This window comes from Ptychodera flava, unplaced genomic scaffold, assembly GCF_041260155.1.
Source record: "Ptychodera flava strain L36383 unplaced genomic scaffold, AS_Pfla_20210202 Scaffold_60__1_contigs__length_796720_pilon, whole genome shotgun sequence".
In the NCBI taxonomy this organism is placed as follows: domain Eukaryota; kingdom Metazoa; phylum Hemichordata; class Enteropneusta; family Ptychoderidae; genus Ptychodera; species Ptychodera flava.
In genome coordinates, this window is record NW_027248382.1 from 393,102 (window position 1) to 465,190 (window position 72,089).

A 72,089-nucleotide genomic window follows, 5' to 3' on the forward strand; every position below is an offset into this window, starting at 1 on the left:
AAGTTGATGTAAATGTTGAAGAGTACCATTCTGCGTGCTGCTCATCAGATACCACTACGTTTAATAACCTGGTACACAAGTTCATCAGGCCATATATTCATTCAAAACCAGCACGGTGATAAGTTGTCATTGAAATGTAATTTCGCAAGTTCATTAAAAGTTGCAACGTGTACAATCTGCCAGATGTTTGACTTTTGTTCGTATGTAGATAAGTAAACCTTACGCGTGCATTGGATATGGAAAGTAGTAAACCTTACATTTGTATTTATATGATAATGAAGTCTATTCATTAAACTGTAAGGTTACTAATTTCCATATCAATGAACCGTGATGGTTTACTTAATTGCATAAGATCAATTGGTGTTGCAATAATAAACGTACGGTGAGAACAATGTGTCACATGACCATGAGTGGTATAAATTCAAAAACAATCGAATATAACAACTAGCAAGGGGAAACCCGAAGATTCGTTTTTGTAAACAGTCATTTGTAAGCTCATATCAGGAACGTCAAAAATCTGTGACCTATGTTCAAAATTCTGCATTCACGTCGTCTATAAAAAGATTGTGAATACGCCATCTTCAAGCATTTTGAGTTTACTGAAAGGGCAGCTTCTAATTAACATAACAGAAGACCAGAAAATAAAGCGTGTTAGCTTGCAGAGCTTAAAAGGGACATAAGCTGTAACTTGTGGCAAGTTTTTCAGTATTCTGCTTCTAATCAACTACGTATCTGACCCTAATCTGTTTGTCATGCTGAAATTTCGAGTTTTCATTTTGTAAGCACAGCTTGTGTTTAATGATCATTGTTTATTGTTTACAAATGAATTCTAGTCCGGACTTGAATACAAGCTTCAACAATGACAATGGATATTATACTCATATATTATGTCGCGTTGATATGCTAAATACTTGACATTAAATTACAGTTTGGGGATTCAATGCGGAAAGAGAAGGGAAACCACAAAACAAAAGTTCTGAAAAAAATAGCCAAATGATACAGCTTATGGAGCTTTAAGTTATCGTCATTGGTCGGACACAACACAGGAGCTCCCGATTAGTTATGATTACACGGTGTGGACAGTTTTCCGGACAAGTTCAGTGTCAATTCACTGAGATACAGAGAAGAGAGAGCGCGTTTCAAGTTGGCAATAAACAGAAGAACAATTTTCATTTTCTGTGCTATTGAAATACAATTTGAAAAAAATATTTGAAAGGCTCGTTTACAAGTTATTAATCTACAATGATGCTGTTTTACACTTTCAGTTCAAAGCTAAAACAAGAAAAATTATGTGGTTTTGGTTTTGTTTCTGCTGAGAAAAGCTCTTCAGCAACTCAACTCTCAGCTGAATTTGTACAAACAGTCACATTATAGATCAAATGTAATCAAGTGTTTTATATGTCAGTGCAAAGAAGATGCTTCCCAATGCTGGTTTAACTAATCATTCGGTCGGTGACTGATATGCGCCATACCCAAGCCAGTGTTTGTTTTGTACAAGCAATGTGTCCACCTTATACACTTAGCTGTGGCACCGAAGTGGAATCTAATGTAGGTAGGTAGGGAGGGAGGGAGGAAGATTGGTAGGGGTGGGCGGGAGGGTGGATGGATGAATGGATGGATGATATATGTTGTGGTGGATGGACACACGCCCCCATACATTCGTACATACATATACAAATATATATTATAATATATATATATATATATATATATATATATATATATATATATATATATATACACAACATAACATATATATATATATTTTATATATATATATATATATATATATATATATATATATATATGTGTGTGTGTGTGTGTGTGTGTGTGTGTGTGTGTGTGTGTGTGTGTGTGTGCACTGAAAATTCTTCTGGCTTGAAATATAACCACTTGGTTTGTAGGTGGCTTGCGGGTGAACCAGTTGAAATATTTCGGTTTTTAAGCTTTTAAGTCACGCCACCACACAGAGTATAGATGGCGTGTATTCATACCAATACATTGGTGGCTTATTATCAAGCCCGTCATGGTATAAATTTAAGCCGAATGGCTTCTTTTTAAGCCCGTGACAATATAATTTATCGGTTTAAATTTGAGCCACTGGCATCGTTGGTTTGTTTATATACCGACAAATTCATTGGCTCATCTTTAAGCCAACCACAAGTGGCAACTTTGTGGGCATGGTTTGAGTATAAACCATTCAAGTTTATGAAATTAATCGGCCTGTTTTCAAGCCATTGTCATCATCAGTCACTGGTTAATTTCTAAACCAGAATTTTACATCACGTCACGACTTGACAGGCCTTTCGCACGATAGTGAGGACCATGGCATTCAGTGCAACAGATTGATTAGCTTTAATTTTGGGCGATACGATTTTTGTGAAGTTTTCAATTGAACAAAAGACATGGACTTGCTTCAAGGCTGTGGGCACATAAATATCAAAACAAAAAGAAGGAATTAGCCTAATTGACAATAAAAAGCATTGATCTCAAATGACGTCATTTTTCTTTCATTAACATTCAAAAATAAATGTAGGGCCTATACGTCGGATTGTCAACATTTTCCAAGACAACGACGAAAGTAAAAACAAAATAATTCATGGCTCAGACTAATGCTACCACAACCGTGAGTCACGCATGCAACAACAAACTTTGGCCGAATGCGCGCGTGTAGCAAACCTGAAATCGCGATCAATGCTATTCTCTGTAGGCCCGGATTGTAGGCATATCCGTAATTTTTGCCAGGCCACAGCCTTGATCCTGGGACAAGTCTGACGCATTTTATTATTAAGGACATGTTTAAAATGGATGTTCTATGCCCCTGAATGTGCCAAAAGTATACACAAGCCATAGCAAACGCAACTGATATTAGACGGTCGTTCAAATTACCAAAAACAACCTACAAGGAGGAAGTCCTTAACCTTTGACCGTCGTTTACCCTTTGTAACATTACACTTTAAAATAGTTCAATTTTACAAAATGATTCACCAAGCCAATGTTTAAACTTCGTTATAGACATTATATATCCGTGACATATGTAAGAATCATAGTACTTCTTTTTGATCGTACTCTTAAAGGGACCGCTGGCTAGTGGAATCCCCATCCCTTCACTTTAGGCAGTTGCGTATTAATTCCTGTGTGGCACAGATACTGCACTGCGCGCCAAAAATTCCGAATTCCACTGGCCTTCGCATCGTAGCCGAGGCGTTATTGACGATCGTATCAGCGCTTACGATTCCGTACTCTGGCACAAGTCGACAGTAATGGCTTCCGTCACCGATGAAGAATTACTTCGCAAGCAAGAACTGGTTATGTACCTCAACGATAGCTATTCACGGGTCATGATCAGATGCAAGTTGCAACCGACGTCTTGGAATGAACATCCACAAATCAAACGTAAGTTTGTTTTTGCATATTCCGTGGAAGATTTGCAAAGTTATTGATTTAAACCGGGCTTGTTTTTTCCTCAAAGCATATCGATTAGCTTGAACCATTTTTTAGTAACATACATGCGTTTGAATATTGTCGGAAAAAGTGAAAATTTCCTTGTCACAACTATTCGCCATTGTCTTCGACATACCGCTACACCATGGACGGGTGCACCAGCGAAAATATTGATAGCACTGCTTGCTACTCATTGACATTATCAATGATCATTGCCAAGGATGTAACAAATTAGCCTTCAATTTCATTTTATCAGGCTGAACTGATGTGTGCTTGTCCCTTTCGTATGTTTATCGTGTTTGTATGGCTTTTCACGACCGCGAATGAATGTGTTTCCCCGAAATCGTCCGTGCTGGGTGAATAATCAAATGTGTTTTCTTAGCTCCACTGTGTCAGCGGGTCGGCGACGAGGAGCTTTTCTAAGAGTAGCCCTGAGTACAGGTATGTGTGTTCCCGGCGTTATACGGCCTCCACCACTAGCTAGCCCTGCAACGGTCTATGCATAACTGGGGTTGTTGCAGCGAGATTCAAAATGGCGATCCCCGTGGGTAAACAACTTGTCGAGTACGTTATAGTTTCAGAAAACGAGCGGTTTGGATGTTAGGAGAAGTTAATCGCATCTTCCGTGGGCCAGTAAGGAGGTTAAGGTAGGCAGGGAAAGGATTTTGCCCCGATAGAGCAGAATTTCGGCCAAAAAGACAGCGTTTTCGTTGCAGTCCTCATCCGGACTGCAGAGACCCCAGTTACATGTATGTCCATAGACCGTTGCAGGGCTGTGACGGATAAGTTATAACGCTGGGAACACACAGACCTGTACGCAGGGCTATTCTGAGAGGTGGATCATGGATGCGTCGTCCGGTGTACGTCGTCCGTAGTCCGCTGTGCATTTAATAACTCCTTGCCATTGTCCATCCTGAACGGAAAGATGGCAATCATTTAAATTTTGTCATCCATCAGTTCACAGGAAAATTGCATTAATAACCCTGTGTAATATTGCTATAAAAAGGTGATCAAGTATCGTTATGTGCATTGATAATAATTACATCAGGCATGAATGTTCCTCATCTTTCCACATATTACACTAATACTTTGGGTTTTGTGTAAATTTCAGCTGTTATTACATATCTGTGACATATTATCTTTGTCGTGGTCACACACAGGAAGACATGTTTAAACATTTTATTGTTATAATCAATCATATGAGGGGAGCCACTTGCTTGCACCTGGTTTATGATATTGAATCTTAGTCTGGTGTATCAAAACATAATTAGCCATTTCCCTTATTTTTAAACAGGCATCAAACATTTTTGGTTCTCAAGAGTGTCTTTGGTGGAAAAACTGCAGTTGGAAAAATGGTAACAGTTGTGACGTAAGTATTTCTTGTTGAAAAAAATTGTTACTGTGATTCAGTACAAACTAGTCAAGGCACATAATGTGCCTTGACTAGTTTGCTCTGACATTTGCTGTAAGTTTTAGCAATTTTCAATCGCCATTGTTGTGTGTAAAAACTGCAGTTTTGATAACTATATAACAGTCTCTTGAATACCAGTGTTCTGCTTGACAATGTACTGTGTACATGCTTAACAACCATTGTTATTGTTGACAAATGAATTCTATTCCAGACTGAAATTAGATTTTTAACAATAACCATGCTGTACACATATGAACTGGGTTGATAATGTATGTTAGACATTCATTATGCCTTAAGAAGTAGAACAAGAAACTGCAGTATATACACACAACAAAACTACTTGGAAATTGCCAAAGGCTACAGCTGATGGAATTTCATCATGCTGGATTTATAATTTCTGTCAGATTCAGTAGAACGATGTCCGTGTAACCCTACACTGGAAATCTCTCACAGCCCTGTTACATTCTGAGGGCTGGTTCAGGGATGTGCACATACCTGTACCAGCTCTGAGAAGCTACAGAGACTACCAGCTATTAGAATAAAATCCTCAGTATAGTATAGTCAGAAAAATAAGTAGCACAGCTGCATTTCACATCCATGTACCTAGTGTGTCAACAGTCCTGTACAATAGTTTTGCAAATAGTACATGTAACATGGGTTTGAAAAAATGAGCTTGAAAATTTCTTCCAAATCAACCTTGTGGAAGCAATGTGTACAGTTCTGTAATAGGCAAATTGCAACATAACTTGTACATGAATGTCTGCATAGGCACAATTGCACTGTGTGTTTACAATAAGGCTGGTACAGGGAGGTAAGCTTTTATGTGACAAGGGTAAAAAGGGGCTGAAAATTTCACAGCTGGTATGTGGATGTGTTCATCACTGTGCCTCAAATGCTGAACACAGGTCCTGGTACAGGGAGGTGATCAGCACTTCTGGTACATGCATATAGTGCTAGGCATGTCACATACCTACAGCACACATTCATATATCAGGGATGTGTATAAAATTACCCCTGCTACAGTGTTGTCAGGTACATGGGTGGTATACAGAGTGTCAAAGCTGTGCTAGGATGTTGTACAAGGACATGGCCATGCCAAATATGCATTTGTCAATTTATTTCAAGATAAAAGGCTGATATGACCATCAACCATACCCTCATTCACATGAATCATATGTTTACTTGGTAGATTATGGCTTAGTTCTGTTGTTCTGATCTCAATTAGCTACAACTTGGGGGCTTTCTGCCAGCATTTTTGTTCTGCTTATCAACTGCAGTTTCCCATTCAAGTCATTGAAGCATGATGAAATCCTCAATGTTTAGCTACTCAGTACAGTATGTACATGTAGCATTGTTATTGTTGAAAATTTCATTTAGGGCCGGACAAGAATTCATTTGTCAATTATAAAAATGATAAAAATACAGGCTGTGTTTACAAACATAATACTTGGCATTTTAGTATGCTGAGGAAAGTAGGCCAAGAAACTGTAGATGATAAACAGTAGTGAAATACTGAAGAAGTAGCCAAAAGTTACAGTTAATGGAGCCTCATTTACTTATTTCAAGTATATACATGTGAAGTATATCATAATGATTGCTGTTGCATAGCCAGAGTGATAAAATGCTTTCTCAAAGTCTTTCCAACTTCTTTGCAAGTCTCAAAAGCACATTGCACTGTGACTCTAATATATCTTGCCTTGTAATATATTCATTTTGATATTCTGGATTTGAAATTCATTATCATGATATTCAAACCATAGTTTTACACATTTTTGCCAGTGCAGTGATGCAGCAAGGCCTATGACATTGACAATAACTTGTAAGAGCTATCTTTTTCATGCTAAGAGACTTTACCCTGAGTAGTCATGTCAGATTATTGGTGCACCAAGAAAGACTTGATAATAGTGTACCTTCAGTCAAATATGTGTTTAAGAACATGACTGTAATTTAGAATGCTGCCAATGAACATTCCAATATACTTGCACAAATTCCCTAAACATACCAGTAGATAGGCCTTGCCCTCATTGTACTAGTAGCTTGGCACTGAGTGTTTTACCATGATCTAATCTTGTGCCTCAAATTTTAAATGTTTACATCTTTTATATTCCAGGATACTGGAAGAGATGCAAAGCAGCAGCCCTGTTTAGGTATGCTCGTCTATGAAGGAGCAAGCAGTTTGTGTTGTTTCTTGAAGGTGTAATATTCTGCAGCATGGAAAGAGACAATGTTATGCTGGGTTTGCTTAGTTATCTAGGGTTTCAAAGTTTAATTACATCAGATGTCTGAAAGGAACTTGTCAATTTGTAGAGTACTTCAGGCTTGACAAAGCTGGGATGTGAACTAAATGTGCTGACAATTATGAGTGGTCTGTAATGCGCAGGGGATTTCCCGGTGAAACAGCTAGCAATTTTGCATCAGATGCATGAGGTAAACTTTATAACATCAAATTATGTTATCAGTATGATCTTACAAGTAGCATTCATAAGAATGTCATTTTCAGGGAGTATACCCTTGTAAGTATTAGATTTAATTATGTTGCAACAATTAATGTTTCATTTCTTGTAAATTGCACTAAATGTTTATCTGAAATTAATTTTGATGCAGGATTTCTAACTATTTCAGGTGTTGTTTGTGTTTCAGATGTTTTACAGTCCTGTTTTGTGTAGCTCCATCACATAGAGGACCCAATAGGCCATTCCATGGTATGATAATCCTCCCCTGTGTCTGCAAAATTTGAAGAAATCCAATTTGAATTTGAAGGATGGTCAGAAATAATTATCCCTCCCCACCCCACCCTCCCACCCCCCGGCAATATGGCTAATATTGAACTGGTTTGTCAGCAAGCCATACGAAAGCCCTAGAGTGGCATGTCTGCAAGCCAGCTTGTAATGGCTTGTTGGTAAACCAGAGGAATCCTTATAGTGGCTTGCATGTAAACCATAATTAGTCAGAAATTGGTTTGTTGGTAAGCCACATTGCAGTAATATTGGCTTATCTTCAAACCAGATGGAACCAGAATTGGCTTACTGTTGAGCCAGAGAAGTGTGGTATTGGTTTACAAATAAGCCACTGTTCAGCATTATCTGGTATATGGGCAAGCCACAGTATCTAAAACATGGCTTGCTAGCAAGCCTAGTTCAGATAAGAGTGGATTGCCTGTAAACCATTGTTCAGTGCTAACTGGCTTACTGGCAAGCTGAAGTGATCTCTACTTGGCATGTATATATGCCGTATATATATATATATATATATATATATATATATATATATATATTTCTATAATTGCAGAAAACGGACCCATTTGTGGGATCAATCCAGGTCCTACAGTGTTATCAGATGAAAACGAGTTGGTGTTTAGCTGCCATATCAATGGTGACCTACTGGGTGACCTAGTGTGGTTTAAGAACGGCAAAGAAATATTGCGTGGCAATAGTTCCCTACTTAAATATTCAACGACACTTCAAAAAACAGACAATGGTGCGGTGTATAACTGCCAGTACGAAAACCGAGATATTCCGTCAGACCTTTGGCCCCAGCTGACATGCGCAGACGACATAATCGTGGATGTGCAGTGTAGGTATATTTAAAGTAGAGTATAATAATAATAATAATATTAATAATATTTGGTTTCTTATATAGCGCACATATCCACAAGTAGATGTGATCAAGGCGCTTTACAATTATTATTACCCCTGGTCACTGGACCTAATATGATACCCTCAACTCCCTGGGGAGCAGACAACAGCTCACATGTGCAGCCAATAAGCGCAGCAGAGCTAAACGCACACATAACAACCTCTGTCCTACCAGGTACCCATCACTCCTGGGTGGGGGAGAAGCAATGAGGAATAAAGTGCCTTGCCCAAGGACACAACACCACAGCCATGCCGGGGCTCGAACTCACCATCCTTTGATCGCAATCATACCCATCCATAATCCGCTAACACTGGTTATAAAGACACAAAACAGCACAGAACAGACAGTAAAGCACCGGTACGTACTAAAAAGTCAAGTCATGAAAGAAAGATATATGGAACTCTGGGCAAAACGCCAAGAAATGATGTCAGGTGCTTCGCAAATAGTAAGGGCATCCTGCCCCACATGTGGCACTCGCCATATATCAATCTGTACGTCAGATAGGTAGTGGTCACCAAATAAGGTTCAATGTCTCTGATGCCATCAGCGATCATTTGTTGATGAGAGATGCTGTTATTAACTACCAGCCTGCGATGCCTGTCAAAAAAGCATTTGAACATAGAGACAAGTCTTTCTCTGCTGTAACCTTGATTTAACAGTTTGTAAGAGAGACGGCTATGTCTCTCTACAAAATCAAAATATGAACTGCATGCTCTAGCATATCGAATAAACTGGGAAATGCATACCCTATAAGCTGGTGAGAGTGGAGTATTACTGATGAGGTGTGGGAAATTGATAATGCTAAAGTTGAAATCATCTCTCTTGTCATATAGCCTAGTAGAAATGTGACTCAAATTCAATGAAAATATGAAGCAGAGGAGGCCGTTTCCGTAGTTTCTTTAATCTCAAATTCTCGAGGATAAATCATGGCGAGATAGTCACTGAATTTGGAGTTATTCATTGAAATAACATCGTCTATGTATCTAAATGTTAGGTTGAAAGTTCTAGCTACAGAGACCTGTTTCTATTTGATTAAGTTCTGGATACATTCTGCCTCGTATGAGTACAGAAATAAGTCTGCAAGCATTAAGGGAGCACAGTTAGTATCCATAGGAATTCCTATAGACTGTTGGAAAATGTGTCTCCAAATTCAAACAAACACTACGGCCCAAAAGTATGCCTCAGTGTACGGTATTCCGCGAAGCATAATTTCTATCGAACAGCGCTCTCAGCCGGTCGCTATTGACAACGGCGAACATTGTATCAATTTATTTTCAATAGATTATCGATCGAAAATCTGTTTGGGCGCCGCTTGTGCCGGGCGCTCGTGTGTTGAGGTCACGTCATAAACATTTCCACAATAACCCATATATTGACTTATACACTTTAACATCAAGGTATCCGTTGGTTTCCTGTACTGAAATTAAATCGACGACAATTTTTACAGTTTTGGTGATACTTTTACGTACGTTTCAGCACATTTTGGCGCACCTCGGCGTAGTTTGGCGCCATTGTGAACGGGGGACTACACGCGAGTGAGCGAGACAACAATGTATCAATTTCGGACAAAAGGATATCGATCGATAACGTTCACTGCACGATTACAGTGGAGACTCTACGCCCGTTCGCCTCTGTTCTGTGTTATTTTTGCAGTTTACTGGAATTTTCATAGTTTATATTCGCCAAAATTTGTATAAATTACAACAACCTGACTGGTATTTGGTCTGTATAATTTAAGAGACGCTAACCGATTAAAATGGGTCAATATTAGACCCTGATTCTGCATATGCAAACGCCGTAAGATCGCCATTTTATTGAGGGCAAGAGCAAAACTTTAGCGATCGGAAAAATAAAATGCAACTAAAACAAGTTTCGTCGAGAAATTCAAAAAACTAAAACGACAGCAATTTTGTATATATATCAAGGAAACACCGTGCCACTTTTCACTATAATTGGTTCAGAATTGAGAAATTTGAACGAGCGAAAGTTGTACGGTCTGTTCAGTACATTAAACGCCATTGTTTTCTATGGGAAATCGAGCAGATTAGACACATCGTAAAATGAAAAATACATCTGAAAAAACCGTTGGTTTAACTTTTTCATTTCGCTGTTATTTTTATAATATTTGGTATGACACATATCATGAAGGGTAACTAAAACTCTATGGTTTTATTTTTTTTAGTTTCCCTCTTATTTTTATGAAATGACGAGTTGAAGATCGTTTTGCTGTTGACTGTGTTTTTACTTGATTTTGCATATGTCTCTTATCGCTTACGTATTTTTGGAATTCCCTTGTGAAATTCTTCCCAAAATATTATAATTGTAAGGGCAGCATATACGGGAAATAGGACCTGTTGCTCTTTCATTAATATTTAGATGTGCAGCAAGGAAATACGGCGAAATTTTCAACATGACACGGGAGGTGAATTTGACTCTCTGAACGCGCACTCCACGTATGTGTGGCGAAATTTGGGACGCTATATACCGTACAAAATGGGGCGCTTTGGGCCGTAGTGAAAAATGTTGTCGAAGGGGAAATCAAACATACTTGATAATGTCTTCTCGGTATAAAAAAACCCGTTAGCATTAGTAATATTTTTAATACTATATGTAGAATTATACCCTAATACTACATATTTGTAACTGCATGAACCAATTTTGTAGAAAAATGCTTGGTTGATGTTGTTTTTCAAGCGTTCTTTCAATTTTTCATGTAGTATTGTGGTATAAAAAGTTGTACAATCGAAAGTCTTAATATATGTTATTTTTTAAACAGATCTTGATTTCAAATTATCCAAAAGTGAATTCGAATTTTTAATATCCTCATTTGATTTATATCACTCCTATGAAAGACAACATCACAGTATGCCTGACGTCCCCGTTTAATGGTACAAAGAACAGATGTCAGTATCTTCGATAACTGTCTGTTGAACATTTTGAAGTTCCTGCGATAAACTAGCTTTGTATGGTGCTTTGTATAAACACGTACCTTTCTGGCCTGTTCGTTCTTAACTTTGTCAAAGTTAATCCGGTGATAATCTGGTGACAGCGTCCACAGATTAGCAATTTACCCTTGCTTGCTTTGGCGCATTAGGTAATCAAACACATTATATAACGCAACACAATGACAAAACTTCACATAAAATTGCCAAAGGAAAAATAAGTACGTGCCAAGGCAAATGGGGGAAAATAATTTTGTACAATTCTTTTTTAACGTCCATGATAAGACCAAGACACCAAAAGTTGTCAGTATTCTTTATTAGCAATACATCCCATAATCAAACATATTATAACAAAATAAACCATAGCAAGGAGAAACCTGTGCTGAGACCTAGACACCCCTACCTGCGCCCCTACACATGGGAACGGTCATTTGTGCAATCCCTATGGGAGCACAGAAATTTGATAAAGTGACTGTGGATAAACCGATGTGCCCTGAGGACATTATTCTTGTGACACCACGTGTTATGAACAGGCTAGACCCTGTTGAACCTACATTGTACGGACGTCAACTATGATGCGAGCACACTGAATTCCCAGGCATTATTCAAAACTTACCTGGTACTCTTTCTAATATGTTCTATACTGTATGCACTACTTTAAATGATGTTCAGCACAAAGATAGTAAAGATGTGCACGTGGCATAACTTTATTACCATAGCCAGCATTTACGATGGTTTCTACCATAGCCTTGTCTGCCGCCATGTTGTTAGCGCCCCAATCCCTCGCCAACAGTTGAATTTTCATCAAAACGTTTGATTTTTCGTCACGGCTCACAGATAAATCAGCATCGATATCAGTTTTCCCGAAGTGACTATTTAGACCCTGGGTTAAAGCCACTTCGTCCATAGTCTTGGTATCTCTTTGACAGCCAAAACTACGACTTCTTAGGTACCCTTGATAATATTCTTTTATGAAACTTTTTGCAATATTTGGCATAATTTATATCTGAGTATATGGCCTACAAAACGTTTTTCTGAAAGTGGGATAAATTCCTCTGTGAAATATTAAATACATTTTTACTGACACTCATTGACGATGCTTTCTAGATGAGGTTGGGTTGGACACTAGATCATAGTATTCAGATGCACAAAGGTTCGGCTGAAGCCGCGCACAGTGTTAGAAATTTAATGTATTTGACACTGACACAGCAAAAACAGTACATAACATGAGAAACCACCGCAAGTATGGACATTCAAATTAAATATTTGTCTATCTGTTGCACACTAATTTAATTATTCAACATATCATCTTTTACTTTTTGATATTGACAGACCCAGCGACAGTTGCTGTCACAAACAAGACGATCGGACCAGTATTGGAAGGCGACAAGGTGTTTGCTGTCTGTCAAATAACAGAGAATGGTAATCCTGAAGTTATACACGACTTGTACTGGTTAGGACCTGATGGACGGAGAGCAAACGATTGGTTATTGCTGATTGACAATGCCACCAGAGGAGACAATGGGACGTACATTTGTATGGCTGAAAATCTGTATTATGATGACAGTACCGGACGAGGGATTATGTCATACGATGTTATCGTTCACTGTAAGTAAAAAAATACTGGCTCTTCGGCTTGTGGTTGATATGTACACAAAAGACCCACAAAGAAAAGAAACAATCAGGGATAATGAGAGAAACAGAGAGACAGAGATGCAAAAATAGACGGATAAACAGGTGAACAGACCTAATGCAATCTACCACAGCACAAACATTGTTTAAAAAAACAGTTTGAGAATAAAAAGGTCAATCGATCAATAATTTCACATTCAATAACCAGTGATAAAATATTGTGTATATCCTGATTGACTTCCCAGACAAACCAAGCATTAAAGGTGAGGATAAAGAGACGATCGACGTGACTAAGGGGTCAAGTGTCAGTCTATTCTGTTCAGCCGAGGCCAACCCTAATGCCAAGATAACATGGAAGAGAGAAGGCGAAGCATTAGATGCAGTTGCAGACAATGGAACTTACATCATCAATAGTGTCGTCCAAGACAACGAAGGGACGTATACTTGTACCGCTGAAAATTATCTCGGCGATGATCAAAGAGAAATCAAGCTATATGTTATGTCATCAAGTAAGCAAAGTGCAAATATGCACAATAAGTATAAACTTTGGATTCTTGTTGAAGTGTTTACTTTTGAATGAAAAAAAAGTTAAAGCAATAGTTTTCATCACAAGCACAAGTCGCTTGAGGTTATGCTAAGTACTTCTCACGATAAAAATAAAAGACGTTGTGGTCAATTCATAATAATGTTTTCAAAATGTAAACATGTCTATTTGTTATTCAACGCGCAAGTTAGAAATACTTACGTTTCTCGTTGAAGACACTGTCTTTGTAGAGCAATTTTTGTCGGTTGTGAGTCTATGACATTAGAATTATTTTTATGTGCAATGATTTTTCTTGCTTCTTTTTTTTGCAGGTGGATATACAACCGTCGTACCGGCTGTTTCAACACTCACTTTCATCGTTGTTTTACACTGCGAATAAACTAGCTTGATGACTAGCTGAATTTAAGCCCATTTCACATCCGCTCGTTTTTCGTTTTACGAATTGCTTCATTCCCCCTCTAGACGTTTGCTTTTTATTATTATTATTTTCAGCCTGCATACTGGCAACTTTATTGAATGTACCGGCGAGCTGACAAACCATACTGAGTGTAGGACATGGTTTGCAGGCGATCCACTCTGTGTATATACACCTCACTTACATTCTATAATATATATCCAAAAGGCGTGAACCAAATTAAGAAAACTTTGTGGCAATTATTCAAACCTATTTTAATTTTCATCGGTTTTCTGGTTAGTAGTAAATTTGTGACCTGTCAACAAGCAAGGTAGTCCCGTAAAAATAGGATTAGACCCATCACAACTTCAGAGAGGTACCCACAACAAAATATTAAAATTTTGAAGGAGTCCGTCTTGGGTAATTATGTGTACTTAGCATAAATCAAATGTGGCTGCCAGCAGTCTGATAAAATGATATAATTGGCTAAATATCACATTATAAGCAAGCTATTTCAGTGATTGTAAACCACAACATTACTTATTTGACACGGGGAACCATTTTCGAGATACAATGTTTGTCATAGATATGGTACGTCTATACCGACCTCCAAAGTAACCTTGTTCTGATTACAGAATTCAAAACAATTGTTCGTTTTTGCCCTTTTTACCTCATCTCCACATTTAAATACTAACATGCTCATCTGAAAAAAAATCACGTCTCCATAGTTGGGTACACATGTGCATCAAATAGTGAGATGTGAGGCGCTTTTGTTGAAATTCCCATGTCCATGTCCATGTTCATGTGGACATACACAGATACAACACAAACGCGGGATTACGAATAGATGCGTCCAAGTAATAAAGAAGTCTTAATGATCGTTTAGAATAGATGCGTCGACGTAATAAAGAAGACTTAATGTTCGTTTATTAACGTATTCATAGGCTGTTTGTCAATTGTATAGGTATAATTCTCGGGCATTGATGTCAAAATACAGATTTAAGCAAAACGCCTCTTAAGATATATGCTCAATACACTACTGTGTGGCGTCATCCAAAGAACAGTATCTAAAAACCATTTCTGTACCGTCTGTAGTTAAGGTAGAATGTTCCTCCGAGGAGGCTAACCTGTTCCACACACAAAACAGCTACAGTAATGTGTACACAGTATGATGCACAAAATGGAGCTACTAAGAAATGGACTGCACAAACAACTTTCCCCGTAGAGCCCTATGGCCGTATATCTTTTCGCCGAGGCTGCTGGGTAAATTTGGTGCTAATGCGAATATGGCTTACGACCTGACTTGACCCCGCAATACCCAGTGAATTTCAAAATCAATACGTAAAACAATGGCTAGCGACGGCAAAACATTTCGCGTTGTCCCATTGATAAAGGCAATAGATATCAAACGGAAAGCCTCAACAAAAAGACTGCAGCAGTCGGATAGCTACTTCCCAGCAGAGGGTCATCGAATTGTGCAGCGTGAAACAGTTTTCAGAGGAAATTTTGTGGTCGTATGCCGACGATTTGCCGTACGCGTACGTACGTACTGCCATGGGGGGGGGGGGGGTTGTCGGAAAGGCCTTGACGGACGTTATCAAAATTGTGGTGGCACTGGCACACCTTCATGTGTTCATTGGCTTATAAGTTGACATTTGCAAGCTTTTTTTAGGTCTTGTGTGCCACACACACGGCATAGACGTGTCAGCATGGAGATATGCTTCTCCTCTGAGGGTCTATCACCGCTCACCTCCTCCATTTTATAGGTCAAACAAGCCAATCCTATATGTCAAAGGACGGAAAATAGGCTATGCATAAAATCCCGTTCCCTACATTACAGTCGCGTTCCCGACTTTGTTGTGAGTGGAAATGTTAGGTGATGTATTCAGGTCACTGGGACCCTGTCCGCATGAGCCGATGGCGGCGCTCTTCAAAAAAATTACGTCATTGCTCATTAACCTCCCCTATAAAAAGTTATACGGCTACAGGAAAGTTGTTTGTGGACTGCTGTGGTGTTGCTTTCCCTTTATTACAAAAATCATAAATATTGAGCGAGTGTAAATCTCGAGGCCACGTTATCATAAAACTACACTTAGCAAGGAGGTTTTCAGGATTAAGTTGAAGATGCTGAAGATAACCAAATATTTGCACATAGCGTACAGCGAGCATATGGAAAACAGCAACAACCAGTGTGAGATTTTCAAATCCGACATGAAAACCTTTTAAAAATGGAATTGTAAGTTATGAGAAATGATACTATCAGAATTAATCGACGTATGTATATGATTTAGTTTTTAGATTTCAAGTATAGTTGGAAAATCACCTTGAGGACTATTTTTGTTCCATATTTTCTCTTTGGCGCTATATATATATATATATATATATATATATATATATATATATATTATATATATATATATATATATATATATATATATATATATATATACTTCTGGTGGTCACAATTAACGTTTTACTTTACGACATGGTTAAATCGTTGTACACTGATTGCAGATAGGATAATTTGCATCGTAAATTAAAGGGTTCTAGGACAGTTACCACCCAGACAAAAACCCTCTGGACAATCACCATCAGACATTTACCCCCCCCCCCCCGGCTAATTTCTACCAACCAATTACCACTGATACATTTACCCCCAAAGACATTAACCACCCGGATATTTAGCCCATAATATTATTTATAACGACAATATTGCTTTGTCGAAAATGTCAAATGGGAAATGATGAAGAAAGAAGGTTCCCGAACAATCGCGAAGACCGCCCTTGCATCTTTTCTAGTTCTGTCTTCTGTTTGGTGCCACATGATCTACCTTTTGCTATGCCTGGCAAGTGTTACCGTACATTCTAATTTTTTAGTATGCTATACGTTGATTAAGCTATTTAAATGTTTCGGTTCTCAGGGAGGGATGACAGGCCCCCCCCCTACCGTGGATATTCAAATTAGAGATCGGATCATCAAAAGAGCTTCATTAAAATTTACTCCAAATTTTATTACAAATCACTGCAGTGATTGTAATTTAAAATTACTTTAAAGTTTATTACAAATTGCGCTTGTTCAATTATTATAAATTACTCCAAAGTTTGTTTTAATTTACTGCAGTATTACTGAATACAGTCGCTTTTGTTCGCTTTTGGGCTCGCTGCAGCATAACAGGTTTAAGGGTTTTGTTTAATATTTATATGACCCTATACATACATATATGCATACATACGTACGTACGTACTTACATGCATGCATGCATGTAGACAGGCAGGCAGGCAGCGTACGTACGAACGTACATACATACATACATACATACATACATACATACATACATACATACATACATACATACATACATACATACATACATACATACATACATACATACATACATACATACATACATACATACAGACAGACAGACATACATACATACAGACAGACAGACAGACAGACAGACAGACAAACAGACAGACAGACAGACATACAGACAGACAAACATTACATAAATTTCATGCATATTTTACATACATACTTTGCATACATAAAACAACAGAGCTTTTAATTATGTTTCTTTCGATATTAATCATTTAATCTGTACAATATCGAGCGTTTTACCAAGGGGCAAGTGAAGCACAGAATATATTCACTCCACTGCTTGGAGTAAATCATTTGCATTAAAAACATTATACAACATAAGTAGCTCACTTTTTGAAATATAGAGGTACAATTGTACACTAGAAAACTGGACGGCATCAATTTCAAATTTGCTTTCATTACCATTTATCTATCTCCATTTTTTACTGAAATGACTTTTGAAATACAATAACACATTGATAGTTCTAAATAGTGCCCTTAGTATACTGTTGAAAATAAGATATTTCTTTATATACTACTGTTTTCTTCAAATTCCATATGAACATAATAGGAATTGCTCTGCGTGTTCCGATTATTTAACTCTTCGAGCAATGAATTTTAACTGCACTTAAAAAACAAAAGGCAAACAAAACAATCCCTCACCTCCCTCGTTATTCCGTTATAATAATCGTATTGTATCTCACTCACTTGTTAGAACGAAAGACAAAAACAAACTATTTCAGTGATTCTGTACCTGTATTTGCGTACCTTCACGATCTATGCAACTTTCTGTGATTTTCTTCAACACGACCGGGCATATCTTTTGACACATCACTTTTCGTTATTAAAATACAAAATAAATTAAAATACACTATGCGTTATCAAAATACAACACGACCCTTTTTTCAGTTCAGTGTAATTGCCTCACATCGGCAGTAGCAAACAACTTGACCTTAAATACAATGAATGTAAAGCAAAATTTTTTGGAGAAGACAAAGTCAAAGATAATGTTACTGCCGATTTTTTCATAAAAGGCTTAATCATAGTAGCAGACCTCGTACTGGAAAAATTTATTTAGGCTACAAATTTATTTATGCGACAAATTTGTTTTTACTACAAAGCAGTGAAAAAAAACCAAAACATACAAGCATTCATGTAATCGAGCAATGAACCGCGAGATAAATAGCGTTTCTCGTTTGCTCAACTCACTGCATACTTGCCGTAGTTTAAGGAAATTTTGGAATTGCATTCGTAAGACAAAACTTGATAGATCTCAAAATAACGATGCCAGTATTGATATTACTAAGTTCTACGATCACTTCACCTGTACATTTTGTATGCCAAGTTGTACTAGTGAGGCTATGTCGACTGCCAAACGTAAGGTTCGAGATAAATGTACCAGCCTAATGGATGTTACCTTTTCCTTCTTTGTTGTGTCTGAATCTATGCTCGTTGCGTACATAAAGAAGCTGAGATCTGGCTGAGCTCCTGGAGCAGATGGTATAATGTCTGAACATTTGAAATACTCCGTTAACTCTAAGGTTATTTATCATATGAGTGTAATGTACTCTATCTGTTTTAAATTGGGTATTGTTCCTTTGTCATTTACTAGAGGTTAACTTATCTCTTTGTTAAAGAAATCGACACTTGATCCTGCAGTACCAAAACATACAGATCATTAACCTTGCTCTGTACATTTTCGAAAATTCTTGAACTTTATAATCTCGATGTTTCCAGTCAACATGAATTTAGTGATTTATAGTTTGGCTTTGTTACGGGTAGAGGAACTGCCTCTGCTGCAGCCTAAGAAAATGATGTAATTTCATACTGTAACAAACGAGGATCGACAGTTTATACTTGCTCTCTAGATGCAGAGGGAGCCTTTGATGCTGTACCTTATGATGTTTTGTTTGTAAAGCAATGGATGTACTTCCTAATCATTGCTGGATGATTTTAGTGTAATGGTACAGACATATAAGCGTAAAAATAAAGTGGGGTGATAGTTTGAGTGAACCAGCTGCGGTGTCTGTAGATACTCGGCAAGGAGGATTATCATCTCCTTTTCTTTTTCATTTGTTTCATCAAGATTTAGTTGATGAATTGTCGTCATGTGTTGGTTGTATTACGATTAGCAATTTATCTTTTATGTTTTTTGTTATGCTGACGACTTAATGTTAGCTAGCCTTTCTGTTACTGGACTCAAAATATGATCGAGATTGCAAACAAATATATTACAAATCATGGCTTGTGTTTCAATCCTAAAAAAAGTCAAGCTGCGTTGTTTTCGGTCAATGTACACCTACACCACTGCCATGTTGGTCACTGAGTGGTGTAAGACTGGATATATGTGAAAGTGTGAACTATTTAGGTGTAACTCTTTCATCGTCTAATTCTAATGAACACATTACAAATAGAATATAATAAATGCATGTCCGAAAGCTTTCTATGGACTTCAAGGTGCTGGATTCAGTAATGGCTATATTGACAGTAATTTACTCGCTTATGTATGGAATGCTGCCATAAGACAAGTTTTAATGTATGGTATTAACTGTGTACATCTGTCTAAATCATCCATCAGTGCAGCCGAAAAAATCCAGTCAAAATTACTTAAAGCGTGGTTTGGCACTGACAAATATTGTAGAAGTACTTCTTTCCTGAAGGCAATTAATGTTTTGAAAATTGATACGTCACTTCAAATCAGTTCTCTTGATTTGATGAAATCCATCTTTAGTAATAACTCTCGTGCACGTTGTTTTTACCGGCATCTCTTGAATATGCATTTATGTGGTAGATTGGAGGGTCACACCGATTTAGTATCACGTGTTGATAGAATTTGTGTCAGAAGTGGTATCTCACTTTTGTGGTATATTTGTAACAAGCGATACTCTCATTTGATCCGTAAAAATATGAAGACATGTATTCACCAGCTTTTGCTTGCAAAAGTTTTACACCGACGTTATCTTCTTAATATGTTATTAAGACCATTTTAAACATGGGTTTTCTTTTGTCTTGTACAGAGTGTTGTCATTCCATATGTTTATTTTGAAATTGTCTCTGTATCAGTTTTTGTACTTCTCTTCTTTTGACAGCTTTATAATATAATAATAATAAAGTATTATGTAGAAATAATAACACGAATAATAATAGGTTCAATTTCGTGAAAATTTCACCATAAGGGTATTTTGGGTCGAAAAGACCAAATATGATATCGATTTCACTGCCCCATGTTTCCATGGTAACCATTTTAGGTGTTGAAAATTTAAGTTTTTTTAATATCCCATGAACAGTTACTTTGATTGATATGAAAATTATCTAGTGGGGAAGTTCGGGTCAGAGAACACAAATGCCAGACTTATGTTAATGTTTCGAGTTGCCATAGTAACTATTTTGGGATTGAAAATGTTACTATTTCCCTAATTCCTATTATAGAACTATTAATTGATGTAAAAAATTGATAATAATGGGTTTTCTGGTTAGCACACCAAAAAAAAAACACACTCATTTTAATGTGAGATGTTTCCATGGCAACCATTCAGGAGTAACAACACCTTTTTTTTCAGAAGTCCCACAGCTTCAATGAACTGTTTTTTGATATCTATATAATACTTATAGCCCCTAAACTTGTAATAATAATAATAATAATAATAATAATAACAAGGCAGTATTGCTGAAGGCAATGAGTACTTGGGCCGTGATAGAGTAATTTTGAGGACAATATATACTACTATTCAAATATGGTCTTGAATTTCCTCCTGTCAATTAGGCATTTGATTGACTGGTTATTAAACGAAGCAATGGCATGACAACGGCAAAATATGTCTAGCAACTTTTGTGGAGTTTGAGGCAGGGGTTCTTTATTTATAGTGGAAATTGCTTAAACTCCTTAAATATTCAAATTACAGCAAATTTCTTTTGTTCTCGATGGTAGATGTCTAATATTTAGATGGGCATATTTAGATTTCTATCCTATAGTTATCCCTATACACCAAAAATCGGATATCCAGCTCTATTGGCTTGCTCAGAATGAGATATGCACATAATTAATGAGGTACAATATGTGGTGTCATAAGGTGTCCCATCATACCAAATATAAAGGGTGTAGCACTGGTAGTTACTGAGTTGTGGACAAATATATATATATTTGAGGTCAAAGGTCATTGAGGTCATGTCACATTTTGTCATAAATAATTGTATTGCTAAGTTATTCCTATATACCAAAAATCAGACCTCTAGCTCTATTGGCTCGCTCAAAATAAGATATGCGCATAATTAATGAGGTACAATATGTGGCGTCATAAGGTGTCCCATCATACCAAATATGAAAGGTTTAGCACTTGTGGTTACTGAGTTATGGACAATAATGTATATTTGAGGTCAAAGGTCACCAAGGTCACATGATATTTTGTCAAAATGTCTGAGATATCTGCGTGAACCGATGGACTCACTAATGGACTCACGGACGGATATGACCCAATCTATAAGCCCCCTGGACTTTATCCGTTGGGACAAAAAACTGTGTCAATGCATCCTTTAGGCAATATGAATACGATGAGAAACTAAATTTTTATTTTTCTTGGCCTTATACATGGGAGTCTATGGAGAACTGCCTTATACATGGGAGTCTATGGAGGTGTAAACTAAAAAGTCCTCTAACACGGCCAAATTCGATCGCATTGTGAAACAAATCGACGTGCATCTGTATGGGGTTGGGTACTATTCTTGTGCAAAGTTTGAAAGAAATTGACCAGGGCATGTCTGAGATATCTGCGTGAACGGACGGACGGACGGACTGACATGACCAAACCTATAACTCCCCCAGGACTTCGTCCGTTGGCACTAAAAAAACGCAACAGTATTACAGCTACACCGGCGGTAGGTTCATATCCAGAGCCCCGTACAGTCTGCCGCCGTCGCTTGAAAACCTTACCTAGATGAAATTTTGTCTATAGGCTGAAATTTCGCCGAAGTTTGACAAAATTGCATCGATTTTTCAGGTTCATATCCGACATTTTTGAGTTTTGAGTGCAGACAGAAATAAGTTTTGGAGGCAACATGGCTAGCTGCGACCCCATGTTGACCCCTAGCCCTGCGTACGATGCTATGTGCTACAGCTAACACACAGCATCGTACGCAGGGCTAAAAGTAGCGAGAGTTGCCGACATCGACGGTTATTTACGAGAAGTGAATAAAAGACTGTCATTTTTGGAAGCGATCGAGTAGCTGAGGTAGGCTGGGATGCGACTTGGGCCCAAGAACGCTGAATTTCGGCAGTAATTTGGCTTTTTACGTCAAGTCCCAAAATGGATTTGAAGTCACCGAACCTACGTACGGGTCTTTGCAGGGCTGTGGTACCATGAGCGGGGCGATTAGCTGTAGCGGAACGGACAGCATCGTACGCAGGGCTAGTTGACCCCAAGTGAAAATGTGTTCGCGATCAAATCTTCCTATATTTTTTTCAGAATTTTCGACAAAATCATTGCTTCTTCAATCTTTTGTAAAATATAAAATACTAAAATAAAAATGCGATGTGCCATGTCTCCAGATTTCTAAAATATCGTTCGTTGACCGTTCGACGGAATACTCATTTCACAAACTTGTGACGCAGTTGAAATTCAATACTGACCGCCAAATAATCTTAATGAGACGAGATCATTCTATACATCCTCCAAATTATCCAACCATTCGCGTTAGAGTTCAGCTCGCTTAGAGTATCATAACATTCTTCGGCCTTCGTTTAGATCGACCCTAATCTCTCCCATTCAGGAAATAAATACACAAGCTACCTTGACAAAACTTCGTGCACCATCGAGGACCAAACGCACTACAAATCTGTCTTGACGTCATCATCTCCTTACATGGTAATCGGCATACCGTATTTTTTAGCAAAGGAGACACAGAATACGTCGGAGTATTCAGTTTCAAAACGTATTACATTGTGTGATGTTGTCAAAAAAAGGTAATGTTACTGCAGTGGTATAAATTACAAAACACAAAAGTTCAAATCAGTTTATATTGACTGGCTTTACCCAACATTTCATATTGTTTCTTATGCCAGATTTGACCACGTGCTTACTGGCGACCCCTTTACATGCAAATTTTGTGTCAAATGGTGTGTTCTGCTGGAAAAACAAACGTACGATTTCTATATGAAGGAGGCGAAATTTGCCCTCAAAACTCGAAACCACCCCTTTTCGGGGTGTACCTAGCTATTTTGAACGAGCTTCTCGAATCTGCAGCTCTATTTCGAAATGATGGTGTGGTTTTCTCAGCTCAAGGATAAGTGTTCTCCATCGCTGTGGGCATTACTATTCTCAACTGGGGGTACAGTTTCCAGTCGTAATGTTTTTCATTGTGTCCGGGATATAAAACTTTCTTTTTCACACTTAATACTTTGATTAACACTAGTCCACATCTTGTCAGCGATTAAACATGTTTCAAGTTTAAATGTTAAATTCTGGTCTCGAGCCCTCTTGTTCGACCAAACTGAAATTACCCCTCCACTTTGGCTCGTCCAGTGGGTGTGTAGCAAGGGTCGTGCCATCGCCTAGGAAACGGAGGGTGCATTAATTGTTGCATTTCGATGCACATTTTGATTATATTCAGAAGATTTTGTGGCAAAAACTCAGATAGAGAAGCATTAATATTCACATCTCACTTATTCAAGACTGGCTGAGAGCAGCACTTCCATTCAGTTAACATCATTACGCCATTTATTATGCCAAGAAAGATGAAGCCAAGACATTTTGCCCTCCCTGGTCTCAGCCAGAAATGGTTATACCTTACAGAGTTTTTTCCCACGGAATGAAAACAAATGTACTTGGGCTGAGGCCCAAGTACAATAATAATAATCTCCTTTCTATGCCCTGTCATTCATAATGATAGCGGTGACAAAAACGATGAAAAAATGAAATCCGAGAGCGGCCTGGAATGCAGGAGCTTTACCAACAGTTGCGGCTGTCAAAATGAATAAGAACAAGTCAAAGATTAGTAAAATACGGAGGATGGTTAACGCCAAAAAGCGAAACAAAACAAACAAACAATAAAATTAATGGACAAAACATCGAAGATCGTATTCGAAAACATCCTTTTTTGGCAGATATGAATGATAATACTTACCTTTGACACTGAGTGACAAGGAAGCATTTCCAGTACCTATTGTACCATCGTGAAACTTGTTACTGGCGATACATCCATATACACCAGCATCTTTGCAGTCGACACGTGGTATATAGTAAGTTAGGTTTGACGATACCACTGTTCGGTCCTTGATACTAATAATCCACTCGTGGCTTTCAGCTTGCGGGTTTGCATCAGTAACGCACTCCAGACTTACACTTTGGCCTTCAAGGACTGTTATTTCATCTTTATCGGTGCCATTTATTTTAACGTCGGGGCCATCTGAATGTAAACCGAATAACAACTTGCATTATATGAAATAAGGTCATCTGATAACGATATAATAATGATCAGGCAGAGCTTTTGTTTATGCAAAATTCTACGTATTTCACGCATAATTACCCTGAAGTACGCAAAATAAATTGACGTCTGCGTAATCCGATATGCTTTGAAAAAAACGCAGTCTCGGTAACTAAGACATGAACACAGTCACGTGGTTTTCCTCCAATGCGTAGTTTATTCAGGAACAAAAATAAAATGTTTGCTGATAAAAAATGTTCATGATTTTGCAATATTTTGCGCTACTTTCTGTCAATAATGTAGCATCGATTGTTTCCTTCAAGGCTGTACCAATAAAAATGTAACATGTTCAATGGATTTCGTCGTTATTTCAAAAACATGTATTTTTCCCTGTTTTGCCCAATGCGGACTTGTAAACCCTGAAGATCTCCGCGTCGAATATCAACTAATTTAATCTAATGTCACTTGTAAATATAGTTTATGGCGGTCTGTTTGCTTCTTTACAACAGTATAGCGAGCTCTTTTCGAATATTGCAAATTTGGCTATAATTGCAGCCCTGATTCTAGTCTCATCTGTCCCATTTGAACGTGCGTTAGGTACCCAAAACAAAATTGAAACATCGAAATGTTGTCTGACTGAAGATGTCATAAATGATCTGACGGTGATAACCATGAAAGGCCCAAGACTTGGTGAATTTGACATCCGAGCGGTAATGATAGACGGCGACAAAGAAATCGTCGGAAGTAGTAGACATAAAAAATAACGATTCCGCCAAGAGATAGAACAGACCTGTATAAGGTAAAAATCGTTAAAGAAAAATACATTTTCAGTGCTGATGTTTATTGAACACTATACTGATTGATTTTTCAACTAGTTTTCGATATCGCATATGCAGCTACTCTATAGGTACTTACACTTAGTTCTACGCATTTTTTGATACATTTTACGCAAATGGAAAAAAAAACAATTGCGTACACTGCAGCAGGAATTTTGCTACAGTCCTATTATGAATTTTGTACATAAAGAAAGGCAGTCAGTAAGCTTGTCACTTACAATAAGTGAGTGACAGAATGAGTGAGCAAGTAAGTAAGCGTGTAAGTTCTTCAGTCATCTATTAATTTAGTCAGTCAGTCTCTCTATCTCTAGGTATACCTGTCTGTCTGTCTGTCTGTCGGTCAGTCAGTCTGTCAGTCAGTCTGTCTGTCTCTCAGTCAATCAGCCGGCCTGCAAGCTAGTCACTCGGTCAATAATTAATCTATCTACCAAACAGTGGGGTCGTGGATAGGCAGCCGCTTACACAGGTAAGTAGTTAGGTGGGGTGAGGAGGAGATAGTTAGTGGTCCAATTACGTATTTCATTCTGTAACCCATGAAACACTGATAGTGAGTGTACAGTTATGTTACAATTACACCTTGAACTTTGCATAAATCCGTGCTACAGCGGGGATCAACGACGCGAGTCAAATTGCTTATTCTTAGTTTATCTCGACTTGGCCTAGCATGCCAGATCTCGCACCTGTATGTACGACTGATTTTTGTCACGTGCGGTGAAGCCGCGAACAGCCCAATTCCGCAGGCTACGTAGTGTGATTATGTAAAAGTTAACTTTTCCCTTTTTTTGCCTGTACTTTGGAGATCTTATGACCAGTCAGCCGTGACAAATATTTTCGCCAACACATTCCACATTTACGTATTTACGGTTCCACATCAACGCTGATGAAATCCAACGACTTTAAGTATTTTTACTACAGCATATGTAGGAAAGAATGTGAGAGAGAGAGAGAGAGAGAGAGAGAGAGAGAGAGAGAGAGAGAGAGAGAGAGAGAGAGAGAGAGAGAGCGTGCGCTGAGAGACAGACAGACAGACAGACAGACAGACACATATTAGTAGTATTGGCATTGTATAATTATATATTGTAATTTTTTGCTGATTTCCTGATTGACTTAACAGTACCAGTAATGTAGACGCCTGTCTTCCTCAAAATAACGAGGGAGGAGTGTGACGAAGTGTCATGCCATTATTATTCATGAGCTGTCATACTATTCAGGAGGGCATGAATATCTGTCTGGGCCTACGTGTATACTGGTCAGTCTCTCCAGCTCACCTTTAACTTATAACCACTTAATGTACAGTAGTATAGTGTATGGTGGAAAAAAGTAACAATTTATAGATTAATGTACTCGCTGACTCATCAACAATGTGACGTTACCGGGCCTATGATGGTATTGTCGGTCACTTGGTAACGTGGCGGGGCCGTTGTTGAAGAAGGGTAATGAAGGCTGGGGGCAGCGAGTATTATAATCTAAGATGCTACTTTATTTCACTATACACTAGACAACGTACATAGAGTGATGCTAAGCTGAAGACTGACTGATATCCACGTTGGCTAAGATAGATATACATGTCCTCATGAATAGTAATGACAGCTCATGAATAATAATAACATAGCACTATGTCACATCCATACTTTGAGACAGGGGGTCAATATCACTTGATAGATATATAGACAGTAGAGTAGCTAGATAGATGGATACTTACACTGCACATCCATGATTATATCTTCATGGCATGACGAATTTGGCCAACTGTGAGATGGAAAGCTCTGGTTTTCGTATCGGCAGTTGAACCTAGCTCCATTGTCTGCTTTTTTAAGGGTCGTTTGATATTCATTGGTCGCGGCGGTACGACGCGAGATTTCTTCGCCATTCCTCAACCAAACAAGGTCACCCAAGAGGATGCCATTAATGTGGCAGGTGAATGTTACGACGTCTTTGTCTGATACCACTGTCGAACGTGGACCAACTCTACACTCTGGGAAGTCTGCATACAATAAATAAAATTATATATTCAGAAATGAATCCTTTCAGTGAGATATACAGAATTGTTTAAAAGCAAAGAGTACCAACAACAACAACAAAGCGGAGAAAAAGAGAATGGCAAACTCATTGACAAAAAGGGACAAAATGTCTAGTAATTAGTCGATTCGACGAAGGGTCGCACATGGTTATTTAAGGACCATTTTATCGAGAAAAAAAAAAACACCTGTCATGAAAGCGGCGGTCAAGGATCACCGGTTTTTGGATTAGTAACTACTCCACTTTAATTTTTTACACGGATATGTTTCATGGCTAGGAAGCACTGAATCTACAGAGATTAGTTTTTTATATGACCAAAATCGTACTCAGTTTAGTTCTCAAGAACTAAGTCTGTACCGTCTTATCAAAAAATAACGTTTCAAAGTATGATTCCGATATTGGGTTCAAATGACCAACATTGAAAGCAGAAGAGCTATAAATGTAAAAATGCTATAACTTTTCAAATTTCTACTGCACTCTAACAGTCCGAAAAACAATGCTAATTTGCGCAATTTTAAGGTGATAGTTTTCCCAAACGTGAATATGACCCTGGATTGACGTGAAGAAACACATCAATTTTTACAAAAAATAAATAAATAACACAAACATTTGACACTTTATCGTTTGGTAAAAGCATGGACGTCACTGCCTCTACTCTTGTAGAATGCTTAGCATAAGCGGAAGGGAGTTCAGCATTGTTTTGATCTGCTTATAGGAACAACACGGACTAGGACCTGATGATTCACGCGGTGGTTTATAGAACGTTTTCATTGACAACGATTTCCCCATGCAAAAGCGATCATTTTAAGTCTAAATACTCTAACTTTTCAAAAACATCAACAAAAAGGATGTGTCAAACAAAGCCTGTAACAAAGGATTGATTTTTCTGAATGTGGATTTTCCCTAAATTGTTCAGTAGGAGGCGTCGAGCAAATTCAGTGTCACCGCCATTTTCCTTCTTTCTCATATATCCAGTCCTTCCCTTTAAGAGGAAGGGCATGGTTAAAACAAAAGCAAAATGTCAGGATTGATCGAAGCATTTATTTTGCCTTTTCTATTAAACAAGGAAAAGGTCTTCAAAAGTTGCGGGATGAACTCTGATCAAGAATTACCTACCGAGTACGGTAAGCTCAGCACTTCTGTAATCCTCTCGCAAATCGAGTAGTGAGCAATCGTAAGTACCCGACAGATCTTGTGCGACGTTTGGAATGAACAAATGATATTCTCCCTTCGATAGATCCCCTGTTAGTTGATATTTGTCATTCAATATTCGAGAGCCGTGGGTGATTTCCACAAGCGGATCACCGGCACTGCTTTTGAACTGCCATTGAGGTGTCTGACTTTCCACATTATTGAAACTGCATTTCAGTTGTACTGCGCTGCCTACAACTGTTACAGTATCTGATGGAGTTTCTTTAAAGAGTGATGATGCATCTGTAAAAAAAAAAAAAAAAAAAAAAATACAAGATACAATAAATAGTTCAGGATTATCATGATGAACAGGGATATTGTAATGGATGGATGCTGTTCTTATTGTTCAGGATACAGCTTACATCCACCTATTCTTCTCTGAAAATGTTTCAAATTTATTGTATATTACGTTACACACTTACAGACGAAAAATTAAAATTGATGACGATGAAAGTTGGCATTTTCCTTGAGCTTTTAAGGAGAGCAGGAAAGTTGGCTTCATTTTCCCCAAAAGACCACCTAAATATCTATTAAATAAATAAAGATTGAAAAAATGCTAAAATATACCCGACAACTCAAACAGAAGAAACACAAGTAAACTGAGACGAGGAGAAAGGGTGTACACATCTATATTGTCGTGGAATTTCCTAACCGAACAGGCACCCTGATTGGACTCACCAGACAAAGAACTAACCGGGTTCGTCAGCAATGTCGATTGCCTCCGGTTTCAGGCCGCACCAGTGCCTCCGTCACGCAGAGGCCCAGTAGATCCAGCCTCCGATCACTCATGGCCACCCTGTGCGGGAACTCAATTGTCCAATCGAATTTCACCAGGATCACAAGAACTGCAAACCACGCAGCTTCCAGCAGTCCCTACACGCCAAGACACCGACAAGAAGTCCTTTTGGGGCATGCACACTGCATATGTCGTCATAGAAACGTCACCTCGTTCTACGGCACTCCCCCTTTCCTATACTTTTCGATCCCCCGAAAATTCCACTCCTTACTATTGAGTCTTACCAACAGGGCAACAACCTTGCCCACATGAAGGAGCCCTTGTAGTACAACATAAACTCAGTCTGGTGATATTAAAATAACAAGGAAGTATGTCTGTTGTCGAGCGTTAGTCAGTCTATAGCGTCAGTCATGTAAAGTTGATGGCAATTACAATCAAAGTAATCATCAGGCAATCACTGCCTCAAAACATAATTTGAACTAAAAGCTGGTAGCCATGACACAGAAGCAACCCGCACTGGTCAACCAACAGAAATAAATCACAAGGTGAGGCTTATCACCTTCTCATAGGTAATCGCTATACCTACAACCATGTTGATTGCAGTCGCTGGAGTCCAGGCTATAGTACGCCCTTCAAACTTACGAAAAGAAAGGAAAACAATGATGTGTATCTACCATTGAAGGCCAACACAATGCCAGGGCACATCCCTTGTCTCATGTCAGATTTTGACGATTTGAAAGGAAATAAACAGGGACACCTACCGACACATGATTAGAGGTCAACCATCGTTAGACTAAAACCAGATTAACACCAAGTAATATCAAAATTACTTAACAAGAAAGCTTTGCACAATTCAACAGTCTATCTGTCAATGAGTGTATATGTGTAGAACGATAACTACTACACCCTGAGTCTAATGACTCAAAGAAAAACACAAGACACATTGTCTAACAGTGGTCTACATTACCACATCACTTGTTAAACCAATAACAACTCAACTACAAAAGTATCAGTGTCAATGCAACCTAAAGTTACACCTTAACCTACAGCATTACACTTCCAGGATCTGTCCTGCTTTCGACCGTGAGGTCCACCCATTTACAAAGGCATTTCTAATCATACCAGTAAATCCATATTACTGAGCAGTTTTCCTCTCCCTCCTTGGGTAACGGTTAGTGTTCACTTCATCAGTTTTTGCAGACTGATCATTCAAATCATCAGATTTCTCCACACTTGAACTACCCTCTTTACTGTTTTAGTCCATGACCTCTGACTCTCGAACCGATAGGCCACCGTCTCCAGACAAGGCACAAGGGGAACAATTAACCTCAGGGTTTAAATTGTGAGACAGCTGGTCATTTGGAATTGTGCTGATATTACTGTCTATTTCCATAATGGTTTCAACTGGAGACTCAGTGGCGTCATGTCCGCCACCCTTGGTCTCCACATCAACATTTTCACCTGGCTTTCCAATCTATTGTCGTTGATCTAAAGGTAACAACTTCACCTTTTCCAACCAAGTGTCCAACGGTTTACCAGTATGCCTCTTCAACTTTTCGTAATGAACCACCTGAGCTTTAGAATGAGGAGTTTCCTGGATCCTGTACACCACATCTAATATCCGGCTTACAACCAGATATGGACCCTCAAACATCATTTGCAATTTAGGGGCATATCCTTTTCTCCGCTGCTCATCCCTAAGCCATACAAAGTCACCAACTTCGAAACCTTTCTTGGCGACATAACGATCATAATTCAACTTCTGTCGCCTCACCGTGACATTAAGCCGTTCACGCGCATGCTCATGTGTTTCTTGTAACCTATCTTGTAACCAAACTAATTACAAAATCCGTGGAAACACCTTCCACATCATCGGGTAATTCAGCCGCTAACATTGCTTCCAGGGGGAGTAAGTCTCCATCCCTAGCATCAGCATAGTTGGCGTCTCCCCTGTAGATGGACGAGGAGTACGCCGGTAAGAAGCATGTGGTCACACTCAAATTTTCATCCCAATCAGATTGACCCTCCTTGGTGTCCATATAAGACCGTATGTACGCAACCAAGGAATGATTAAAACGTTCAATCTGCCCGTCACTTTGAGGGGTGACGAGGCGTGGTGTAAGTCTTATGCGTTCCCAACAAGACACACACTTCCTTAAACACGTTCGATACAAAATTCTGTCCCAAATCACTGTGACACTCCAAGGGTGAACCAAAACGGGTGATGAAATTATCCACCAAAACCTTGGCAACGGTTGAGGCCTCCTCATTAGGCATCGCATATGCCTCCACCCATTTTGTGAAATAATCTCCTACCACAACAATCTTACGATTTCCACTCTTGGACTCAGGGAATGGTCCCACCATATCCAGTGCTATACGCTCCATATGATCCCCCACAGAGCAAATCTGCAATGGTGCATGCCTACTGACCCGAGAAGGCTTATTACAAGCACACACATTACACTGTCTTGCATACGCAAGCACATCAACGCTCATACCGAACCAGAAGTACCCTAACCTTACTTTTGCTAAAGTCCGAGTGATACCAGAATAACCCCCTAGCTTTGAATCATGGATCTCTGCTAGCAATAATATAACATACACCTTTGGCAATATCAATTGCCATCGTACAGCTTTTCCATAAGTTGTTTAATACAACTTGTATATAATTCAATTGCGCAGCTGTGCATACGACGCCCAGTATGTTTTAACCATTAGTAATGTGGATGAAATTTTCTCCTAAGGAGGGCGCTCAAGGCCTGCATCAACATACTTCATAATGACTCCTATATTTGAGTCAGCAAGCTGTTGACGTCTAATCTCCTCCTTGGACCAGGGGCACACAAGGGATAAAACTTCATTACTATCCTAGCCAGATACTTTCCTTGGCAACCTCTGGAAACAAACCTCAGAGTGGACTTTCTGTTTCTTGAGACACACTCTACCTTTGTTCGCCTCTGAAACATCACTGACCAGCTCACATCCAGAATCTGAGCCATTCAAACAATCACGGGTCACTCTACCAGGCGAATGATCTCTCTTAACATTGCCACCATGATCCCTTCCACATTGTTTACATGTCCTAACAGGTATACGGCTAAGGGCATTAGCATTCTGGTGTCGCTTACCAGCTCTATGCTCTATCTTGAAATCAAACTGCCCTAACACTTCCAGCCAGCGAGCTAGCTGCCCTTCCAAATTCTTGAATGACAACAGCCATGTCAACGAAGAATGGTCAGTGCGGACAACAAATGGTCTTCCGAGCAAATAATGCTTAAAATGCTTGATATAAGTCACGACCGCCAACAATTCCCTGCGAGTAACACAGTAGTTTCTCTCACTTCTACTCAGTACACGATTCGCATACGAAAAAATGCCTCTCAACTCCATCTTGAATCTGACTCAATACTGCTTCAGTACTGGGAAAACTGGCATCAGTGTCCAAGACAAACGGTCCTTCCGACAAAGGGAACGCAAGCACAGGCGCCATTGTCAGAGCTTCCTTCAACCTCTCAAAGGCCAACTGGCAGTCCTCAGACCACTGGAACACAGCACTTTTCTTTGTTAAATCATACAAAGGCCAGGCCAACTCAGCTAAACCTTTCACAAACCGTTTGTTATCCGACGCCAAACCCACAAAACTCCGCACTTCAGTCAATGACTTCGATACTGGCCAATCCTTTACACACTCTATCTTTTTGGGACCAAATGTTACTCCTTTCTTTGACACTCTGTGTCCAAGAAACTCAACTTCCGGTGCAAATAAAACACATTTCTTTGGCTTTAACTTCAGGTTAGCTGCCTTCAGCCTCCGAAAACTATGTCCAACCACTCCCATTCAGATTTGAAATAATCACCGAAAAAATGATATCGTCTAAAGCAGTGTTGGAAACTGGCCAAAATATTTGCCAGACATCAGGACTGGTAACTTTCAAAACTTGCCTGTCCTGCCAGAAAGTTGCCTGTCCTGAATTGTGACAAATCCATTCATTCAAAAAATACAAAACCATTATGTACTTCAAACTGTAAACAACTTTATTTTCAACATGAGTATTAACTGTGATCTTACAAACAAACTGTTCTGAATTCCACTGTTTGAAATGAATTCTAATCCGGACTTGAATACAAAATTTCTACAATAACAATGCTGATAACACACTGATTTATTAATTAGTTAATTCAAACACACTTTGCCCATATCGCTCAAACAGTTAAAAGGTTTCACGATAGCGGTTTTAACAACGGGGAAACATTTTTTTTTAATTTGTCTCCATTTTATGCCACTTTATCGTATAAAACCAAGATGCAATCTGTCATCGAATTGGTACTACAATCAACCAAACTGAAAAGATTGCTGAGCAATACAGAAAACATCATCTGGCAAAGAAAATCAAAAACTGAGAGAGCTGCCATATAAGTAATCAAAGTTGGCGGCATGAATTAAATAAACCAATACTCTCCTCAGACAAAACCGATTTCAAAAGCCGTTTACAGCAAATATTGTTAACGAAACCATGAAACCTGGGAATGGCTAAACACAGAGAAACAAGATTTATTTCTCGAAGCAGCCCTTCACAACATGCTTTTCAAACACCGGAAAGCAGGAACCAATATCGACCCGAAATCTATTACAAAGTCCACGAAAAATTGACACAAAACTAAAAGTTCGGATAATCGATTTAAATGCCTAAAACAAACTAATCGTTGACTGATTAGTACATTGTCAACATTTACTGTTAACATAACGAGCACTAGCAACGCTCAAAATATGCCCTAAAACAGACATCATTGTAAGCGTCCAGAAACTCCGGTCGATGCTGGGTCATGTTAATTATAATATGAAACCACATACCGGATCGCTCACTATAGAGTCAGTCAATAGTGGCTAACTCTCTCATAACGAATCTGGCTTCTCCTCTTCGAGGACGAAGATGACTTCATCACACAACCAAGCGGATGGGATACAAAACAAGAGAGCGACTGATGAAGGAACCCCATTTTGGTTCCGGAAACACCGTTAAGACGAATCATTCAATCAACAAACTGGTTTACCGGGGACCCAAATCACATGACTAGGGTCAAGCACTATCGATTCACCGGTGTCTCACCATGTATTCCACACAAAATAAATGCAATGATCCTTTTATTCACCATATCGTAATACTAAACAATCTTGGTAGAGCCGATGTGTGGAGTTGCCCTCATTTTCCTTTATATCCTTTATATCTTTATATCTTTCCTTTATGTCTAAGATCTTTATATTTATAGCACTGGCTGATATCGATCAAATCTCGCTTAGTGTGAGATTTACTAGTATGAGCGACTTCCTGTTAACCCGTGTTTACATGTCTCGCTTGCATTGCGTTCCGGCATCACACAGTTTCACAGTTTCAGTAGCATAAGCGCGTCGAAGTCGGACGTATTGGTATACTACGTTTCGTTTATTTTACACAACATCTAGAAGCAGCTGATCGATGAGATTACTGGGTATGCCGTATAGGCTACTATCGAGAGCCTGACACACGGACGTGGAAGTACAATTTTCCTCCCGTCCGACAGAAAAGTTACCTGTCTCGGACGGGAGGACGGGCGGTAGTTTCCAACGCTGGTCTAAGTACAACAACAAAAAGTTCCACTGGAGCCCTCGAAACACTTTCTCCATTAACCTTTCGAAAGTCGCTTGTGCATTACAGAGCCCCATAGGGAGTACTGTCTACTCCAAATGTCGACCAACTGAGGTCACAATGGCAGTTTTCTCTCGGCTGCGCTTATCAAACTCTACTTGATGATAACCTGAAGGTCCAGAGTACTAAAAACAGAAGCATTATACATGGCTTCCAAGTTATCTGGTATACGTGGAATGGGTTTGGCGTCCTTGACAGTCACCGAATTGAGTCTACGAAAGTCCACCACCAAGCGTCGGCTACCATCTTTCTTGGCCACCAAAAGACAAGGGGAAGACCAAGGGGATTCAGACTCAACTACCAACCCTTTATCCACCATAGACTGTACTTTCCTCTCTATTTCATTTTTCTTCCAATAAGGAGCCCTAAAACGAGCAACCTTAATTGGCTGTACATCCCCTGTGTCAATGTGATGAGTCAACACATCCGTCCTGCCAACATCTATAAAATTCCTTCTAAACACATCTGAGGTTCAATTAACAATTCATATACCTTCCGCTTTTGTTCCACACTCCACATTCTGAGCAGTGCAATCACACAAGTCCTTCATGTGTGCTGGCACCAGTGGTATGGCACCACCCTGTGTTGCTCTGTCCCCAACCAGAGTCTCCTGCAAGCAACTAGAATGGCCTGCTGAGGGCGCACTCTCTGACCTATGTCTGTCAATATCAACATCAAATGGGTATGGTCTAATATCCAGATCACTAGCATGAACCAGACGCAATACAGCCATTGTCTGTCCTTTCTTTATTTCACATATGTCAGAACCTGGGTTAAACACCCGAACAGGAAGTAACCTTTGACCCGGAGTTACCAATGCACTCGCAGTACGACATCCTATCTTAGAATGACGTGTCAGAGCTGTGGGTTCTACGATTGCTGTCAACTCAGACACAACCTCCTCTAACATACCAGCCACCCGTACATTTTTACTGACCCCTTTCCCAGGTCATTTCACTGTCTGTCCACTACAAGGAAAGGAAGACATCTTAACAGGGACGATTGCCCCATGACCTGGGGGCACACATTCATACGGCGCCACCTTTAACCGACACACAAACGGTCTCAAATTTATGTTAGCTGTGGGTATCTCCCCACCATCTATAGTCACTATACTTTTCTGTAAGTCCAAATTACAATCAAACAACCGCAACAGATCCATCTCTTGAAGCTCTGCACTGCCATCTATTAAATCTGCTATAAAGATAGGGTAACTAACACTTCTCGTGCCAATGGTAACATTGAGGACTGCATACCCCTTTAGTTCCATAGCCGACCCATCAGCCTGTATCATCTTGATACCATCTCTGATTATCTTTGGCCTTCTGTTCTCTGGTATCTGACAATACCACCTGTATGCGACGATAGTATGGGTGCTGCCTGTATCGACTAACAACTTTTCCTGTATTCCCTCAATGTTAACATCTAGCATCATCATGCGTCTATCACTACTATCACTATACAGTTTCCCATCTTTCTGTCTCTCAAGATTTTTTTCGCTATCAGTACTAGTGCAGGTCTCGCCCACAGGCTTACCAATAGACTGTGTCCGGGCTGAACAACAACGTTTGTGTCCAGCCCTGTGGCGCTTAAACCCTGAATTTTATTTCCTTGAGCAGTCACAACTCTCTTACTCTTCCTTGGACAATTCTTACGAATGTACCCACTCTGACCACAAAGTTAACAACCACTTTTCACATTGGGAACTCTCAATCTTTCCTTTTTCACGTCAGCCACATCGGCGACTAACTGTTCAATCAAGGAATGAAGGTCACTGACCTCATCCTCAACCTCAGCAGTTTTGCCGCCCACTGACCGATGTCCAGTAACTTTACCTTTCCCACTCAATGACAAGTAATTTTCTTCAGCTACAGCTGCTTTTACACAGTCTTCAAGTTTGGCTTTAGCGGATCTCCCAGTTTCATTTATTTTTCTTTTAATTGTTTTCTCCCCCACGGCATCAAAATATGCTCAATATAAAACCGCTGTCGCATTTCACCCCTTGCTTCTGAGTAGGCTTTCAAAACGGTTTCCCTAACGACCTTTGACAAATCCCGAAGTGAGTGACCTGGTTGCGTGCGAATATTGCGAATGGCAAGACGATAAGCATCCTCTTGTCAACCTGACCCCAACTGTTCACGCAACAATTCACAAAATTCATCAAAGGTCAAATCACCACCATGGCCTATGCTAGTCGATGCCATCTTCAGTGCAACGCCCTTTAACTTGGCCAACATCACCTGTAACTTACCATGATCATTCCATCCATTTATTGTAGTACACGCTCCAAAATGAATTTCATACTGAGCAACATCTGAAGTACCATCAAAATAATCCGGGCGAATTGCACCAAAAGCCACTGAACGGCTGCTTTCCTCCGTATTTCTCCCATCATTCAATGGCAGAGTCACATGACTATCACCTGACTGGCCTCCCGGCAATGGCCCATCACCACTGCTCGACAGGCCAGGCAACTCCGTAGCCTCCCCACGTACACGTCTACGTGACTCTGTACTGCTTGTCAAACCATTAAAACTGTCTATAACGAGCGGAGTAAACTCCCCATAAAATGAAATCGGTTCTCCACGACCTCTACCACGTCCGACTGACCTCTCTGGGGTTCTCTTTGAACGTAAAGGCCGATATTTCTGCAAATCTGCAGCGGATCTCTGTCCCAGCATTATACTAACCATACCACTGTCCTTGAAAACAATGTCACCTTCAGCGCTCTGTTCAGCCACTCTTCTGTGCCTATCAAGTCCCGTCGCCATAACACACACACACTCAAATAATAAACTGTATAAGGGCCCGGGACTAAGACACCCCTGAAAAACAGGCCGACACAACGAGAAGCACAATGCAAAAACGTGAGAAAGTCTCTCTGTGTGCAAATGTGGCCGCATTTTTTTGTACGGGGGAACCCACACAACACACCCCAGTCAAGCACTGGCGGAGAGACTTGATTCACTCGCTCCGATCGTGCAGGACCCCACAAACACTCGAAAGCTCACTCTATCCGCACTCTCACCGGCGACTACGAACCCAAGAGGCAAAAGCGTCACGCCAAACATCCCACCGCTGCCACCAATTGTCGTTGAATTTCCAAGCCAAACAGGCACCCAGATTGGACTCACCAGACAAAGAACAAACCTTGTTCGTCAGCATTGTTGATTGCCTCCGGTTCCAAGCCGCACCAGTGCCTCCGTCACGCACAGGCCCAGTAGATCCAGCCTCAGATCACTCATGGCCACCCTGCGCGGGGATGTCAGTCGATATAACTCAATCGTCCAAGCGAATTTCACCAGGGATCACAAGAACTGTAAGTCACGCCCCTTCCTGAAGTCCCTACACGCCAACACACCGACAAGAAGTCCTATTAGGGCATGCGCACTGCAAATGTCGTGATAGATACGTGGCGTCGTTCTGCAACAATATCAATGTAACAAAGTAGCCATCGTCACATGAGACAAGTGTGTAGTAAATATCGTCAATAATGAATGTCAACACCTGGGGATGTTTTTGTGTGTCACTCTCATTATGTTTTTATTTATATACAACTAATATAATCTGGCTCATTATATTCAATCATCACAGTATCAATATTGACAAAATGTATTGTGGTTGTTTAATTAAAGCGTTCCCACATGACTAAATCCATAAACGTCAAGTTTTAAAGATCATTACATCCACAGTGCTGACTAATTGCGAGGATTGCATTCTAGTATTTCACAAAGTAAAGTGTCTATCCGTGGGTTACTCAATTACAGTTCCATTTTTTCACTGCTCGAAAAATAAAATTCAGTCGACCAACTCAGAATACAATGAAGCTCCTACAGCTGTGTCAGACCAATAGCGAAGACTTAAAGCTAAGCAGGCCAACACACCTATTACCTTGAATACAAGCTGTCCTTTCAGTTAACTTTAAACGCTTGAAGATTGCATTTTCTTTTCCATATATCTCGTCTGTTCCTTTATAAATGGAAAAGGCATGGGAAAATAGGGTGTATGGATAAAACAGAGCAAAATGTCAGGATAAAGCAAAAACGTTGATGTACGTTTTCTTTCAGAAGCTGCTGATGGAAGCATTTATTTCGTATTTTCTACTAAACAACGGAAATGTCGTCGATAGCTGTGTAGGATGAACCTTGATTATGAAATACTTACTGTGTACGATAAGCTCAGCACTTCTGTAATCCTCCGGCGAACTGAGTAGAGAGCAATCGTAAGTACCTGACAAATCTTTTGCGATGTTTGGAATAAACAAATGATATTCTCCCTTCGATAAATCCCCTTTGAGTTGATATTTGTCATCGAATATTCGATAGCCGTAGGTAATTTCTACAAGGGGATCACCAGCGCTGCTTTCGAATTGCCATTGAGGAGTGTGACTTCCCAGATTATTGAAGCTGCATTTCAGTTGTACATCGCTGCCTACAACTGTTTCAGTATCAGAAGGGGTTTCTCTAAAACTTGGTGTAGATGTACCTGTAACAAAAATAGCCAGTACAGTATACAGTCTCAGATTTACCATAATGAAAGGGGATGTTGTAATAACCAGCAGCCTGGTTTTTTTATTGTCCAAGAAAAAACGTACACTCTCCAATTCTTCACTAAAATGTGTTGTATACACATTATGTATTATTGACAACGAATTCTAGGGCTGACACGAATTCAGGTGGTAAGAGATATAAGTGACGTGCAGGCCAACGAGACAAAGTGATGATAATACAAGCTGGCGTCTTTCATGAGTTTTTTTTAAGGAGAGAAAGAAACTGAATTTTTCCCAAAGACTCTATCAAAATAATATCAATACATATGACAAAACAACTATAACGAATGAGAGAAAAGATAATTATTAGACGACAAAAGGAGACGAAAGGCAGGTAAAATAAGGAGAGGAGAAACGGCTTACATATCTACTATCAATATAAAAGTCGGCATTGCCAAATAATACAAGCAAGTTTATCATACGTCTCGTTGATTAAGGAAATCAATCTTTTTGCGTCACTCTCGCCATCGTTTCATTTTATACAACTATTATCTGTTACGATTTCCATTAACATTGGCCTAAGTGAACTAGTGCTGGTCTGACGAAAAAAAGAGGGAAAAAGACTGACATGTAAAAGTTAGAATGTTTCGATTTTTAAAAGTTTCCAACTGATTTGGAAGACGTGTATGTTGCACACAAAAGTCGAGCTCGAAAAGTTTGTATAAAGAGAATCTACTTTTTGGCGGTTAAAATTTCACTTTTATGTTAGTAATATTATTTCCATCATAAGCTTAAACGACGTGAGCTCACAAACGAATGTATGGCTTATATCTGCAATGCCATATATCATTATATTCGAATACCCAAATCTGAATATCCAAATTTTGGCCATACAAATTTTGACATGGGCGCTATCCGGTTCAGGCCCCGAGAACCGGATAGTGCCCACGTCTATGAATATTCAGCGTGAACGAGGGCGATAAAACTACAAAGAATGCTTCGGATAAGGCTTGCAGGAACGCAAACAAATTATATCCTCTAAGTCCCAAATTCTACACTTGGCTCTTCTAAGTATTTCTCTGCACTCCCACCTGGTCAGTCCACAAGGATTGGATTTTTCGATAGTTGAGAACGACGACACCAAACGATGAGTCCATTGTCCATTTAGTTGAAACGGATACTAGCAAAAAGTGCATGTTCTGTTGGAAAATACCAAAGTCACCACGTTTGGTCGAAAATGAAAAGAAATGCGTTGCGACACACGATAATTTCACAGTCCCTCATACCACGGCCATACATGAACGCGCTCGCGTATGTCCGTACGCTCTAAGCTGACATTGAATGGTATGCATTACACGTCAGCGACGAGTGCTGCGCTTGCGATCGTGTCGATCGGTACGACGGTATGACATGAATCAATGGTCCAGTTCAAGTGACTTGAATGACTATATACAAAACTGTTTTGATGTTTTCTGCTCTGTTATGGACAAGGGTCTGGCATTCACAGGTGCAGAACATTTCGGCCAAGGGGACATAACACTAAAACAAAACTGACCAACTTCGCCTTTTGTAAGCGCTAGCGTTCCCAGGACAATGATTCGTTCCGCCCGTACCGGGGCCCGTACCTCGATCCCAGCTTTGTACTTAGCCGGAGTTAACTGTTTTTATCTTTTATCTAATGTAAGCCTAGTGTAGCCATGTGAGATATATATATGGTCCAATTTCGATATGTTGTAGTCTAATTTTGATATGCTGACTTATTTACTATATCAAATCACAGACAAACAGAAAACTCAACTCACTGCTAACATTGCCGGTCAACTTCAAAAATCATGTCTCAATTTTCTCAATTCTCTTCCAATAAACCCGAGACAATTTTACTGACAGTATTACACTGTCACAAACTAGTCTGTTATGATGGACTGTGTATACACTAAAGTTTTCGATTTCATAAACCAGAATTCAGATCTCTCCGTTCAAGAGACGAAGACGGTTTCTCTTACAACTCAACCACAAGACTCAAATTATGATGATCGTTCTTTCTCGTATGTCGCTGTAGCAAGCAGCCATAGCTCTCGTACGTTACGACGGAATAACTCTTTTTCCATTGCATGACTTGGGGTTTTTCCCGTTGCAATCCATATTCGTCCGGGAAAACGAGAGCTACTACTGCACAGATGAATAGACTTTCTAGTCATATTCGGTCAGCATCAAGTACTGAAGTTTTGAAATCTTGACTAATGACCTGCTTCTCTGAGAAAGCATAGTCATGCGACAAGCGCCAGTGAAAATTTTCTTTATGCTTTGTCTGGAAAACTTAGGTGATTTTGCTCAGCTCACTTCTGACGTTGCATTTAGTTGCGTTTAGGACCCAATAAACAAAATGTTACACTTGGTGGGGGTGTCCGTGATAAGTGGAACGGCGTTTCTGTCCAATCACTGGCCATGCTTAGTTTAGGCGTCAAATTTAAAATTCGTTGTTATCAGTGCGTACATATTGACACACACACCCACCAACTCATTAAGCTGGCAAAAGCTCTCGCAGAAATTTGTATGGGAAAAAGTTGTCATGATATCCAAATCTTATCAAGATATATTTTTAGGGTTTATACAAAAAGCGTTCACCCCATGACTCATTAGGATGTCATACACTAGCAATATATTTCTTTATAGCAAGATGTCAATGATTAGAATAAGGAATGTTAAATTTGATAATTGAAGTTAACGACGATAACTAATAGACTCCATTTTTGTTCGCTGTTTTTTCAGAAGAGCATTGCATCCACACTGTCGATCGACTGCGTAGGTTGTATTTCAGTATTTCACAAAAGAAAGTGTCAACCAGCGGGCTACACAACTCCAGCTTGAAATAAAAATGTCGGGCAATACAATAAGAATACAGTGGAGCTCCTGTAACGTATAGCTATGCACGCCCACGCAATACTAATTATAGTTTGCATTCTTTTGATACGCTAATAAGAAGCCGACCTTTCAGTAAACTCAAAAGGCTTCATTTGAAGATTGCCTTCTGAGTGACACAAGCTTTTTATTGACGACGTAAATGCTTAAAGGTCTTGCTATGCTTTGAACAAAGGTCAACAATTTGTTTACCTTCAAGACTTGAGCTTACAGAGAGTCTGTTTGCAAGAAATGAGTCTGCTCTCCTGTTGCTTGCTGTTATAGTGGATTAAATTTAGCGTCAGCATTATGATGCCTACTGCTTATTTCTCGTTTGTTGCACTGCGTCTTGCCAAGTTGAACTAGTGTAGACATATCTATTGTTCAGGTAAGTCTTAATGTTGTAAGTTAAATTAATTATGGAAATAATTTTACTTCGGTCTTGTACCCACTTGCCAATAACAACATCATACATTTTGCATTATGGGTCATTTTAGCTACAAACACTTTAAATTCGACAAGATTAAGTTAAAGTGCACTTTTTGGTGAAAAAGAAGTATACACTTATTGTGCACACAAAGCATTTACAACGAATCAGCCTTTTGATATGACGTTTAACTTAATTTTTCAGTCGATGAATCTAAGGGCATGTTTTGACCTAGCCATAGAGTACATTAGAAGGGATTTGGGAAAATTATGCTGTTTTTATTACCGTAGTAATTAAGGAAAATAACCGCCAAGATATTTGGTTCACAAATAAAATAGGAAAACAAGAAAGAAAACCTGATGACGGAAAATATTGTTGATGGTAGTTTCATTGCCCCACCTTATTTAAATTATGATGACTAAGTAAAATGTGACTTTAAAGTTTGTCAACCTTGACTTGGGAAGATCTATTAGCAATTATTATGCAAAATAACTCTGATGTATTAAGGTTTTCTCCATTAAGCCAATATGTACTGTTATATAATCCCTTAAGGTAGAACGTGCCTCGGGGGCAGATATTCGGATTATTTTCAATTCTTTTCTTATCTACCACTTGTGGGGTTTCGTTTTAAAGCTCTTGGTGAAAGAAAACTTTTTACCGGCTTAGTTTTTTGAAAATCGAAAAATTAATTTTTCTATATAGAGTTAACACAGGGATGGCGGCCATTTTGTATTTCAAATATCGGTAAATCTCGAGTAATTTGTTTCCCTTGTTCCAAAATTTGCACGGTGACTCCGATTTTTATTCTTTGTTTTGAAAGAGAATGGTTGAAATATACTTCGAGGAAAGTTTGAGCAAACGTTTGTGTGTTCACTTTCGAGGTGCATACCACCTTAACAAACAATGTTTGCAATGTTAGTAACATTAAGATATTATTCAATTTTCGTTTGACTACAAATCCAATAAAAAATAATTGTTGTTTTAGAGGTAATAATACTTTTAATCCCGTTTATGATCTTTCTGATTAAGCAATTATTCACATAATATCCGAAAAAATACGTAATTTTTAGGCATTGTTATAGCCTTATAAGGGTTGGCGAAACACCCATCTCACTATACATTTTATCAGTACGATATGCGCTCAACACAGTGTGTATTAAAATTAATGGAGCAGCTGAGCAGAAAATAGATAACAAATAGGTTTGGCCTATTTTGATTGGATTTAAAATAATCATCGACAACTCATGGGACTTTAAAACCTTCTACAAAAAATCTGATACAATTGTAGTGCCAATGTAAATGTATGATCGTCTGTAAGACTACAACAATTGTTTATTGCTCCAAAATATAAACACTTTTGAAAGCGATGAATAATTACCGATGCTATTTTTGATTTCACCACATATGATAGTACTTCGGCGTCAACATAAAATACGTGTACGATACACATTTGGCCTTATTTTTTCAATTAAAATTCTAAAATGCTATATTCTGGCTCACGCCTAGAAAATGAAATGTCATTTAATTGTTTATATTTTCATAGAGTGTACCTGTATATTTGTCATGGATTGGATGGACAGTAACTGCTTGACTCTAAAGGAGTACCGATCAGCAGTTTGTAATGTTTTAGTTTCTATGAACACAGAGGAATCATTGCCCATATGCCCTCCTGCAGGTGAATGGATCAGGAATTTGAGTAGTTATCCTGACCTTGCAGATAGCACTATCGTTGACTATTTCTTTCATAGTGTGACAACTGCATGAGCAAAGCAAGGAAATACATAAACATTGGATGGAACGTTTATAAAAGTAACCATGTAACGAACGTTTTACTTCATGACAGTGAACGCTAGTCATTGTTTTCTAATAAAATAAATGGTTTTAAAGTCATATACCAAGGCTGACAACCCTGTACCCCTAAGAAAACAGTATTGCACCCTAATTAGTTTAATTTGACTACTGGTAAAATACTTGGCGGGAAATGTGTTTGTAAAGCACGGTTGGGTGGGTATAGCAAACATGCAGCAGCCACTTGTTTGTTGTAATGGATTTTCGGAGATGTGGATTACCAGAAATACCAGCAACTATATAACTAGCACCCTGAAATTACAAACACACCACCATCCTGGTGTTTATGGTAACACAGCTGTAAAATTTGACTAAAGTGACTGGATTCAGCATGACCTATGAACGTGACTGTAATTTGGATAGAGTCTGTCGTCCAAGAAAACGGAGAGATAATTATAATGCTTGTCAAACAGAAGAAAAGACAGTCACAAAGGAGAAAGTAAAACATCTTGCAGACTTTCAAGGTGACTGTTCTAGATCATCTCTTCTTGGTGAGCTTCTTTATTCTAAACCTTGTGAACCAGCAAGCAGAAATGTTACAGATTGGTGAGTCATTCTGTCCAATGACCGGAATATATGTACTCCCATCTTATAATCTTTCTTGCACTCACTCTGAGGGTGCAATTATATATATAATGTAGGTAAAAATGCTTATGATTTTTATGCATCGAAAGTAAATATCACGAGTGACGAGTCATCGTGGAGGACAGAAATGTCAGCTCGGGGTCAATACATAAAGCCAAACTAGCATTCACACCGAAAATTAAGAATTAGCCAGTAAGTTAAAAGATGTCATCTTTAGACAAAAATATCTCCTTGGTATCTCCCTGATCTATTTGAAAGAATAATAAATCCAAAGTCGTTTTAAAATAAACACACTAAATTTGGGCCTTGAAAGTGAGCATATAGCTGTAGCCCGGTATGCACAAGATCTGGAAAGGAATGGCTACACAGTATCAACAAGCGATATGGGATTGGTTGTTAATCCAAATTATCCTTTCCTGGGTGCTTCTGTAGATAAGTTTGTGACAACTATACAACCGTTTATTGATACTGATAAAAGCCCCCAACATGGTTGCATTGAAGTAAAATCTCCATCAAAAAGTATACAAGTATACACCAGAAGAAGCTTCCAAAATGGCTGATATTTTTTTTTAATTTGTTGATAATAATCTTTCAACTAAAACAGAATCATGAATATTATTTTCAGATACAGTGTCAATCATTCGAGTGTTGCTTAGATTGACGTAATTTGCTTCTATAGTCTCCAATAGGTTTTGCTGCATAAAGACATAGTTTTGTGGAAGGTGAAATGTTGCCAGTACTGGGGGAATTTTATTTTACCTATGTTTTGAATGAGTTGAAAAGATGTAGCACAAGCTATTACAAACCGAGTTGGATGTCTATACTAAGGTAAGCCATACTTTTAATGTACATAGACACAATTTGCAACAACCTGAATCAACAAGGAAACTGGACCTGACGACGAGTGTTGACGTAGAACTGGAACTGATTTATTAAATACGGAACCATGGCCAAGCCTCACGGCCCGGCCGCAGATACATGAATCTGCCTGTGTGTGAGTCAGGCCCTGTTGGTCCTGGTTATTTTTTTTTTCTGTGAGTTAGTGTGTCCATTTATACAGTATCTTGGCTATATCGGATACCGACGCCATAAAGAATACATAAGACAATACTTTGATTAACCGACTTTAGAAAAGATACAAAAGGACAACTTATCACTCCTCCTCGGATAGCATGCTACAATTATTTTGTTTAAGACCCTCGCTATGAATAAATTAAATTGATAACAACGGCTCAATGTTATGATTGTTTGAAATGCAATAGAACATGGAGGTAGTACGCAGAATACCTTCATGAAAAAAATAAGTTACTGGGTGAATTTTTGAAAGTTTAAACGAGCAAGACCATGTTGTCGATACCATGTTGACATTTCGTGGCACCAGCATTGTTCAAGTCTAAATAGAGAGGAGCTGCACGGGACTTATCGCGTCCAATGACCCTAATGTATCGAGAGCATGAAATATTAATTTTGTCTGCGCCAATTTGGAAGATCATGACAAATATGCTCTCTGTTTTTTTTTTTTAATTTTAATAAGGCTCCTTAACCGCATACCTACAACACAGCAACACATAGCAAATCTTCGAGCCTAGTAGAAACGCGGAATGGGACACTTAAATCTTACTATAACGCAAATACAAGCGGGTTTGAAAGAAATGAAATTTTTGAGTACTATTCTTAGCTAGGAATTATTCGATTATATTGTCATTTCGAAACTTGCGTTCGGATGAAATCACTGTGATAAAATTTTCAAACGACGGGATCGCTCAATAGAATCACTGACAGGAAATTAACCAACCTCGGTAACTCTAAAACCAACCAATCTGACAGGACACATGCATAATTTTAACAAACTTTAAAAGCGCCAAAAGAAGAAACTGAACTCAAGATACCTCAAGAAGTAAAAGATTACCTACGGACAAAAAAAGTAATGACATTTTCTTGGTGCACAAAGAAAAATTAACCATAAGAAAAAGTAACTAACCAAAGAAACAAGGACTCAACATAAAAGAACAAACAGTACAAATACATTTTACTGTATTGTGATTTTTTTAAAGAACGTACATTAAGAAACATTTAGACTTGTATTTTTGCTGTAACTGTGACATTTCTTGAGTGACACATTGACATTTGCTATAATTTTATTCTGTGAGATCTCGTAGTGTGTGGAGTAACGGCCGGCTCTGTCATACTGCCTGATGTCACACCCTCAGAAGCAAAATACTATGTTTCACGATTCTGTATGAAAACACAATATGAACGTTATCTACATTATGCTGTCTTTTATTTATTTTTTTTCGACGTGCTGGTTTCCTTTGTGTATTTATAATGTTGCATCTCATATTTTACGTGTGCCCTTGGTTATGCAAATCCACCTTTGTATGAAATTTAATTGGTTTACTCTCGCGGAAAAAACCCTGTTGATTAACGTTCAATTTTTTATTCTCTCAAAGCCCTTTTAAACAGTGTTAAGTCCAAATAAAATATCATTTCACGCACTTGAATCACATATTTTCCTACGAATGAGTATCTATTTGATAGCCATTTTCGAAAAAAAATTGCAACACAAATGCTTTGTATCTATTCCGTTTTACGCTAAGCTAGCCTTGTCATTCGTAAACAACAAAATGGCGTCTCCAGCACGCCAATGACGTCATCGACGTAGTTATACAAATCGCGTTTGTGCAAACACTTATGAAGGTTTTTTCGCACAGCTTCATTTTGAAAAAAAAACACCGTCCCCTTTAATTTCTGTCCGAACCACTGAGCTCGCTGTTTCTTAACCGAATTTCCATGGTTTTCTTTTGATTCATTTGGACAGAGCCTATTACAATATGTTATTAACGAAATGCCTGGCAATAATTTGAGTGAACTTACCAACATCAGCTGCAGCTTCTCTTGAAAATAGAAGTGAACACAGCACACAGGCTATACAAGGAAACAACGATGCAACTGTAGACATTATTATATCACGTATTTTGACATTGGTATTCGTCTAAACTGGTTGACCCCTGTGCGGACTCCAACATTCGTAATAACAACTGTCACTTTTGTGTATACGGTAAAGTCCCTTTTCAGTTGACTTGTGTGAGTCTGCGTAAACAAAGGTTAACCGATGGGCACAAATAAGTCACGGGTGAAGGGTCGACAAGACAGACTCGTGTACAGCAAGCCATGGAGAGTGCGTCAAGTTGATTGAATGATTGAAATCGACTGTTGTCACTCAATACGTGTAATTCGTAGACACTCATTTACATGTTCATTTATTTTCTTTACACAGCACTTTTAATAATGAACACCTACAATTTTCAATTAGGTTACACTCAGAAACACCTCTGGAGGGGATGGGAATCGACGGGGTGGACTGTTAAAATACAAAAGGAATGTTTCGGGCACTCGAGGGGATTTGGGGACTTAAAGAGGGAAGTCAAAAAAAAACTGTCTCTGATCGATATAAAAAATGTGTTGGGTTTGTCAATTTTAAGCTATATCATTTGGTCCGATCTATGACCCGACACGGGTCATAGATTGAACAATCACTTCAAAGCATTATTATATTTCTCGTTGCTAATTAACGTCTCAGACTTTCTTCCGACTTTAATCAAATACTGCCGCCATAAAGTGTTAATTCGAGTTTTCACGCCTTCTGCGGTTGTACACATGATGCACAGTACGTAGTTGAAGCATTTCCATTTCTCTATGTGTGTGGCGAGGTCCAACTTTACCCCCATACTTTCTATTTATTCTGTATTATTCTCTACAAATATATCGAATAAAATGTCACACACAAAAGAAATAAAGTGTCATTTTTACAAAGCAATTTTTTTATTTGTAATAAATATCGAATATCTGAAAGGTGGGCAGTATGATCATGAGGTGTACATGTGTATGTACATTTATTTATTTATTTATTTATTTATTTATTTATTTATTTGCATATCAACAGCGACATCAGGCAGCCACTACACTAAAATTTGAACACACAAAAAGTACCCTTAACATCAAACAATGACAAAAACAAATTAGCATGTATTTTTAAGGTAAAATGAGATTCATCAAAAACATCGACCTCGCAAACCTTATCAATCAAATCATTAAAAATTGGTGACGTTCAGACCATTTTTTGTAACATCAACTCTTCAGTAAGGGATGTGTAATAGAGGTATATATCTGGCAGAGAATCTAGGTATAAGAAACTGCACAATTCGTAGAGTCATAAGAAGATAAAATGCATTTACGCACAAACATACAATCACATAATTTCCTACGCAAGAACAAAGGTTGAATTTTAAATAAATTACAGAGCAAATCTATAGTCACCATCACCAAATGGAATTGATGCAATATATAATAAGTAACAACTTGGTGTTATCTATACAGATTTCAGCAAGGCTTTGATAGAGTTGATCACGTTTTTCTGCTCTACAAATTACAGTATTTTGACATTCATCAGAATATTCTGAAATGGTTAAAAAGTTATTTAAATAATAGAAAGCAATGTGTCCTAGTAAATGGAGCAGCGTCGACTTGGTGTCAGATAACATCCGGTGTGACACATTGTTTCATTCTTTGGTCTTTGTTATTTATGCTATACATATATTACTTGCCGATTAATGTATCTATACAGTCATTGCTGTTTGTAGACGATGCCAAACTTTTCAGTTTTGTTACAACTCTTAATGATAGCAAGCACTTACAAAAGTCTTGAGATAAACTTGTTAAGTGGTCATAAATCTAATGCTTAGATTTCATTGCTAGCAAATTTAAGGTACTTATCATCACCTTAAAGAAGAAACCTATTAAGCTTAATTACCATGTGGATGATTTTTTGCTTGATCATGTTTCTCACATTAAGGATTAGGGTAATAATAATAATAATAATAATAATATTTATTTCTTATAGAGCGCATTACATTTTAAAAATCTCAATGCGCTTTACACAACACTAAAAAAAAGGTAAAATTATAAATAAAAATTACGAGAAAACACCAATAAAATGCAAGGAGATAAAATTTTAAAAAATGTCTAGGAATAAAATGAGCTAAAAAGATAAGTTTTTAACTGACTTCTAAAATTGTTATAAGAATTAGCAAGCCTTATCACAAATGGTAAAGCATTCCACAAATGGGGAGCACATACAGAAAAGGCTCTATTGCCATAAAAAGCCGTGTTGCAAACAGGCTGATGCAAAATGATCGCACCACTAGACTGGGACCTAAGTGTACGACCAGTATGACGTACTGTAAGCATTTCTGCTAGATAGTCAGGGGCTTGGCCTGTAAGAATTTTATAAGTGAAACAAAGAATTTTAAAATCAATTCGTTTCTGGACTGGAAGCCAATGTAAATTTTGCAGTACTGGTGTTATGTGGTCCCTTTTCTTCTTTCTGCTAACAAGCCGAGCGGCTGAATTTTGAATAGACTGGAGTTTACGTATTTCAAAGTTCGGAAGACCAAAAAGAAGACTGTTGCAATAATCTAAACGTGATGTAATGAAGGCATGAACAAGTTTCTCCGTGGTACGTTGGTCAAGAAGATCACGAATCTTTCCTAACCTCCAAATCGCATGTGATGCTGATCTACAAACATTTGTAACATGGTCTGACATGGTGCAGGCAGAGTCCATTGTAACACCTAGATTGCGAACTGATTCAGATGGATATACACTGACATCACCAATCCGAAAATTACAACGAGGGACAGTTCCCACAATCCCAAATTTCGAGGAAAAATGTACAACCTCTGTCTTACCGTCATTGAGTGCAAGCATATTGACCCTCATCCATCCCCGAATCTCGTCTAAACATGACTCGATCGTGGCAATGGGAACCTGGTTACCATCGCACGTAATATAGGATTGGGTGTCGTCAGCATACATCATGGAATCCAAACCATATTTGTTAATAATGTCCTCCAGGGGTGCCACATAGAGACTAAAGAGAATTGGTCCAAGGGCCGAACCCTGAGGAACCACAAAACAAAAAGGTATCATATTTGTATTCCAAACTCACTTTTGTTGAGGAATATTCTTCCATGTAAGCAATCAAATACGCCATACTTTGCTGTATTTTTGACAACAAATCAAAGAAACTGAATGCAAAGATGCTTTATTAAATATAAACCAACACTTCTAAACCGATTAGCTTTTAATTGAAGTGTTAATTTAGTTTCACTGCACTTCACAAGATTTGTTCTCATTTGCATACAATTAGGGCATCGTAAATTGTATTAGATGTTTAATTGAATTCGCGTTTACTGTCCGTCAATTAGAGACCCCTGTTATAAACGGCAAAATCATTACATCTTGCTATGCACCTATGGAGATCGGATGTAATACTATTTCTTGACGTACGCCCTGCGGAAATGCTGAGCGGAATGTTGTTTGAATGCAATAATTTTACGTCACGTTATATATTACTGGTACTGAATGAGATGTCGGCTGTCATGGTTGAAACAAGGTTTACCAATATAGAACGTCTAAGTTGAGAAAACTTGAGCAAAGCAAAAGGCATGTATTGGATTCCGTTCTTCGGCGTCGCGTTTCCACAAAAACTACATTTATCGGTATGTCAGTATATCTCAGTTATCTGTCGATGAAATTTGATATAGTAACAGACAATTCAATCTCGGAAAACCTATTATTGGTTCTCGCTGTCCATTCTTCTCTGTTCTGATTCAGACAATTTCAAAATTCCATCGACAATGTAGCGGCAAATGACCTGGATATACAAAAGCGCAATTTTCCAATTCAGTGACTTCACAAGACAGGCCCCAGTCGCCTGGCATTGCTCGTCAGCAGTTACTGGCAGGCAATCTACGCAATAGCCTGCCACTACCACTTAGCATGATAGTCTGCTGAAGTTTCAGATGCAGCAAACAAACAATGCACTTTTACAGGAGTCCTTATTATGATAAGATATATTGTACAGGACAAGTAATGTTAACTGACTACTCTTAAGTCCAACGGGTAAATAATTAGCTGTTCATACCGAATTTTCCCTTGAAAAATTTTCCGACCTACCCTCCTGCGCTCAAACTATGTTTTTACCCACTCCCCACATAGTTTTGGCTACCTCCCCTCGAAGTTTTCGATTTTTGAAGCTCCTTGCCCCGTGGCGTAAAAAACTCTTGTCCCTTTTCCCCTGCCCTTGAAAAAAATTCCCGTTAAACTTTAATTATTCCCCTGCACTAAGCTTCCTTGCATTGTGAGCAAGAAATATCAATTTTTCCCATATTTGATTTTAAAAATCGGCTGAGCATTCTCTGTGCACCCGTTTTACAATAAACTTACCCTCGCTCCATTTTTCTCCCAACCCGGTCCCTAATCCAATCAACCGATATCTGCCTTTCCCCGACAAAAAACTTAATCTGTTAACTGGCAGCCAAAACAGTCCCCTGCTCAAGCAAAAATAAAATATCCCCTGCTCCCGGAATAATTTTCTGGATGAACAGCTCCGTTGGCGTCCCCTAAAGTTTATCACTTCAATTTAGTCTGTTTTGATATTAAATTCCCACAAACGTGAAGAAATCTTGAACCAGAACTGAGTGTATCAGTCTCTTTCGGAACATAATGTCACAGTGCAGTTAGTCCGTGGGCTGGAGGGGCCCACCGTGCACACCCATAAACCTACTACACGGGTAGTTTTTGTTCTTTTTTGTTGAGATCTGCTGAACTAGAAAAAAGATATTAACATTGTATATTTTGGGATGCACTACCTGCCTGCACTGGTTTTTTATTTGTATGCACCGCAAAAAATGGCGAAAAATGGGTAGGTGTAGAGGGTACTATATCCTCCCCTAAATTAAGTAAACTAGCATGAGATAGCATAAACCTTACATTTTTTGAAAGCTCAGATACTGCTTTTTCTGAGAAACACCAATTTTAGCAAAATTAATCTGTGTACATAGAATAGGACGACTTTAAAATAATTTTTTGACAATTTTGAAATTTTTTAGCCAAAATACCATGTACCAATTGTTATTAACTTTTTATTAAGCAAAATTTTGACAACTTTTTGTGTTGTAATTATTTATACCGACATATTAAACAGGAAAAAAAGTGTTAACATTAGATATTTAACTATACACTACTTCTCTGGAGTCAATTTTGAATTGCGTGTATCTGTATGGGGTGTGCACAAACTAGGGGTAGGGGTACAACATTCTTTCCTTGATGAAGTAAACTGGCTTGAAATGCCATATACCTTATATTTTTAGAAAGCTTAGGGACTTGTCTCTCTAAAATGCCTACGCTTTTAGTAAAAAAGTATGACGTCATAGAATTGGATAACTTTAATAGATTTTTCTGATAATTCAGTATTTTTGTTGGAAGAAAATACGATAACTATTGTTTCCTCCAAATGAAGCAAATCAAACAGATTTATGGATGTTATTTACTAATTGCAATGTCGTGAAGAAGAAAAGAAATGTCAAAACTGGGTATTAACATGCATTATTGTCTCTAGTCACTAACATTGCAAGTTTTGCTACATTGGTATATCGTGAATGGACATTTTATTGTTATGCACTGAACTAATGCACAGCCTTAAAAAGGAGAATTTAAAACGCGCACACATAGTCATATTGCCATTCTCTCCTTAAAGTTAATAGATTGTTGATGACTGTCTATTTTTTAAATTACATTTTAAATATTTTTTCTATAAATGATAAGACGTATTTGGAAAATTGTCTATGCCTCCTTGTCTTACTTATACAGCAAGCATTACCAGCAATCTATTAGGCCGTGGGCTAGAGGGGGCGTCTACCTGCACCTCCCCCAACCCCACAGGATAAGAAACCTGTATTTTTCAGAAGCCTTGGGATCCCTAGAATAAGAAATAGGAATTTAACAGACAAAATATAGGGACTGAATAGCTATTACGGTCATGTTTTTGAAGGGTACCGCTAAATCACGATTTTGTGACCCACATGGATTTTTGTCAAACCTGTCTTCATGTACGTCATCTGCTGAGCTTACTGTTTAATACGACCTGGCTTATGGGATATCATTAGAAAGGTGATTTATTCTCCTTGAAAATGGTTTATAGCAATATGCAATATCTTCTATAGTTTTCATGAAATAGGGCCATAATTGTCCCCATACCCCCAAAGTTTTTGTCGCAAATTACTGTCAAACTAATCTAAATTCTACCAATTATTTACCTAGACATAATACAAATGGCAATTTTGTGTATTAACTTTGTGTTATTTGCTACAGATACATGTTAGAAACCTGAAATAAACTTTTGACAGAAAAAAAAAAAAATATTTTAATCATGTAGCTGTAACAGTCATATTTTGAAGGGTACCGCAAAATCACAGTATAACTGAATCACATTCGGTTTTGTTAAACCTGTCTCCTTGTAAGTCTTCTGCTGAGCTTATTTTGAACATAACGAGGCATATGCGGTATCATTACTAAGTTAATTTACTCTTCTTTAAATTATATGCAATATCTTCTACAGTTTTCATGAATTGAGACAAAAACTTACCCTTTACCCCAAAGTCTTATGTCGCAAATAAAAGTCAAAACTACTCTCAAATTCTACCAATTATTTTCCTATACACATTACAAAAGGCAAGGTTTTGTATGAAATATATTTTATTTGCTAAAGGGACATGTCAAAAATATGAGTTAGACTTCTAACAGACAAAATATTTGGATTGAAAGACTGTTACTGGCATGTTTTGAAGGGTACCGTGAAGTCAGAGTATTACCGACTCTCATATGTGTTTGTTAAATAAATCGTCTTCTAAGTCATCTGCTGAGCTTACTTTTTACCATAGCCAAGCCTTTAGGCTGCTATTGGAAAGACAATTTATTTGGCTTTAAAATGACATATTCTAATGTACAATATCTTCTATACTTTTCATAAAATAGGACCAAACATGACCCCATACCCCATTGTTTTATGTCGTAAAATACTGTCAAAACTAGCATTAATAACGATAAATTCTATAAAAAAGACAAACTTTGTATGAAACCTATTTTATTGTTACAGAGACATTTCCAACTATGAAAGATACCATTAACAGGATAATTATTGTGATTTAATAGCTGTTAGCATCATGGTTTAAAGGATAGCAGGATATATGTTGCTGAAACCCGTGATTTTTTATTAAACAAGTTTCCATTAAATTTATCTTCCAACCTTTATTTTATTTGTAACCCAAATTGTAGGGTATCATTACAAAGATTTTATCACTCTAAATTTTAGCATATCATAAAGTGCATTATCATCTTAAGTTGTAGTGAAATAGCAAAAACTTACGCCAGCCCTTAGTTTTATTTGCAAACTACATCTGTTCGAAATCTTTGCAGTTTGCGAATTTGGGAAATGGGGTAGGTTTTGGTCCTATATCATGAAAACTATTGAAGATATTGTACATTAGAATATGTCATTTTAAGCCAAATAAATTGTCTTTCCAATAGCAGCCTAAAGGCTTGGCTATGGTAAAAAGTAAGCTCAGCAGATGACTTACAAGATGACACATTTAACAAAAACATACACAACTGTGACTTTACGGTACCCTTCAAAACATGAAAGCAACAACCTTCAATCCCAATATTTTGTCTGATAAAAGTCTATCTTATATTTATGACATATCTCTGTAGGAAATAAAACAGATTTAATACAAATCATTGCCTTTTGTAATATGTCTAGGTAAAAGTGTGGTAGAATTTGAAATCAGTAGTGACAGTAATTCGCAATATAAACTTTGGGTGTGGGGTAAGTTTTGACACTAAAGAAGATATTGTATATTACAATACGTCATATCAAAGACGAAGAAACTACCTTTCTAATAATACCTTAATAGCCAAGTTATGTTAAAAATAAGCTCAGCAGATGACTTACAAAGAGACAGGTTAAACAAAAACGTATGCGAGTTGGCATACTGTGATTTTGTGGTACCCTTCAAATATTATTGTTAGAGCTACAACATCACAATATTTTTGCTGTTCAAAGTTCGTTTCAAGTTTCTAACATGAACCTGTAGCAAAAAAAAACTAAATTTAATACAAATCATTGCCCTTTGTATTAAGTCCTGGTAAATAGTTGGCAGAATTTGAGATTAGTTTTGACTGTAATTTGGAACATAAAACGTTTGGTAACGGGTAAGTTGTGGTCCTATTTCATGACAACTATATACGATATTGCATATTGCAATATAGTATTTGAAAGAGGGTGAATTAACTTTCTAATTATACCCAACTTGCCACGTTATGTTAAAAAATAAGCCCAGTTAGTGACTAACAAGAAGACAGGTTTAACGAAAATGTACGCGAGAAGGCAATACTGTGATTTTGCAGTATCATTCAAAATATGACTGTTACAGCTACAGCATCCGGATATTTTTTGTTAAAAGTTTATTTCAAGTTTCTAACATGTACCTGTGTCAAAAAAAAACCAAATTGATACAAAGTATTGCCCTTTCTATAATGTCTAGGTAAATAATTGATGGAATTTAAGATTAGTTTTGACAGTAATTTGCGAGAAAGACTTTGGGATATGGGGTAAGGTTTCTCCCTATTGCATATTACAATAAGTCATTTTAAAATCAAATTAATTGGTTTTTTTTAATGACAGCCCATAGGCTAAGCTTCATTAAAAAGTAAGCTCAGCACAGACTTACAAGATGACACATTAAACAAAAACATATGCGAGTCGGTAATACTCTGACTTCACGGTACCCTTCAAAACATGCCAGTAACAGTCATTCAATCCAAATATTTTGTCTGTTTAAAGTCTAACTCATATTTTTAACACATCCCTGTACCAAATAAATTATATTTTATACAAAACATTGCCTTTTGTAATGGGCCTAGGAAAATAATTGGTAGAATTTGAGAGTAGTTTTGACTTTTATTTGCGACATAAAACTTTAAGATAAGGGGTAAGTTTTTGTCTCATTTTATGAAAACTGTAGAAGATATTGCATATTGCAATATACCATTCTGAAGAAAAGTAAATCAACTTTCTAATGATACCGCATATGTCTTGTTCTGTTCAAAATAAGCTCAGCAGAAGACTTACAAAAAGGCAGGTTTAATAAAAACGAATGTGATTAAGTTATACTGTGATTTTGCGGTAGCCTTCAAATTATGACTTCAAATTATGACTACAGGATCCCAATATTTTTTCTGTTAAAAGTTTATTCCAAGTTTCTAACATGTACCTGTAGCAAATAACAAAAAGTTAATACACAGCATTGCCTTTGTATTATGTCTAGGTAAATAATTGGTAGAATTTAGATTAGTTTTGACAGTAATTTGATAAGTAAAACTGTGGGGTATGGGGCAAATTATGGCCCTATTTCATGAAAACTATAGAAGATATTGCATATTGCTATAAACACGATTGGAACTAATTTGGGATAATTAGATGGTGAGGTAGTGTCAATTTCATCTAAAAATGTAACCTCATCTGCTATTCTTTTACCTTACTCGTTTTTTTAAAAGTAATTTCTAATATTGCAACATTAAACTATAGAACACCTAACATTTTTGAGAAATTTGAAAAATATGAAGATCCATTTATCCCAAATTAGTCCCAATCGTGTTTATATACCATTTTCAAGACGAATGAATCACCTTTCTAATGATACCCAAAAAACTAGGTCAGGTTGAACAGTAAGCTCTGCAGATATCGTATAAGAAGACAGGTTTGACAATTATCCATGTGGGTCACAAACTCGTGATTTTGCGGTACCCTTCAAAACATGACCGTAACACCTATTGAGTGCCTTTATTTTGTCTGTTTAAAATCGTATTTCTTATTCTAGGGATCCCAAGGCTTCTGAAAATACCGGTTTGTTATCCTGTGGGGTCGGGGGGTGCACGTTGATGTCCCCTCTAGCCCACGGCCTATATACCAATGTAGCACAACTTGTAATTTTAGTGACTAGAGCCAATAATGCATTGTAAATACCCATTTTTTACATTTATTTTCTTCTTCAGGACATTGCAATTAGTAAATAGTATCCATAAATTGGTTTGATTTGCTTCATTGGGAAGAAATAATAGTTATCGTATTTTCTTCCGTAAAAAATACTGAATTACCAGAAAAAATCGATTTAATGTTATCCAATTCTATGGCGTACTATTTTTTTTTTTACTAAAACCTTATGCATTTTAGAGAGATAAGAATCTAAGCTTTCAAAAACTATAAGGTATATGGCATTTGAAGCCAGTTTATGTCAATAAGGAAAGAATGTTGTACCCCTACCCCTAGCTTTTGCACACCCCATACAGATACACGCAATTCAAAATTGAATCCAGAGATGTAGCGTACACTGTAAAAATAGCGGACGCTAGACGCGTCTTTACGCGTTCAAAATGTACATGTCGGTGTTCAAATTTGAACGGCTAGTGTTCATATTGTTAACACTAGTGTTCATAATATTAATAATGATGTTCTAAACCTGAACACTATGTGTTAACAACGATCTCCTTCAAGTGTTCAAAAACTCAGCATCACAGATATTTTACAATACTGTGAAACAATTAACAGTCTTTTGTGTTTTTTACTTTACAATGGCTATATTAAATTTACTATTGCTTCACTGTCCGGTAAACGTACACGGATTTTGGTGTAACGAATTTCACACTAAGTGAAAAATATTTCCGGCCTACAATTGCTGAAAGCATGTTTTTTCTAAAAAAGGAAGTATACAAAATAATTTTACACGTTTATTACGGGTTGAAAGTTTAAAGATTAGAAAAGAAAATCAAAAACCACCATGAACGTTTTAATTTTAACATCGGCGTGCAAGAGCGTTCTACTTCTAAACACTTGGTGTTCAATTTTGGTGCCTTTTCCTATCCCATGATGCATCAAAACGGAGGTTGCGACATTTTCTTGTAAGCGCACCCTGAAGTCGTGATCGTGCGGAAGCAAGACCAGAAAGGGTAAGTTGCCTCTCCAAAATAGTAAAAGGTATTAGATTTTTGAAGCATCTATATTATCGTCCTTTGAAATTAATTGTATTGTACCTTGGAATAGCTTAACTATGAAGAAACCTTTAATTCTGTCAGTAGCTGCTATACCAACAACTAGCTGTGACTACGCAGTGGTACTTTTGGCCATAGCCTATCGATCGATCTCACTCGGGTCAAGGGTCATCGGAAGACAACTGTAGCGCTAACCCTTGACCTGAGCGCGATCGATACGCCTTGCATAGTACCGCTGCGTAATCACAGCTAACACATGTCTTTTAGTAAACGCAATAGCATGTAAAACATCAGTTAACATCTTGAAGTATACAATGTATTGTTTCAGCATATGAGAGTTTAGCTTTTTATTTTTTGCTCACGTGTTCACACACGTGAGCATATGTCGCAGCGATGTCTGTCTGTCTGTCTGTCTGTCTGTCTGTCTGTCTGTCTGTCTGTCTGTCTGTCTGTCTGTCTGTCTGTGTGCTCAATATCTCAAAAACGGCTCATAAGATCAGAATCAAATCTGGTACATAGATTCAGTTTGCAAATGGCAAGAACTGATTAGTTTTTGGTGGGTGTGGCTTGCTTACTTTTTGCTTATTTGCATAATTAATGATTTTAGAAAAAACGGCTATACATTGAGAACGACTGCACACAATTTGATGAGATTTGCTACAAATGTTGATCACATCAAGATATATCAGCTGTGCAAGTTATTAAGGGGTGACGTGAAAGATAATGACTAATTTGCATATTTAATGAAATCTACTAATTAGGCATATATATCTGAATTTACTCGATCAAAATTGACGAAACTTGGTATGCATATTAAGGATACTATGATGTAGCATTTCTGAAAGTCAATTTGCTGTCAGCTAAATAGGTGGATGTGTAGCATTGTCCTCAAATTTGTACATCCAAAGGTTTTTCTTCAAAACAGCCTGTACGAATCCTTTAATATTTGGATAACAGGTCCCAAGGGATTACCCTAATCAGATATGCTCAAATTATGATGAAATATGCAAATTTATATTTTTGAGGTTAAGTTTGCTATTTTTTGGCAAAAATCTTCTTCTCTTTTACTGCCGTCTTCAATATTTGCTAAACATGTCCCTAAAAATGACCTTAGTCAAATTTGTGCTAGTTGTGATGAAATATTCAAATTTTTATATTTCATGGCAATTTTTGTCATTTTTGGCAATTTTTGTCATTTTTGGTCAAAAAATCTTTAAAAAATCTTTTTCAAACTGCTAATCGAACAGCTTTGATATTTAGGACATAGATCGCTACTGATAGTCTTTTCAGATTATTCAAATTATGCAGAAATTTGCAACTTTGTGTTTTCAGGACATTAAAGACATTTCAGACATTTTTAAGACATTAGGGATTACCAGAATGTGATATATTCAAGTTATGATGAAATGTACATTTTTTCATTTTAAGGGTGATTTTTACCATTTTTGGTAAAAAAAATTGTATAAAAATTAATAGCAGGGTACACCAGAATTTGAAAGGTCTTTACGAATATGTTTTAAATTTCTGAGACGTATATTTTTGAAATGTCACCCATTTATTTCAGGGTTTATTTAAAGATATTACAAACAAACAAACTTTTTTGTTTATGAAGGACTTTGTTGGACAAGGAAATAGGTTTTACCCTGCCAAGGACCCAATTTCCCCACTTTCTGCATGTTGTGCTTTACTGTGACACTTTGACAACTTGACATGTTGTGTTTACTTTAGTGTGGACAACTATTTACCATGTGCACCAGAGAAGCCTTGATCTAACTTCTTTTTTCTTCAAAATTTACAATTGTCAGTACAAGAGGAAATGTCTTTAAGAAACCATCTTACAAAAATGGAGTATGCATTTCATACATATACGTCTTGTCAACACAATAAGTATGCCAAATTTTGGGCTTTTCAGATGATTTTTGTACATTTTAAACAAGTATGGACATGAAACGTTATCCACAGTATGGTGATTTTTATTGCTTATGTTTTTGATAGAAAGGTGTAAACACTGTTGGTTTTTTCCTCTGACAAACTTTACATACAAAGTTGCAATGTTTATTTGCCCATTTTACAGTAAATTATTGTATTTTACTCTAGAAATGTTTCGTGTACTTTTAGAATAAAATAATTTTACTGGATATCAATGGTCTGTAATGTTATTTCAAGGCCTGAACACCCCATGAACGCCCAAAATTAAAGGTGTTCAACAAGCGCGCATCATGTGTTCTGGCCTTTAACACACTTATCGTTGAACGGCGTCCATGCGTTCAAAAAGTGTTACAGCCCTTTGAACGCGTAAAAGCGTTCAATTTTTTGAACACATTTCCTGTGCAACGTGTGTTCAGATATGGAACACCATGGTGTTCAATATAATGTCTGATGAACACGTAGCGTTCAAAATCTGCACACGTGTGTTCAAGAATTGAACGTTGGTTGAACACGTAGTGTTAAATTTCTGAACGTCTAGAGGCGTTCAAAAAGTGTTACAAAAAGGCGTTTAATTGGCGTTCTATCCTTGAACACTTAACTTTACAGTGTAGAGTTAAATATCTAATGTTAACACTTTTTATCTTGTTAATATGTCGAAATAAATAATTTAAACAAAAAAGCTGTCAATATTTTGCTTAATAAAGAGTAAATCACAATTGTGACATGGTATTTTGGGTAAAAAATTTTAAAATTGTCCAAAACATTATTTTAAAGTCGTCCTATTCTATGTACACAGATTAATTTTACTAAAATTGGTATTTTTCAGAAAGAGCAGTATCTGAGCTTTCAAAAAAATGTAAGGTTTATGCTATCTCAGCTAGTTTACTTAATTTAGGGGAGGATATAGTACCCTCTACCCCTACCCATTTTTCGCCATTTTTTGCGGTACATACAAAACAAAAACCAGTGCAGACAGGTAGTGCATCCCAAAATATACAATGTTAACATCTTTTTTCTAGTTAAGCAGATCCCAAAGAAAAAAAAAATACCCATGTAGTAGGTTTATGGGGTGCACGCTGGGCCCCTCCAGCCCACGGACTAAGTTCATATCGTTCTGACGCGTACATATTTCAGTACCGCTAAGACAACAGGCGCTTGGCACATTGCTGGTATAATAATTCTATTTAATATGTAGACTGTTCACGTACGACTTGATAATTCAATAGAAGAATCATCGTACATGATATTAGTGTAGGCCTAGGCCTATATGTTGAATCTCATTCTACCGAGTGAATATGGCTGCCTGGCTTGGGTCCGGCGAACGCACTGCGTAATCATCAATGTGTATAATGTCTTTTTGACTTGATTATTCAATAGATAATAACGGTACGGTGATATTATTGTACATATAGCTGCAGGGCCTTGGCCCGGCTTTGGCCCGTTGTCCACTGCTGCACAGACGTGAACCCAAGGCGTGAAAGCTTTATGCCGCCTCCAGCGAAATTCACGAACTCTGAGCGTTTCCGGTGATGAAAACTAGTCAACGGTCAGATGCTTGCACAAACAATCTATCGATTAGCCTTTTCTGCCTAAAATCATACCTTACCCTATGCTACTGGTTAGAAATCGTCCAGAAATCGGCTGGACATACCAACCCAGCGCCGGCCATTTTGAATGAGCTTCATGCAATGTACGTGTCCAATGAGAGAAGGGCAATTGAAAGACAATACGTCATCTGTCAAGGGTTGTATGCATAGGCGCTCATAAAGAAGTGACACTGAGTCAAAATCGTTTGCTACATACCTTACGACGAATTGCAACCTGACGATTTACTGCTCTTTCCTAAATTGACCAATATAAATCGTTTCATTGGATACACCACTGAAAGGATAAGTTATTTTACATCTGGTTTGCACAGAATATGTCCTTAACACTAAAGAAGAAGAAGAAGAAAGATTTTGATTTTTCAAATGAACGTTTATTACTAAAATTAATCTCCTCTACAGAAAAGTACATATCATATCAATTCAAATTTTGAGACGAAAAGCAAAAATGAAATAAGACAAATGCGTAATGGCAAATGATGGTCAATTACTGAAAAAAAACTCAGCAAAGTCGGACTCTTTAAAAACCAGCAAAAACTGCAAAATGGCTATGACACCGAAGCTGGAGCGAGACGGAGATAAGTGGTGAAAAGGCAAATAGTTAAACAGCTAACTAGATAAAATTTAGGCAGATATTCTGGAACAGACTGAAAATTAACTGTTAAAAGTTGAGAGGTGTAATATGACAGAACTCCATGGCCTTGGAGAGCACTCTGTGAAGATCCGAAGGTATTTCCCGAGGGATAAGGTGTATTCTGCCGCCAATCGCTCGGAAAAGTACGGGCAGAATACAGAGTGCCCTCCAAGGCCATGGGGTTCTGTTATTATTACATATGTTCCCCAATTTTGTTGATCGCTGTCGCAAAAAACAGCTAATCACGACACGGCCTGATTGCATATAGATTCTATATATTGCGCATTGATGAGCTGTCAATGAACTTTTCATCAGCTGTTGGCTCACTGATTGGCTAAGGAAAAACTTGCTACTATTCATATGCAAATATTTTGATGCAGCGTACCGAGTTCACTCACTGTATTCCGTCTCGACTAAGACAACAAAAACAGACACAAACAAAGATGTTTCAGGACAGAAATCTTAAATATTTTAAATACATGTGAACAAAATTGGTATTTAGGAGTAACAAGATCAACTGTAATAAAAATTCGAATGACTGAAACTTCAAAATTGTGCGCGAAATTAGACTAATCAGAGTCCGAGTACAGCTGTCAGATCTACGGTTACGTGAATGAAACACGGTGGTGTACGGAGTTGTTTTCTGAGGCCGCGATGTTGAATGTGAAGTTGAAGACTCCTCCGGTGATTTGAGAATAGCACGGGTAACTGGTTTTGAACTTGCTGGCTACACCATTGCAAGGATTGCGAAGTACTGATCGCCGCGTTGTCGGAGGAGCCGATCTATCACATTTGTCTTTGCCGTGGCCGACACGGGTATCGCTTGTCGATGTGCTCGGCCCGGGTGCTCGGTCACGGCACGGTCCCTCTATCACGGTCCCTCTATCACGGACCGAGGTCACGGGTTGAATTTGTCATCAACCCCACTCAATATTACTCATTTGCCGTTGTTGATCTTCGTAGACGAGTAATTTGTTGATATCAATCGCGAATGTGGTTCATACTTTCGTCGCTGTTTCTCAGCTTTCTGTACGATGACGTAAACTGATAAGATTTACGTCACCGTCGTGGGTCAAGCTCGACTGGTAGAAGTTTCCGTTGTTATTGTCCGAAGCCAGTCGTAGTCACAGTATTTTGTTCCGTCCGTGCCGAGATATTAGTTTCACTTCGATAATAAAATTCTGATTCCAAATGTTCAAAATAAATACAGTTCTGCCAATCCGCTTAAATATTTGTTGTTCAGGAGCCGGCAACAATATTTACCGATAGAAAGTAAAATGTGGAAATAATTTCTTAATCATGGCTTTCTATGAAAACATTATTTAATGGCACGTGACCTGTTTTCGAAATGCTTTGAAGTTGATAAAACACGTGAAATACTTTGCTGAAAGCAAGCAATCAGTAAAATATTAAAAGTGAGTGATAATTAGCTCAGTCAAAAGCTAAAATACCTAGAAAAGTGTTTTGTTAGAAAATGCAAAAAATATACAGGACTATATTATCTCTGTCTGTGAAAATACCAACTTTATTTCGCTTCCTGTAATCTGTGGTACATATGTAATAATTCTGATTATCAACACTTCGAAAATAAAAATCAGCAAACAAAAATGAAGGGTTACCCAGGCCTGAATACAGATATCTTTGAAGATAATTAACCTGAAAGCTTTCTAAACGTGAAGAGAGATCCGTAAGATTTTGCCCTACTAACCTCAAAATGAGCAAAAAATGTTCGACTTGGCAACCAATGTTTTCCTTGCCAGAATAAATCAAGAACTTTGTGCTGAATTTCATAAATGATAATAGTAGGAGGACAGAGGCAAATTGAACGATAAAAGAGTTTGGTTGCAGCAAGCTGATTAATAACGATAAAACAGCCTTGGAATGACATAGCAGGAGCAATTCTATTCCACCAATATAACTTACTGTCAATCTGGTAACACACTCACTCCAGGTTTTTTTTTTTTTTTATTGTGAAAAATACTCGGCCATAACACGGCCTTGGAATGACAGAGCAGGAGCATATTATTCCATCAAGATAACTTATTGTAAATCATTGTAACACACTCACACCAGTTGTTTTTTTAAATACTCGTTATTGTTGCCCAAATAAGTACCAGGGACTTTGAGACCAATACTTTTCAAACGAATTTCAAGCAGATGATCAGTACGCCCACGCCATGAGCCGTCCCTAAGACCTTGAGACTTACGATAGCTGATTTTTGCATTAATGGCATGCTCATAGACAGAAAACCAATATTTAAACCTAAAAAAAAAAATCAGTATCACAAGTAACAAGAGTATAACGTCATCAGCATAAGCTGAAAGTTTACATTTACAATCACCTGAATTTGGAATCATAACACCTTGAATACTGTCATCTTGTCTTATTCTGTGTAAAAGAGGTTCAATAACAATTGCATACAGTTGACAAGATAAAGAGCAACCTTGCCTTATACCACGAGAAAACTGAACTGGAGCAGTAAGGGAACTGTTAACAATGACAAGGCTATCTGTTTCTGTATACAGAAGAAGTTTAATAAAATTGATACAATTTTCACCAAACCCGAAAGCATGGAGAGTTTGAAAAAGATAATGATGACTGACACGATCAAAAGCTGTTTCGTGATCCAAAGAAAGAATACCAAGAGGGAGATTCATGTCATTATGAAAATGAATGCAATCTCTGATTTAGTGAAGATTGTCAAATATCGGTCTGCTTGGAACAGTATAACTTTGATCTACATGAATGATATCGTGCAAAATTTGCTTGAAGCAACGCGATAAAGCTTTTGTGAAATTCTTATAATCAGAGCAAAGCAAACGATAGGTCGACGTCTCCAGTTCTTGAGGAAGGAGTTATCACCTTGTCTAGGAAGAAGTGTGATAATAGCTCAACGACAGGACGTTGGAAGGCCATCGGAAATTGACTTTTGAAAAACCTAGTGAAAATCTTTCCCTAGAAGAGATAAGAATGTTGTTTAAAATTCACAAGGTATGCCTTCAACACCAGATGTTTTACCATTTGCAAATGATGGTCAATTACAGAAAGAAACTAGCAAAGTCGGACGCTATAAAAAACCTGAAAAATCTGCAAAATTGCTAATAAGTATGACACTGAAGCTGAAGCGGGACAGAGAGAACTGGTGAATAGGCAAACGGGTAGCTCTATCTGTTGCAACATGCGCAAAGAAACCAATTAAATCTGAAAAAGCACAATTTCGTCATTGAGAGAAGGCAAAGGGAAGAAGAAGAAAAGAAGAAGAAGATTTTTGATTTTTCAAATGAACGTTTATTACTAAAATTAATCTCCTGTGCAGAAAAGTACACATCAAATTAATTAAAATTTTGAGACGAAAAGCAAAAATGAAAATCCGACAAATGCGTTATGGCAAATGATGGTCAACTACTGAAAATAATAAGCAAAGTTGGACTGTAAAAAATTGGCAAAAACTGCAAAATGGCTATGACACTGATGCTGGAGCGAGACTGATAGAACTGGTGAAAAGGCAAACAGGTAGCTATATCACTTGCAACATGGGGAAGGAAACCAATTAAATCTGAAAAAAAGCACAATTTTGTTATTGACAGAAGGCAAGATGAGAGGTGAATGAAATATCTCCACTGAATAGGAGAAAGCAAAACAAACTTCCGAACCAAGAAAGAGTGACAGAAAATTGCAAAGAATTAGGACAAGAACACCTTACATCTTGCAGAAAAAAAGCCGCCTTACCGCCAATGAGAAGGGACATGCCACCCAGACTTTCTCAACTAACTACCCTTCTCATTCCGTAAGGAGTACGGTGCCCAGGACGAGTGAGATTTTGGCAACAGGGAGTGTGCCATGAGGTGAAAGCACACAAAAGAAAGAAGTTTTCACAACGAAATTACATCAATAGTAATTATTCCATCAATGTCACGGAAGCAATACGTTATTAACACACCAAATATATTTGAAAGCACTTATGTTCGAATTGAACGTGAAGTGATTATATTCTTCTAAAATGAGAGAACAAAGTCGCCTTTAAAAAACAGAAACAAACATTTTGCCGGTTGAGGGATCATGATCACCAATTGCATTTCGTCTCGTCACATGACTTGCAATTTTAGCTGTCATAAAAAGGAAATTAAAAGCGAAAAACTATTCTTGTTCATGTACAATTTATCAAAGGGCGGGCCCCAAACAAACCACCAATAAAAAATCCGGCGTTCCTGACCCAGAAAACGATGACAGAGTTTGCGAAGGAGAATGAATAAAGAAGAAAGACGAGGGCATTCTAAAAATATGTGTAAAAGGCCATCTCTGGTACTAAAGAAAACACAATCAAAAGAGGTGCTATACACAGAATGGAACATAAAAGAGCCAGTTGCGTAGCATCATTGAGGAGACGCCATTGAATATCTCCTTCTTTTTGGGAATATGACTGAGGTAACAAGAAGTGAACAAAGGTTTGATATATTCAGGACGTGAAAGCAGATTTCTCCAAACTGTATCTTGACGTTTATTGTTCTCATGAAAACTGGACATAATCAAGATATGATACCCTTTTCAAATGTATACAAGGGATAATTCAATATAATGTGGTCATCAGTGCCTTTACAAATACGTTCGAAAGGATACGAAAGACGATGAAAAAAATGAACGTCATATAAATCAATTTCCTCTTCAAAATAACTTTGGATTTTTTTTCCAATCACAGGGAATAGAATCAACCAACGTCTTGACACACTGTAAAGTTAAGTGGTAAAAGATAGAACACCAATTTAACGCCTTTTTGTTACACTTTTGAACGCGTCTAGACGTTCAGAAATTTAAGACTACGTGTTCAACCAACGTTCAATTTTTGAACACATGTGTGCAGATTTTGAGTACTACGTGTTCATCAGACATTTTATTGAACACCATTGTGCTCCTTATCAAAACACTCGTTGCACATGAAATGTGTTACAAAAAATTGAACGCATTTACGCGTTCAAAGGGCTGTAACACTTTTTGAACGCATGGACGCCGTTCAACGATAAGTGTGTTAAAGGCTAGAACACATGATGCGCGCTTGTTGAACACCTTTAATTTTGGGCGTTCACAGGATGTTCAAGCCTTGAAATAACATTACAGACCATTGATATCAGTAAAATTATTTTATTCTAAAATACACAAAACATTATACGGCAAAATACAATAATTTACTTTAACATTGGCAAATAAACATTGCCACTTTGTATGTAAAGTTTGTCAGAGGAAAACTACCAACGGTGTTAACACCATCCTATCAAAACATAAGCAATAAAAATCCCATAAACACTATAGATCGTTTTAAAAAATATGAATAAAGTAATGACAAAAAAGGTTTTAAATATTGCGGATTACGTTTTATGTTCATACTTGTTTAAAACGTACAAAAAATCATCTGAAAAAGCTCACAATTTGGCTTACTTATTGTGTTGAAAACACGTTTATGTATGAAATGCATACTCCATTTTTATAAGATGGCTTCTTAAAGACATTTCCTCTTGTATAGACAATTGTAAATTCTGAAGAAAAAAAGTAAGTCAAGGCTTCCTGGTGCACAGGTATATAGTTGTCCACACTAAAGTAAAGACAACATGTCAAGTTGTCAAAGTGTCACAGTAAGGCACAACATGCAGAAAGTGGGGAAAGTGGGTCCTTGGCAGGGTAAAACCTATTTCTCCATAATTCTCCATAATTTGAACAATCTGGAAGAGGCTATCAGTAGAGATCTATGTCCTAAATATCAAAGCTGTTAAATTAGCAGTTTGAAGAAGATTTTTTAAAGATTTTTTGACCAAAAATGACAAAAATTGCCATAATATAAAAATTGAATATTTCATCACAATTAGCAAAAATTTGACTGAGTCATTATTAGGGACATGTTTACCAAATATTGAAGACGTCAGTAAAAAGAGAAGATTTTTACCAAAAGAATAGCAAAATCAGCCTCAAAAACAAAAATTTGCATATTTCATCATAATTTAAACATATCTGATTAGGGTAATCCCTGGGAACCTGTAATCCAAATATTAAGAGGATTCGTACAGGCTGTTTGAAGAAAAACCTTGTTATGTACAAGTTTGAGTACAATGCTACACATCCACTTATTTAGTTGACAGCAAAGCTTAAAACCAGTTGCTTAGAACAAGAAAAGCGTTGAGCTACAATACAAATAATCTTAGGTTTGATAGCAGGCTATGATCAACTAAATGTTATAGGGGCATAAGCTTTCAAAGACGTGAAGTCTCCTTCATCAGATGCAAGGGGAATGAAAATTGAAGCAGAAAAAGACAGAAAATTCAGAGTGAAAATTTCAGAAAATTCAGTTATTCAGAGTGGACATTTTTACTCTGAATATTCTGTCGCTTTCAGCATCTGATAAGGGAGACTACACGTCTGTGAAAGCTTATTCTCCGGCATCATTTAGTTGATCATAGCATGCTATCAAAGCTTAGATTGATTCAGAACAAAAGTTACAGAAACTTATCAAAATTCAGTTACTGACCCTTGAAAGTTTAAATCCACATTAGAGATGCATTGGGGCTCTCAAGCTTGGTTCCAGACAGCTACCTCTTCTGTAACAACTCTTCGATAATGCAACAATAGGTAATGTGGCGAGATGAGACTTTCTATGAAAGACAGGGGTTGATTAGGTTAAGGAAAAGGGGAGCCTCTTTTCAATACTTTTACAAAATATTTGCTTCTTCTTGTCATCAACTGATTAAAATAAAAAAGCCAAACTCTCATACGCTGAAACATTACACTGTATACTCTACGAAGTTTATTGATATTTTACATGCGATTGTGTCAACTTAAGGACATGTGTTAGCTGTGATTTCGCAGCGGTACGATGCAAGGCGTATCGATCGCGCACGGGTCAAGGGTTATCGCTACAGTGTGTCGCGAGATCGATCTATAGGCCATGGCCAGAAGTACAACTGCGTATTCACAGCTAGTTGTTGGTATACCAGCTACTAAAAGAAAAGGGTTCTTCACGTAGTTAAGCTATTTCAAAGTACAATACAATTAATTTCAAAGGATAATAATACAGATGCTTAAAAATTAAAACATTTTACTATTTTGGGAGAAAACTTACCCTTTCTGGTCTTGTTTCCGCACGATCACGACTTCAGCGTGCGCTTACAAGAAAAATGTCGCAACTACGTTTTGATGCATCATGGGATAAGAAAAGGCACCAAACTTGAACACCAAGTGTTTAGAAGTAGAAATGCCTCTTGCACGCCGATGTTAAAATTAAAACGTTCATGGTGGTTTTCTGATTGTCGTTTCAAATTTTCAAAATTTCAACCCGTAATAAACGTGTAAAATTATTTTTTATACTTCCTTTTTTATAAAAAACATGCTTTCAGCAATTGTAGACGGAAATATCTTTCACTTAGAGTGAAATTTGTCATACCAAAATCCGTGTACGTATGCCGGACAGCGAGTCAGTAGTAAAGTTAATATAGCCATTGTAAAGTAAAAAGCACAAAAGATTGTTAATTGTTTCAGAGTATTGTAAAATTTCTGTGATGCTGGGTTTTTGAACACTTGAAGGAGATGGTTGTTAACACATCGTATGATTAGAACATCATTGTTAATAATATGAACACTAGGGGTCACGTGACACGAGTCACATCGACAGGTTGCATGTTTACATCGTTCGTGAAAACCTTTGCGTTTTCTCGGAACTTTGGAAGTTTTTACTTCAAAAGTCGCCAAAGAAGTTGTTCGAAGATGGGTGTAGATATTGTTAGTTGGAGAAGTCGGATTGGCTGCTTTTCTCAACCGAAAAATTGGAGAAATATTTTGACTGGGCAGAATGGCGTGACGAGGACTCCATACAAGCGCGGCATGCTGCATAGAGCAATGGCCTACTTGTTGGTTTGTACATTTATTATTTGCGGTGCAGATTTGATAATATCTGGCACAGACTTGTTCTGGACATCATTAGAAGAAACTGGACAGCTATGTCTTGCTCAAGATTTGAGTCAGTGCATGCTGAAGTCCGCACAAAGAAGCTTTCTACCATTTCATGCGAACTTCACCGATCCGTGTCCACCTCTCAGTGCATGCATTCTACAGGTGTCAGAACAAGGTGTAAAAAATTCTGTGTTATCTAGATGTACAGCGACGGATTTTGTTAGCTTTGAGGTCAGTCAGCCATTTATTACACGACTGCTTCAATTATCAGGTGACATTGAACTAAACCCTGGGCCAGAAAAGGATATACTCGAGGCTATGGAATTATTGAAATCTGAAATATTGACCGAAATGAAAAATACTCGCAAAGAAATTCGGGGCGAATTACAGGAACTGAAAACTTCCCAGGCAGAGTTGAAAAATTCCTGCTCTGAACTTAGCAATGAATGTAGAGAGCTGAAAACGTCTGTCAGTAAAATAGAGGCTGAAGTAAATGAATTGAAGGATAACCGAAATGTGACCGAACTCGATATGTCAGCCATATCTCAAA

At 37.8% G+C, this 72,089-nt stretch overlaps 2 protein-coding genes across 2 annotated transcripts; one reads left to right on the top strand and one right to left on the bottom strand.

Moving 5' to 3' along the window:
* The first annotated feature begins 3,263 nt into the window (after positions 1 to 3,263).
* Positions 3,264 to 13,988, top strand: LOC139128591 (transmembrane and immunoglobulin domain-containing protein 1-like). The gene is made up of 7 exons (XM_070694341.1): positions 3,264 to 3,396; positions 6,966 to 7,002; positions 7,496 to 7,557; positions 8,327 to 8,428; positions 12,766 to 13,041; positions 13,311 to 13,574; positions 13,921 to 13,988. Exons 1-7 carry the CDS (start codon positions 3,264 to 3,266, stop codon positions 13,986 to 13,988), a joined length of 942 nt encoding a protein of 313 aa, XP_070550442.1.
* Positions 13,989 to 24,073: 10,085 nt separating this feature from the next.
* On the bottom strand, positions 24,074 to 48,604 carry LOC139128578 (pregnancy-specific beta-1-glycoprotein 9-like). The gene is made up of 6 exons (XM_070694330.1): positions 48,370 to 48,604; positions 39,413 to 39,733; positions 28,751 to 29,068; positions 27,318 to 27,599; positions 24,480 to 24,761; positions 24,074 to 24,317 (listed from the first exon to the last, which is right to left on the bottom strand). The coding sequence occupies exons 1-6, from the start codon at positions 48,452 to 48,454 to the stop codon at positions 24,220 to 24,222; spliced, it is 1,386 nt and encodes a 461-aa protein (XP_070550431.1). The 5' UTR covers positions 48,455 to 48,604; the 3' UTR covers positions 24,074 to 24,219.
* Between the last annotated feature and the right edge of the window lie 23,485 nt (positions 48,605 to 72,089).

Excerpts from the sequence above, each read along its gene's own strand:
- LOC139128591 (XM_070694341.1), top strand. The coding sequence starts at position 3,264 with ATGGCTTCCGTCACCGATGAAGAATTACTTCGCAAGCAAGAACTGGTT. Across the intron at positions 13,042-13,310 it reads ATACGATGTTATCGTTCACT|ACAAACCAAGCATTAAAGGT; the intron begins GTAAGTAAAAAA and ends TTGACTTCCCAG. Across the intron at positions 13,575-13,920 it reads GCTATATGTTATGTCATCAA|GTGGATATACAACCGTCGTA; the intron begins GTAAGCAAAGTG and ends TTTTTTTTGCAG.
- LOC139128578 (XM_070694330.1), bottom strand. The coding sequence starts at position 48,454 with ATGTCTACAGTTGCATCGTTGTTTCCTTGTATAGCCTGTGTGCTGTGT. Across the intron at positions 39,734-48,369 it reads AGAAGCTGCAGCTGATGTTG|GTACATCTACACCAAGTTTT; the intron begins GTAAGTTCACTC and ends TTTTTGTTACAG. Across the intron at positions 24,318-24,479 it reads CTTGTCACTCAGTGTCAAAG|CCGCAACTGTTGGTAAAGCT; the intron begins GTAAGTATTATC and ends TCATTTTGACAG.